Source organism: Puntigrus tetrazona, chromosome 18, assembly GCF_018831695.1.
Source record: "Puntigrus tetrazona isolate hp1 chromosome 18, ASM1883169v1, whole genome shotgun sequence".
NCBI classification, from domain to species: domain Eukaryota; kingdom Metazoa; phylum Chordata; class Actinopteri; order Cypriniformes; family Cyprinidae; genus Puntigrus; species Puntigrus tetrazona.
Genome location: NC_056716.1, coordinates 19100918 through 19167545, shown reverse-complemented (window position 1 = coordinate 19167545; position 66628 = coordinate 19100918). Strand labels below are relative to the sequence as shown.

Sequence of the window (66628 nt, the reverse complement as noted above, 5' to 3'; positions counted from 1 at the left end):
CCAAGATTGCACAAATTTGACCAAAAATACAGCAAAAAGTGCAATTTTGTGAAATATTTTAAAATGTAATTCATCAAACATTCATTTTCAGCATCATTACTCCAGTCTTCAGTGTCACATGATCCTTCAGAAATCACTCTAATATGCTGATCGGTCATTAAAAATGATTCCTATATTATCATACGTTTTTGACGAATGGAAAGAACAAAAATGTAAATATTTAGTGCATTATAAATGTCTGTACTGTGACTTTTGATTAATTAAATGTGCCTTCGTGTGACGATTATAGTTTACTATTGTAGTGTTTCTTTTTCCACAAATTATGAAGCAGCACAACTGTTTTAAAAACATGAGGATTATTAAAAATAATATGCGAAACCAGCAAAAAAACGGTTTCTTTATGTAATATGTTCTGTGTCTATATATGGCTTTTTTCCTCATGCATGTGTTTTATATATACACACACACACACACACACACACACACACACACACACACACACACACACACACTAATAAATATACACAGCACACAAAGTAAACTTTTATTTTAGATGCGATTAATCATTTGACAGCACTATACATATCCAAATAGAAAAATCGTTTCAAATTGTACTTTAATTTCACAATTTTACTGTTTTCACTGTATTTTAATCAAATAAATGCAGTCTTGATGAGCATAAGATACTTCGATGACAAACTTTCGATCAGTAGTATACATTAACAGCAACTTCTGACCTTCTGAGACCAACTGAGACCTTCTCAGAGGGAGTCATTTACCGAATGAGTTCCTTCTCCAGGTTCAAAACTTGACCTGAAAAAAAAAAAAAAAAAAAAAAAGTGTACACTACTCTAAATCCATCCCCACTTTGGGCGCAATTAACAGTGTAATTAGAAACCCAGCGGTGGTTTTGTCCGTGTGGTGTGGTGCGGTCTCCGTGGAAATCTGCAAACAGAATGCATTTGTGCTCCAGGGTGGGAGATGCAGGTGTGTGTTTGGTTTGTGACTGATGAGACGGAGAAGCGTGCTGAGGAGAATCCAGCGGGCTGATGCTGTATCGCTTCTGAACACACTGACCTCATGAAGATCACACGCTCATTATTATAATCAGGGTTCAAAAATTACCTCTAAATGAGAGGACGGATTGGCTCACCGGTCAGCAGGCAACAATCTAAATAATACCGGAATAAATCATTCTGAGTCATAAGCTATTTGAATGGCACATAAAACAAACAGTACAGAAATTAAATATTTGAGAAAATGATCAACTTTCTGGGAGAGAAAAAACCCTTAAATAATTAAATAAGAATATATACTGTATATTTTGTAAATATTTTTAACAATTATTAATGCAAATAATTATTTTTACTGACAATGTCATCATTTATAATTTTGCCTACAATCACCTCATATTTTAGATACCGTAGTGAGAGGCGGCATAGATCTTTTGCGTATATTTTAATTCACTAATGCTAAACCTACTGCGGTTCAATCTGATTATTTAAACAAAACACAAATCGTTCATTGCTTGTCGTTATAATAGCTTATTGCATTGTTGTTTGCTTAACAACATGTTGATGTAGGACTCTATTAAAATCAGCTATGAGGCTGCTGCCATCGAGAGTCATGAATTAATGATTGAATGAGCAGACACGCATCGAACCTTCACTATTGCATAATTAAAAACTCCAGAAAAAACGTGGAATTTTCTTTAGGCCATGACAAATGGATTTAAAAAAAAAACATATTGAAACACGTATACAGTAATATAGTACATTTCATACGTCACGTATGAGGCCAGAGGTTTGCACAACCCGACACTAGGAATGCAGGAATGATAAAACACAGATAAAACATGATTTGCACAGCTAACACACATCCTCTCCTCTTCGTTCTGCCACACTTGTGCTAAAAAGCATCCTGTTTTTGTCAGGAAGTGCGAAAGAAATACGGTATGAATTGCCCAAAGCGTTCATTTTACTCGGACTAAAATCACTTGAATGCACATCACATCGTAATTATAACTTCCGAACTCATAATTAGGAACTTCCCCGGGGAAGTCAAAGGCAGCATGAGTGTTGAATCTCACACACATCTCATAAGGAGTGTTAATTGTCTGGTGTGTGAGTGACTGTTACCAGAGCTGCTGGACATGAAAAGTTTTTAAAATCGTTGCGTATGAGGATCGTCGGTCAGTCGGAGACGCATTCTGACAGAAACGACCGGCGTATTAAAACTATTTTCATTAACAAATTGCTGGTGAACTTCAAATATTAATTTCTTTGTAATCATTTGTGCTGACAACGTACTCACCTTCAGGCCATCCGAGGCGTGAGATGAGCTTATTCGTTCATAATTTAGCATTTTATCACTACACAATGGATCAGTGAGCGAGTCAAACAGCTGATGAAAACATCACAATAATCCACATCACTCCAGTCCATCAGTTAACGTCTCGAGGAGCTGCTGCATGTTTGTGAGGAACAAATTAAAACATTTTTATCTTCAAACCATTGTTTCCTGATTAAAAGTGACTCTATAATCCAAAATTATAATCCTACATCAAAACACTGATTTAAAAACAGGTCTCTTTTAGCTGGTAAACATATGCATATTTTTCTCCCGATACTGACAAGGTGACTTTTCACTGGAGAAAGCAACATTTCTTACAAACAATAATCTTTGTGCTTCTCAAACATTCATTGATAGACTGAAGAGTGAATTATAGAGATTTTATAACAGCACTGCAGTAAAGTCAGTCATGTAACATCCCTTCTGCTTTACCTCATCCTCACAACCATGTCTCAAATCAGCATTTTTCAAAAGCGCGACCGTTTCTCGGTTAAAAAATGCCAATATTTTTGTAATTGAGGCACCTGCTATTATTACACAGCGCTATGCTTTCTTTCGTCTCGATTTGGGGAGCTCTTTTTGGCCTTTAATAACAGAACACAGTGCCACCTTTAACCAAATGCTTTGGAAAAGGTCAGTCGAGTAAGCGTCCTAAATGATTACGCATAAATGGACAACTATGGCATTTCAGACCCCAACTCCATCTGCTCGACTATTAAAGCTTCAGTGTTACACGCCAAATGCTTGTGGCTTCTTCATATTATCAGCAGGGAAGGGCGAGTTCAAGGACACACAGCGAAAATACAAACTAGCATCTGCAGATGGCTCAGGCGTCACGCAAACAAAAATACAGCGTGATCAGATTAGCTGGTGTTTCATAAGTACGCGCATTTATTTCAGCGCTGTGATCTTCGAATAATCAGACAGCGTAAAGTGACACTTGATGCGAGTGCTGATGTCACAATAGCTCTGCAGGCACATCAAAAACGCAATCTGCAGCTAGAAGAGAAGGTTTCTTTGCAAACTTTAAGCTGGCTTGGCAAAAACGTCAGCTTGGTGATCAAGGAGGATCAAAAGGAAAAAGAGGAAGAGGCTTTTAAGGAGCAGGGACAATAGCTGGAGCTCCATTGAAGGTTCGGTGGTTCTTGATGATTGGAGTATTAACTGTAACTAGGCCATTACAGGGCAGAAAAAAATAGAAACTGACAAAACGTGGTTTATCATTTTGGAATTGCCTACTTCACAATAGTGCATGTTGTGTTTGATTGAGGTTTTCATTGTATCACGAATCAAAATTGTTTTACTGGCGTTTCAATTTTAACATCGCGTTTGCACACAACATGCATACGGTACTAATGGAAGAAACACACGTCCTGATATTGAGTTTTGTGTGTTCCTGGGTCAACAATGAACAACATACCAATCCAAGAATTGGATTTTGACCATATCGCTACACCTTAACCTTATCCACGAGGAAATGATAGATGAATGACACTGATGTACAAGCACCAAACACTGATTGCAAGCCTAAACTTCACAAAAACTATAAAATGTTTCTTCAAATCTGATTGGTTAAATCACAGTGTTGTTCCAGGGTCAACAAAGATGTTGATCCAATAACAGGTCTCACACAATATTGCTGAACACCACCTTCTAATGAACAGGTTTGACTACTTATAATGGAAAGTATTTTCCATGAGCACAAAGCATATAATTGTGTGCTTCTCATTTTATAGCAACAGTTTGGGCGGAACCCTTTTCTATTTTAAAGGGAAAAAATAGGCTAATTTTCCAACTCGAGTCTTACCAATCAATGACCTTACCATAGGTGCAGCAGGCTAAGATACAGCCAGACCCGGGGATCGGCTGAATGGATTAAAAAAAACAATCAAACCCAACTGTTTAACTCTAGGGGAATTGGATAATTTGACTATTTTCCAAAAAAAATTACATATTCCTTCAACATGACGATGCCTCGATTGTATAAAGAGTGGTTCGAAAGGAATTGATTGTTCTAGTCAGTGTGAAAGAATTTAATTCTATAATTGATGTCACAGTTTTAGAAGTGCCTTTTTTCTGTTCTAAAGTTGGTGGCGTCTCCATACTTTAGTTAATTTAGTGCGGGCAAGTCATCCGTGTTGAGTTTTGGCTCAAGGTCTGCATGTAAAGTCACTCAGAGGTGTTCATATATGTATATGCGCATTTACATTTATGTGGTATCAGGTCTGGAAAGTGAAAACAAGGATCTATGTACCTTTTATGACCACTGTCTTATATAAATATATAAATAAATACCTAGACAAACATGACAAAAAGTAAAGTACAGAGTACCAGCACAGATACAACATTTTGTTTCTATAACAACTAAATTATTGAGCTGTTTTTTTTTGGCTTGCACAGGTCATCGTGTTGCAGCATCATATGCAAGATGAGTCCGACTCCGTCCATCAATGAAAAAGCACCCGTCCACATCAACCTGATGCCCCATTGTGATTTTGTTCCTCATATTTCTGTTCTGAAGGCCTAATGAGAGGAATATTTGCCACATGGAGTTCTAGAAAATTACGTTAGGCGTGCCAGATAAGCATCTGAATGTAAATTTACAGATGGTGAAATGGCTGAATCACTACCTATGTTTTCTTTAGTAGTGGACATAAATAGCAGTATATCGTTCATTTCAGCTGAAAGCAAGCAATGCTTTACGCTTTCTAATAAAGTCGTAAACTGACTTTTACGCCAATTTCATTCACGTTAAATTGATGAGCGTGGAGTTATAGGTAAGAGAATATTTACAAGGTAAGAACAGCAAGTAGTTTATTACATTTTGTCACGCTAACTATTTGAAAAGAACAGATAGCAATAATGCTATTTTGTGATTAGTGAAAAAAAAACGGACAGAAAAGAAAGAAGGAAAGACAACGTTACATAAACTCTTGCACAGACAGAGTCATAACAGTGACTAATTGTGTAATATTAGCATCACGTTGCTGCAACAATAACATTCATCTTCATTGCCATTCTAGAAGTACTTGTTTAAAGCACCAAAATGTGCCGTGTAAACACTCGCTTTATTACTTTTGAAGGAAGCTTTCTGTTAACAATACTGCATTAAACGAATTTCATCATAAAATGCAGAATTTACGTTCATTCACATTTAATTCTATAGATTCACTCAAACACATTAATTAGAATGGAAAGTATTAAAAATTACTGTTTTGTTAACAAAACAAGGAACAAACCTCAAGCAAATCATGAAAAATATTCCATATTAAACAACGCATAAAATTGCAGCACTAAACAGTCACACATTACCAAACCAAAGCGAACAAAACTTTTTGGCCATTAAGATAGCAATTACACAAATACACATACATACACATAATATTTATATATGTTTTTTTTTTTTTGCATTGTCATTTTTAAATGATTGTCATTAGTTTCTCATTTGTGTAATGATATATTTTTTTATTTAAAGTTTAATTAAAATCCAGCATAAATGAAAGGCTGCATGGAATAAATGCTTTCATGTGGTATAATTATGCTGTAAAAAAAGAAAAACTAAAGAAAAACAAAAACAAAACACACAAATGTGTGTGTGTGTGTGTTATAATTATAGCTTTTCATTTATGCTATACATACTTTTACCCAGAGCGGCTTACACATTTTGTTGTATCGCTTAAACTTATCAAAGTATCTGAATATGGATTCCCTATCTGAGTTGAGAAGTTCTCTTCCAGACAAGGCCCAGAGGAAGCAAAAAAGGCACCATGTTGTGAAGATATAGGAGGAGGAAAGTTTCTGTGGATTCTATATGCTTTCTGAAGTTAAGTGCACTGCATGGGCTGTTTTTGGGGAAATGTGGTGAGACATTAAAGGTCTTCACACTGTTGCTTTCTGACAGAGGCATAGTCGTTAAATTGATTCTTCCAGTCCAGCATGTAAGAACGCCAGCGGTTGAACTGAGACTTCCACTGGAACTCCACTTCATCAATACTCACTACAGCAGAGAGAGAGAGAGAGAGAGAGAGAGAGAGAGAGAGAGAGAGAGAGAGAGAGAGAGAGACAGAGACAGACAGACAGAGACAGAGAGACAGAGAGAGACAGAGAGAGAGAGAGACAGAGAGAGACAGACAGAGACAGACAGAGACAGAGAGAGACAGAGAGAGACAGAGAGAGAGACAGAGAGACAGAGAGACAGAGAGACAGAGAGAGAGAGAGAGAGAGAGAGAGAGAGAGAGAGACAGAGAGACAGAGACAGAGAGAGAGACAGAGAGAGAGACAGAGAGAGAGAGAGAGAGAGAGAGACAGAGAGAGAGAGAGAGAGAGAGAGAGAGAGAGAGAGAGAGAGAGAGAGAGAGAGAGAGAGAGAGAGAGAGAGAGAGAGAGAGAGAGAGAGAGAGAGAGAGAGAGAGAGTTGGTTAGGTCAAATCTAAGACAGAATTGGATTTATCATAGTGCAAATGAGAAGTGAAGTCATTTAGACACAAGAAACATTCAGGAGGCCTAAACATAGCCTGCATGACCGTCTAAGTTTGTGTAGCGGTGCATGCGTGCATTATCAAGATAACAGCCCTAATGAAAAAGTGATAAATTGCTTTACATTTTCTCATTTTGAAGCCATATACTCAACTTCGATCGAGCAGAACCAAAACCTCAATCAAGTATCAAAGCTCTTCTCAATGTTTTAGTCTGTTTGCAATATTCACAACTTGGCTTTAATACGGAAACTTAAAATAAATGTTGTAAATATTCCCTTATGGTCGATATATTTATCAAAAACAAAACAAAACAAAAAACAAACTAATTTAGGTGAAGTATTTATTTAAAGACATAATCATGATTTAAAACTACCCAGAAAAAAATGACATTGTAAATTGCACAACCTTGCTAATTTAAAAAAAAAAAAAAAAACTAGCTGCCTGCTGTACAGTTATTTATGGAAATTCTACATTAAAATTCTATTTGCATAATTTTCTAATCTTATTGTCATAGAGCATTCAGTGCTTGCTATTTACCTCCCTTTCCCTTCAAGCACAAGTGCTATAGTTGAAAGAAAATAGTTGAGAATAGAGACTCACGGCTTGCATGGCAACAGAATGTCACTTGATCCGTGTCACAGAAAGAGAGCGAGAGAGCAGAACTGTGTTCTTTATTTAGAACGAAAATCAAGTGAGAGAACTTTACTGCTTCTCACAATCATGAAAAGCTCCTCATGAAAGAATCGCTAGAAAATCAGGGACAAGCACTTGTGTTCTTAGCCTATGAGTCAACAAATTTTTCCAACAACCATTTCGTGCTTTTTAAAAGAGAATCGACAAATGAGTTATTTTCGTTATGCGGTAACTTCTCAACTCTGTAACTGTACGTTCGATATTCTTTTAATATTCTATACGTGTACCTTGACCATAAAACCACCCATACGTGTTATACACATTTTGAAAGTTGAATAAATAAACTTTCCATTGATTTTAGTTTATTAAGATATTAAGACAATATTCGAGATGCAACTAAAATCCGAGGTAAAAAAATCTAAATGCTGCATTTATACTTGTCCAAATTAAGTTTTTCACTATGCATACTGTATTAACAATCAAAAAGATAAAGTTTTAATAATTACTGTAGGAAATAAATATGAACACGATCTACTTAATATCCTAACTTGTGGCTTTTGCTGCAAATAAACCCTGACTTAAGACTGGTTTGTTGTCCGATTGTCACGTATCTGAGCGACCGAATAGCAAGTTTCAAGCGCTTGCCTTTTCAACCTGCTATATTGGAAATGTTTTGTTCTGGTTGCAGGTTCGACCCTAAGTAGCGAGCCATGAACGATCACCGCTGTGCTTGATCGAGACATTTAATCCGGACGCTCCGAGGAGGAGGGGATTTGTATTTCAAATAAGTTCATAATGTCAACTTGGTTCAGATACCATAAATCACTCTTTAACTTACAGACTAGGAATTTGGCAAAAAAGGCATGGGCCAAATGGAGTTTGCCATCTCGACCACGACCCGGTTTATGCACTTTAGCAAGTCAGCTACCACGGCTGGGTGCTGCATCGCTAATTAATATTCATGAGCCAAGCTGATAAGGCTTCTTCGTTTCTATGTCCTGCAAAAAAAAAAAAAAAAAAAAAAAAACCTTGTTTGTGCATAAAGTAGCAGTCTCAAAAGAGTAGGCGTCTGCGAATCCTCCGGGAACAGCTTTGCCGTGGGCAAGCGCCAGAGAGACTGCACACTGCCGCAGTGGCGATAATTCAATTTGCGCATATGTGCATTTTGTATGCGCAGTCACTGGCGCCTGACCTCCAGTACATAAACAAGACAAGGCTTTCTCCTGCAGCTCTCCATGTATTTCTTCACCTAGACTCAAATCAGAATCGATTCATTCCATTTCAGTGTCAAATTCAATTCTGCTCCCCACGGTCGCACTACCTGGAACTCCAATTCTCTTCCGTTTTCTTCCACCGATAATACTGACAGCCAGAACTTGAGGAGCTTCCAGGCGCTACACTACTGGCGTCACCTTGCAAAGACCTCCAGAAAGCCGATTAAAGCGTCAGTCTATATTCATTGCTTAAATCAGTAATGACAGCTGAAGACAGCCAAGGTTTACAAGATGATTTTAAATTGTGCCAAAAGACGTTTAAATATACAAATGCACAAGCGACCGCTTCCAGTACATAATGCCGTGACTTGCTCTCACCTTATGTTTAGAAAGGCGCCAAAGCTCACATCTCTTAACGAGGATAGAAACAAACCACAAGATACATGTTTAGCTGAAAAGGTTTAAATGAGCGAGGAACTACAGCAAAATGCTCTTCAGTGCAGCCAAAAAAAATTGCTTTTCCCCTCACTTTGGAATATGATGTTACAAGAAGGCCTATGTTTAGTTGCAGGTGCCTGAATAACTTCAGACTCAATTGCTTTTATTTTCAGTTTCTCTTAAAATAGCTTCCACTGGTGAGCAAAGTCCTCAATAACAAAGAGAATATCAAACCTACTTCACTGAAAACAGCCTGATGGTGAGATATATGTATAATGGATAAAATGGGAAGCATTCAAAGCCACTCACGATGGCGTTTTGCATAGCAGCATTTGCAACATTTTCTCCATCACACACATCCATGAATGCATTCTGAATGTATTTAGCAACTACTAAGCTAGGCACGGAAGGGACAGAACAGCTTTTGTAGAAAGCTTTTGCATTTCAATCTCAAGCTCCCGGTTCCAGGCCAAATCACGCTACTCATTTTAGTTTGTCATTCCGATCTATGAATAACTAAAGACATTCACTCTTTTTCCACATCCTGTAAAGCATTTCTATTTAATTTGAGTAACACAGCTTGGTTTATACAAGCTGAAGTATTATTAGTGATGCTTGCCAAGAGATCTAAAATAAATAATTGTATATATACACAGATAAATATTGTAGTTGACACGTATTTACAAAAGTTACTTTAGTTACATGAATGTCTAAAAAAATAAAGTGTAACCCCTTTAAATTTAATTAATTGATCGAAAAAAAGTAATTGTGCTACACTTATTAGATTTCTGCATCACATTTATCTAAAATTCTAACATTCAAATTAAATTAAACTGCAGGTGAAACAGAAGCGGCATCAGCAGTTTACAAATATCATTTACAACTGCATAAATAGTGCTTTGAGATTGTCTTTTGAATCAATATTTTAAATCACCCTCTCATTGAGTGAGCGAGAAGAGTCATTCATTCAACCGATTCATTCAAACTGCAAAAGTAATAAAGCAAGTTACTGTATTTATGAATGTTAACCTGATTTAAGTGTACTATTCTGTCATACTACGATGGACCTGCGCTGTTAAAAACTCAACTAAAAACTCATAATGCCCATGGACCAAATACATAAATCATGTAGTGAAAGTGTGTGAGCGAGGAAACTCTGTGCAAGCTTATATATTTTTAAAGCGATCATATTTTCATCATAGACCAGACATATCACACCCCTACATGAACTTACAACTCATATTTAATCCTTCTCTATACCTTTCTTATGCAAGAGACTGTATGCAATGCACAGCCTTGCTTGGCATGAACTGACATGTGAACAAGTAAATCTACAAAAGAAATAACAGAAATCATAATGCTTTTAGGGTTTTAATGCAAGTCCCTTTTAAGCAACCCTGGATTGTATATAGTTGTTGCTAGTTATGTTTGCTGAATAAATAAACAATCATAAAAAAGAAACCATAATGCCAATTAATTTTAATTTGGTTTAGCATTTAGATGTCTAAGCCAACATGTCATCTGAAATGGAAGACCTTTTTTTTAAGTGATCATCTTCATTTAAAAGATGATAAAATTGAAAGTAAATAAATTAACATAATAATAATACTAATACTAATACTAATACTGTTTAAGGATCCATGCAGAGTACCCTGTTAAAGTACCTGCCAACTGAAAAAATCTGAATATAAATAATTGCAGTGTCTTTGGAGAACACTCCAACCACCCCAGTCCCACATTAAGCTCCACTAGCTGGCCAGTTCTGCACTACAGGTGTCCTCCAGAGACTAGAAGACGACACATGTGCTGGCCAGGCAGAGCCGGAGAGACAAGCAGAAGCGGGCGTGGTCATGATTTTCTTTGTTTATGAGGTGTGGGTGGGTGGCTGTTCTCATTCTGTGACTCTCACCTGTGACATACTGCAGTTTTGGCAGGAAACTATCCCCAGAACTTGCACTGCTGGGCTCGGAGCATCCGGAGTGTTTGTGACAGGCCAGTGTTAAGCGTGACATACTGCTGATGTTCCAGCGTGAGCGGCGGCCAATCTGCTGCCCCTCCACGCTCGGATCCCTGAAACATCAAGCGAGGAAATCAACCAAAAGGTCAGTTTATGTATGGCACCAAGATGCATCAATACATTTGTGCCCCAAAACAACTCAAGCCAAAAAAATCAATGCAATGACTCAATAGCTATGACGTTTCCACGCTCTTGTAAAGAACACCTTGCAGTCCTTTACAACAGAAGCTCTGAATCTTAATGCACGATCCCAGGAAAGTCTTCATAACAAGCTATTAAAGGGGAATCAGCCCATTTCAGGAAAAGATTAACTTTGAAGCGTGTTCTATTGTGATCTTGTTTACTGATCATGTTCATTGATGTATTAGCATTGTGTCGTTCCCTGCAGCGTGAAGAGTGTATGAAGTGTTAATTGAAAGAAACTAAGCTTGCTCACAGCCACAATAAAGGCCGTCTCTGCTTCTCCATAATTTATGCCAAACAAATGAGGATGCTAATCAACACTAGCCTGCCAGCAACACCAAGACTTTTTTTCCCCCACATTAACTGAAAAAGTGTGAGCAGATAAGCATGTCTCATCAAGATATTATGGATTAAACAACTCCAAATCTGCACTGTTTATATTTTTCTCAGCTATAAATATAAACAATCCGACCTCAGTGTTTTTAGTAAACATATACAAATGCCTTGTAAAGTCTTGTAAACACAAATATGAGTATAATATTCTCTGTATTAAAGAAGCTATGGATTTCCGCCTAAACTAAATTTGTCATTCCAACACTACGCAAACCTGTTTTCTTCTATGAAAATGAGCAAATAAGCAGAATGTTTACACTGCTTTTTCCATACAGTGAAATATAAAAAGAATTCTGTCAGATGCTTCGAAAGGGACAAAGAGGCACCAAAAAGGTCATCCATTTTATGTGTGCCACATGTTATATGATGCTACATGTCACAAAATGGCATTTGTGTTTTAAACAAACATTCACACTTCAGTTAGAAGGCATGCAACAACCAAAGGTGTTTTGCATCATTGATGGAAACCTGGTGCACAAGCCAAGTGTGAATATATACCGCACAAATGAATTTGACAGCAGCTACAAATGGCAAGGCTTGAAATAATTTACAATTTCCTTTTATTAACAAACAAATTCATACTGTAGGTCATTCACGTCAGATCAACCCAAATTTCAAAAACCTCTCCCAGTTCAAATTTGTAGTTTCACGAGCTGAAAATGGATAATATTCAACAATATATGACTGCCCGAAACCCCCGTATCTTTGGGGACTGAATGATATAGGGCACCTTGAAAATGAAGATTGCGAGAAAAGAAAAGTTTCAAAACTAAATTTAAAATCATATTTAACGCGATATCAATAATAATAATAATAATAATAATAATAATAATAATAGTTATTAAATAATTATTATTATACTTACAGGAGCAAACAAACCTGGGAAAATAGATATTTATGGAACTTGGACAGTTAAAAAAAAACACTTTTGATTGGTCATCATTGTACATAATACCACAAAGATTGCTGAAGTCAGGAGATTTTACTAATAGACCTACTGATCTCAAAAATTGATTTTGCTCCTCACTCTACAAAAAAAGCAGATCACTCAGTAAATATTCATCCATAACATTTAATATTTCAGCTTTCACTAAACATGTTTATCTTTCTTCAGGGAAAAATATTAGAAAAAGCAAAAAATTTCAGCTGGGTTGAGTTGACCCTTGGAGACCAGGCCACCTTTAGTTAATCAAAGGACCAATACCTTCTGAAAAGGGCATCTCTAACTTATTTACTCCTAAAATGTTCATAGTGTATTGTCTGAGTACTAGTGTCAAATACTGAAGTGACAAGTGACAAGATGATGTTGTACCTTAAAAGTAAAGTTTTGGACATTTTTTCCCTCATGAGTGCAGAAGCTACATAAATTAAATGAGTAAATACCAATATAACTACATGTTTCAATGCGAATCTACATAGAAAATAATCTCATGAAGTAGGTTTGGTATCAAATTTTACCTTACCCTACTAGCAAAGTTGCTGCAGTGCTCACATGATCCTCCTGCTCAGGGCCTCCTCCTCCATCCGAGGAATTCAGCGTCTGATTCAAAGAGATCCAAAAACAAGCGGGATCTCATCTCCGTGCATTACACCCCATCCACTCAGGCCAGGGTTGAAGGTGGGCGATGGTTAAGAAGGAACAATCGGGCACTGCCATTTTCTCTCTACAAACCTCTGAGCAAAATCCAGTAAAGGGGCATGAGAAATACGTTGGTCACCTGTCAAACCTAGCACTCCTCTCTGTTTTGGCTTGCTTTGCTCATCTCTCAATGGTCCGGTATGCTGATACTACCGCCTCTCTGCTAGGTCACTGAAACCAGGGAGGCCCAAGGATGCACCTCACGGGAACTGGTCTCCGACTGATCAGGACTCTGAGTTATGGATGCCAAAATCCAGGTGCATATAAACAAGAAAGTACGTCCCTCATCCTTGTTCAATCCCAAAGCAGTTCAGTTTTAAGAAAATCCCGACTGGATTAAAACACTTGGCATATCTGTAGAAATTCATAAATCCACTGTTGTAAATGCTTCACTATCATCATAGGATCAGGAGATGACTTCAAATTGAAGACTGACTATCTTTTCAGGTTCAACTGCCCTTAAGCAAGCCTCCATTTCATCAACCAGATGGTCCAAGTGGGCAGTTCAGAAGCTGAAACCAGAGTCAGGGAATGGTTTCAGGCCTGGGTTGGCTCCACTGCCACTTACAGCTTGTTGGGACTGCCACACCTGGAGAATTGCACGGTGAATAGTCCGTGGCTGCCTTGTGAAAGCAAATGGTGTCCCACGGAGCCAGCACCAGCACACTCTCCCCCCAAACAATGTTACAGAAGACTGATCACCTCAAACGCAGCAATACCTTTTTGACACTCCAACTGAGAGCCAGGCGCTGGTCAAATAGACCAGCATTACCTTTTAATGCTCACTCTGGCAGCACAGGAAGCCTGGATTGCTCTCATTACGGTAGTTCATGGATACCTACCACGACTTGTTGCGAATGGCTGAGGAAACGGCCATCATAATACATCCAGGATGCCGTGACTGTGGAAAAGTAAAGCCTCCACCATAGATCCACACCCATAACTGGACTAAGGGTTTGCCTGTCTTGAGGTCAGATGAAGATGAAGGAGTCCAAACATTGAGGCACAGGCAGCCTCACCACCTTCGTGGTTGGATTCCACATCTCAGCTCCAGGGAATCCTGGGTACAATGTATCTGGATACTGGAAAGCATGAATTGGAGTACTGAGTGGCATCTCAGATCTCATTCCACACATCAGCAGGCTCTGGTTGTTCAGCTTAAGCTGGTCCAATGGAGGTTTGCATAGGGAATCCTGGCGAAGGCCGCTTAACATACCCTGGAACCACTCCGGGACAAAGGAAGCCTCAGTCCTCTCTAACTTTGCCTTTGGCTATGGAGACGATCAGTTCATCTTGCCCTGCTTACGTTTTAAGAACAGAGCCAAGATTGCAAAGAAGCTTTGATGTGAATGCTCATGATGATGTCTTCGAGGCTGATAAATAAAAACCATAAAGAGAACAATATAAACTTCATTAATCAAAACAAGTCATCTTCTGTTTGGGGTTTCAGAGAAGATCATGTTATGAGCACAATGTTAAGTGACTGCTGTTATTAGATCAGAGTAACGTTTTTAAACACAGGGAGATTGGGTACCACAGTTTGTTTCAAATTACCATTATTAACTGTCATTGGAAGTCTCTAGGACCTCAAAACATAAAAACAGCAAAGTCAATCACAACAGAGCATCAGCTGCCACAAAGAATGACATCATAAATGCTTTTTCCTTCTTCTAAAGGCTGGTTCTCCTGGTGACAGAACAGCATATTGTGACATTACACAGCTACACAAGTAAGGCAGAGCCAGCAGAGACAGTGACAGCTAATAATGACACTCCTGCTTGAAGCATCTGGTGATGGAGTAGGAAAGCTCAGACAATCAAAATGCTCTATATGACCTACCCAGTATGATGAGACACCCAAATAACCTGCTAACCCTTCTCTCCTTTTGAGATTGCCCAGCTTCCAAGTAAAAAAAAAAAAAAAAAAATCGGACAAAATTAGACAATCTCTGATTGTTTGTTGTGATAGTGGGGTAACCTGCTTGATTATCATGGCCTGCCCAAGACAAGACAGATTGACCCAGAAGACTGAGCTCCTACGTTATTGAGAGGAACTACTTTCCTGGCTAAACAAAAAAATAGTAAATAAATAATACAGAGCATCTTCAATATGACAGAACAGCTTCAGGGCTGGCACACGGGGGACTGTTGTTGACAATGTGGTAAATTAACTTGTGTAAGTGTTTGTTTCTCAAAATCTCTTTATCAGTGAGAATTTCAGTTCTGCCTCTTCTTTTGATGTCGATGAAAGCAGAGACTGTCTTAATCCCAAATACAAATACTAAAAACGCAACTTTCTAACTTGTAGAAAGCAAACAATAATACAATGAGTGCCTGAAGAGTGAGAGAAAGAAATCGCAAAATAAAAAGCACTGTCAAGTAGACTGGTACACAACAGAATAAAGAAAAGTAGCATTCTTATGATGATTTCTAAAGCTAACTCTGAAATGGTAAAAAAGGCAGCACCTTTAGTAATGTACATTTTAGGCACTAATATGCACCTTTTAGGGGTAAATAAAGTACAAAGGTGTACTTCGAGAAGTTACTGCCAGAATGACAGCTTTTGTACTTTCATTTTATAGTGTAAAGTGTCGCTTACCAAAACAAGCTTCACACTATTATACAAGGTATTCTGGTCCATATATGTGCCGAGTTATGATCTGTTTCTTCATCATCACTACTACTACCACTTCGCTTCTATTGTATGCTGGTAAAAAAATAAAATCTGTTGGCTTACAAAAGTAATGTTACCTCTCTTCAGCAAGCTGCGTGATTTGAGTTATTCATTAAACAGTACACAGTGCAAGTTGAAATCAGGAAGTTTTTTCTCCTTCTTTTCAAAAGAAATTACTACTTAGAAGACAAGAAAACTAAAAAGAAATGGATAAATACAGACAGTAAGTCTTGATCAAATAAATTCAGCCTTGTGATCTTAAATTTTTTTAAGAAATTTTAAAAGAAATCTTAGCAACCTGATACTTTCTCAAACAAGTGCAAATATTCAAAAGTTAGAGTTTACAGAAACGCTTGCTTGTAAACACTCACAATAATAACTGACGCTACTAATTATTAGATTTTCCTTGTAGATTAAGACATTAATCAACGTATTGCTGACTTAATGCTGTAATTGTACACATTAAATTACCATAATTTATAAAATCAAAGTAAAAGATAGGGTTTTGCTGCAGGGAGCTGGTCACTAATGAAGAGAAACTGTACAAAAGGACAAAAGAACTATGTCTCTAAATTCTGATCGTGAAAATGTTAGTTTTACAATTTAATGCCTGACTGATGAAAAACAAATCATATGCAAATAAAGAATTCATTAGAGACCTTGGAAAGAAATTTCACTCTTTTCAATCAACATTTAAAAGAGAACATGCTGAAATGTCTCTATAAAAATGGAGAATTTACTGCTTATATATAGTATATATACACACCTTTTAAAGCTCTGTAAGAAAAGGACTAAAGAAAACCAAGAGGTCAAAACCCACAAAAAGCATGAGAGCTGTGCAGAGTATATCAGTGAACTAATGACGACGATTCATCCGACAGCAATTCATAACACTGGCGCCAGGTTCATGTAATGGTATAAGCTGTAATGTCAGGAGATTCCTGAAGATTCGCAGCACTTTATCCGACCGACAATGCAGAAAGACAACAGCAAATCTCTAGCCTGCAGGTTGAATTGAGAAGATAAGACTTCTCGCTCTTCCTTTTTTGTTTTGTCCCTTTAGACCAAGCCTTGAGACAACTTTGTTTCTCTTCACCTGCTATCTTTGTCTCCATCTTAGACACACAATTTTTTGAACTCTTTGTCTAAGAGAAATCAGACATTTGGGTTGGGAGCTATCAAAAACCTCTGCCGGATCTCCAATGAGACCCAAGAGGAGGGAGTTCTGGGACTTTCGCAGTTCTTAAGACAAGCAATCACACTTTAAAGGCCAACTTAAACAAGTGTTTAAAATCAACATAAAAAACAGCATAAGAATAAATCAACGTAAGGTCAGTGTTTTTCATTATGACTGATTGGATAATGAGAAATGTGCATTCCATAACAAAAAAGATCATTCTGTGCACCAGACTGCAAATAGGGTACATGAAAGTATAATGTTTATAATCAAAATAGCAGTTTAGCTTGTATTATCAGGACAATAACAAAGTAAATCACCTTTTTACTGATTTAAGTACGCTTTTTGTGTGTATCTGTACTTTTACTCGTATCTTCTATTAATTTGTCTATTCTTGTACGGTATTTTCACTTTGAACACTGGACTAGTTGGAAATGTGACATTTACTAAGTTAATATTGTGGTATATAGTCAATAACACAATTAGTTGTATTTGCACACACATACACACAAATGAATGAATGAAAATATTACTCACAAAAGCCAAGCAAAGAACTGTTGTGCATCCCCTAACAACACAGTGCAAAGTAGATAATGTACTATCTACTCTGTTTATTACTTTATATGACAAAGATGGTTTAAAAACAATACTCATACTGGCAGGAATCCATCAGTTCACATGTTTTCTCTAAAATCGAGCATCAGTTCAGCAAGGGCTGCGAAGACTCAAAATATCCACCATTTCTGAACACATCTTCCAAAAGGACAGAGTGGTTTTACCAATCGCTTTAATAAAGGAAACCTAGAATATTTCCCAGAGCCGAACGCCGCCACAGCTGTGACGCTCTGCCCCTTAGTAATAATAGTTCGGCGCCATACCCGCGCCTGTTTGTGACTCTCCCACAGGTCCTCATCACAAAACGCCCACCAGCACTCTCCAAAGGCCTGCCAAACAAGCCCTCGGATCTGTGCTGGGCAAAGTTGGAATAAGATCTAGCACATTTCTCACATCTCCTGAGTCATCTGACTGCACCATCTCCAGTTATTCATGGAGATCAGAAGGAGGAGCACACAACCTGGTACAAATATCCTGGTTGAGCTGTGAAGAGCATGATGGGACTTATCGGATAAATGTTGCACGGTTTTCCTCTTGTGATTTGTAAATCTTTAAGCAACATATATGTCAAAAACACTCACGGCCTTACATAAATAAGTGTATATGAATGATAAACCAGCGATTGGAAGTTATAAAAGAATTTGTGCATACACTAACGTGTCAAACATGTCAAAAGAACAAAAATCGGGCAGCATCTGTATGCCTTCACTCCAAGGATGGCAATCTGATACAGGATTATTACTATGAGGTGAATCACATCTCACGTGTATAGTAACGTGCCAGTTTCAGCAAGCAACTACTTTTACAGCCATGTTATTACTCCACCTACAATTAATCACAATGCATATACTGTTAACATGGCGACTATATATAAAAATTGGGTTTATGTTTACACACATGCACACAGACATTTATTTCATAAACGATATGTATTGTGAGGGATAAGAAAAACTTAGACACACCCATGACAACAAAAAGACACATTAATTGAAATCCTTTCTGATAAGTGTAAACTTTTATGTGTGAACAGTGTGTAATTAGTCTATAGAAAGCATACATCACGGTTGGTGACGTCACTGAATTAGCGTATATATAAAACTTGCTTAGGAATCGAAGGCGCCTAGCTTTCCAGGAATGAAGCAAAGTGCTCAGAAGCTGGGAAGGTGTGGGACTAATTCTGGTACTGCAGATGTCTTGGCATAGACATACCTGCGTATTAGGCCTTAGAGGCAGCTACACTTTTGTGTGTAGAATGGCCTTAACCCCTATAGGCGAGGCACCTGAAGACAAGTGTAAGAGGAGTGTGATGGCATCCTGACACATACAATTGGGCTTACGTGTGGTCAAAGTTACAAGGTGGGAGAACTGAAAGTCATGATATAACAGATGGGACATTTGGAATATAACCAGCCTGATGGTGGTAGAAAAGCCCTGGACGCCAGGAAAGCAACTCAAGACAAAAGGGGAGCCACTGACAGGGCCTGAAAATCCTACACTCTTAATAGAGGTGGAGCCAGCAAGAACACTGTCTTTAAATGTCAGATAATGATCTGAAATTTCAAATGGGCCTCGAATTGGAGACCCACAGAGAGCTTCTAACACCACAACCAGGTTTCCACAGGGGAATACGGCAGGTCAAGGCACTGGAGCTCAGTGCACCGGGAAGCGATAATCAAAGGGTCTGCTCACAGACTGTCCAATAATAAGGGCGTGGCACTGGTGTTCCAGAAGGCGCCATCTGCATAATAGGCACTACCACAGAAGACCCATGATTGATCTATGGTTCCACTGGATGTGTTGTTATGTGCACCAAAACATGGTGATCACCAGGGCCAGAGGCATCAGAGGTCAAAATACAGCCAGCATCTCTTAAAGATTGATGCCACGAGACATGGTGGGCTACTTCACACACCACGGCTGAGCGTAATCATGACCGGGCCCCAAACCAGTCAGGGACAGGTCCGTTACCAGTGTTACACAAGCGTCGCTGAGCTCCCAGCACCGACCCAAGACAAAAACTGCGGTCTCTTCCATATGTCTAAAGCACGGAGGCATCGTCGTGACTTTAATCATAAGGAACTGGATTTCCCTGGGAAACCCTGACTTGGAGTATGTACAGAAGGCCAAGAAGTACCACGCGGTGACCTAGCTGCCATCGGACTCCGTTTCTAACCATTTTACAGGAGGACCCAGCCCCACCACATTACAATAATCTGAGGTGGGGATGAAAAGACAGAAAAAGAATGGCTTGCTGCAATCTGCGAGCACCTCATTGTTGGAGATCGGGGGCAGGCTCCGGCTGTGGAAGTTGGGTCAGCTTAGTTCATCTAACTTGTTTTTCTGCTGCCCATGCTTTTTCTCTCGTGGGGCAGTCAGTGTCCGTGCCGATCTCACCATGCATGCTTAACACATGCTGCTGGTCAATGACGTCACCCGCCATTGATGTCACGCTATGACTGAATGTTGTGGATGAAAATATGTCAAAAGAGATCGCACAGACATTACTTGGATTGTCAATCGCTTTATCGATACTAGCAACCTAAACACACTATAACCTCATATGAACTTCTTGTTTACAGAAAACTTTAGTGGCAGCTACACAGCCACTGGATTTGAGGGGATCGACAGTTCCACAATTCTCTGGACACACTGCCCTGTGCCAGGAGCTTTCAGCAATGGCCCATTAGACAGTGTGCTGTCGGACACTGCTGCTTGCCAGTCACCACAAACACGGCCATAAACATCCAACGGGCCACATTTATGACTCAAATGCCGACACACACACACACAACATAAATAAAAACACAATCAGATTTCATAGTTATTTAAAATCATAATCTGTATAGATCTCAGGCCAAAATGTTCGTGTAGCTAAAGATGACGGAAACTCATATACTAGGGATGGGTCAGAATGATTAACAATCCATTGGTTATCCAACATATATGACTAACCTAGGGCGTGAAAAAGGCAAAATAGTTCAACGTCGAGCAATAACTGAAATCGCTTAGCTTGATTCAGTAAATTATCGGATAACGGAGGAGCGTCTAAAACAGGAACATCATTCGTTGCCCTTAAACGACTTCGTATAAGATAACTGCAATGGAATGTTTAGTTTTTTTTTTTTTAAGATAACGCCTTGCTTAGCAAAGTAAAGTATGAAAGAGATAACATGAGAAGTGTAAGCCAAAAAAAAAAAAAGCCTGAAAATGTATTTGTGCATGTATGCCATGACTCTCCAGCCTTAATATGGAGCTTTTTCTCTGTGAAAAGACTTCCAGAACGATTTACATCAGAAGGAAAACATCTACTACAGTTTTAATTATTTATCATGTTTTGGTTGAGATGAATGCAGAGCTGGAGCCATAGAGATTTTAGCATGCTAACACTCAACTGCTGGACTGTTAAATACAAAACTTCAGAACATTATGCATTAATTAATCCTCTCTGAGTACAATATTATCAAGACACTTAATTCAAGACCTAAAAAAATGATCACTTTGGTGTATAATATTTTAAAACAAATATGCAGAGATACTTAATAACCTGCAATATGATTTTTTTACAGAATTTAAAATGTGTTTTATATGCATACAACATTAAGTAATTAACTACAAGTATTAAAATGCTGAGCAAACAAACAAACTAAATGTAAATATTAGATGAAGTTTACTTTTTACAACTGTTGTATTGGCAACTAAAATGAAATAAGATTGCTGAAGCAATAAAATGATTGCAATGAAAAGGCTAAATATTAGTGCTTTTTTAAATAATTAAATCGATCCATAAGCCCTTTTGTTTACAAAATGTGCGAATTATTTATTTATTTATAATACACACAAATACAGAAATATTTTCAAGTGTATTAATATAAGAGAGTTTGTAATCATAAAATGTATATTATAAATGTATTTAATATATAAACATTTTTTCGAAATATATACTTGTCTGTTATATTATATATTAATATACTTTATATTATGTCTGTACATAATATATGAGTATATATATATATGTATATATATATATATATACACAAAGTACACATTTAAATAAAAAATATATATTTGGATGCAATAAATCATGATTTGTTGTTTGACAGCACTACTAGTTATACAAAAAGCACATAACATTACAAAAACCCAAAAACTTCTTATTATATATATATTCAAATATTAAATATTCAAAGATACTAAAAGTATATCAGTAATAATAAATAACACTCACTTACAGCTTCAGAAATGTATTAATCTTTGAATCCTTATAAATGTCTAGCAGATGCATTTTACTATAATTCTTGCCTGTTAAATAAAAGTAAAAAGAATGAGAGAAGATTAACAATGGCTAAATAATAACAGCATTTTAAAAAGACGTTGAGGAAATTTATGGTTATGGCACCAGAAATCACAGATCAGAATAAAAACCGTTAACACCACTGATGATATTTGATTTAAAACTTACTTGGCTAAAATGCAATCGACACATCTATCAATTCAGTACGACTATGGAACCTACGATCCATACTGTAAACATTTGCACATCTCTAATGCTGTTTATTTTGTATAAAGCTTTTTGTGTTTTAGACGCCATCATAATCCGCTACAGGTTAGTTGGGGGAATTTTATATGATATTGTTTACAAGCCAGCCGTGAAGGAACCACGGCTTTAACCGGAATAAATCAGTTTGCCTTAGGATCAGCATGAACCTGGTTTGAAAACAAGAGTGGCAACTTCAGGCCCTCACGCCGATTTCTCACCAGAGACCTCGTGACCTGCTGGTGTGCCCTGACCGCCTGACACACCGCCCCTTTACTACTGCAGATCTGAAAGTGCTACCGCAATGCTCTCACGGTCTGAAGAGGCCAAACCTGGGGCATGACATACACTCTATTAGCATACTATTATCTATTCATAGCAGGAAGTGTGGGCAGGCTGGCAATTGTTACGAGCACGAGAGAACTTCAGCTACAGCGTGTGATCTGACCTAATTCCTCTGGTTTCATGGTAGGCGCCCTCCAGACTCAATGATTTACAACGAGGAGCTGTAATGAGGAGCTGACCCATGTAATCAGAGCTCTTGAGGGGACACGAGAAATACAAATGCACTCGCAAATCCACATGGACGCATTTATGGCAGATGCCACGAAAGCCAAGTCCTTTACCGAAGCCACACTGCGCTGCGGTTCCAGCTTACCGACTCCGCCAACATTAACGGAGATGAAAATCTATACAGGCTGGCGTAAGGAAGCAAAACTTTAGACTAGAAGAAGTTGGGAACTTTTTAAACTAGTTAGCCAGAGGGGCTTCTACATGAGTCTTCTTGGGAGAAAGGAAACACTGGAAATGCTGTAATACAAAGTTCCAAGATTGATCACTTTTCTGGCTTATTCTCCAAAGATTTGTTTCAATATAAAAATGCATTTCTAAAATAATAACCACCCAGGCTAGCCTGGCAACTGCACTCACTGGAAATAAAATATCTATTCAAGTATATAAATAAAACATCCTAGAATAGAAATGACTTTCAGTGTTTTATTGGCTTTACGTAATTTTGTAATATTTTCAGAGTGTGGGGAAATACGCTGATCATTAGGCCAGCAGAACTGTGATAACATCTCTGGAACGGTCAAATAATTACAGCGCTGTTTATGAATGAAATGATGACAGAGAGCCGCTGACGCGCGGCAGGGAAACAAAATCACAAGATTCATGAACGCGGCGCCGCGTAAAAACGCCAAGCAGCACCAACTCTATAAAACCGGAGCCAAAGCCTAGAAACCAGCAGTACTGAAACCCGGTCCACAGAACGGCATGTAAACAAACTTCCCACAACCCGCCGTTTAGACGCGGAACAACTGACGCGCGTCAAAACGCGCCCGCGTACTTGGAAACGGAGACGCTTTCACGCTTAAAGATACAGTCTTACCCCCGCAGGACGGTGATTCCCCGCCTTCTCCTCCCAGGAGACGCGTTTTTGGTTTTCGCGGTTTACTGCCGGCGTCTCATCCACCTCTTGGCGCGCAGCGCCCGGCGCGTCCAACTTCAAACCTCGCGAGAGACGCGACGGACCTTTATTTACGCGCATTTAAAGGCTTTAGGCGCTGGCAAATCCGGAAGCGGTTCGCAACAGGGAAACGGAATAGCACGAACCATTCCATAAACCAAAAAACCAACCAAGCACGCGCGCCTTTATGAATTTCCATTTTAAACTAATAAATACGAGGACACTGATTCATCGGATAAGGAGGTCATCGCACTAATTAGGGTTTGTTTGGTTAGCTCCTGTTTGCTTTGAGCAAAAGCCCAGATGTAGTATTTTAGCTAAAAGCCATGGTTTCTATGAATCTGTTTCATGTTTGGGACACAGACGTGAGTCACTGGCTAGTGGGTGAACCGTGTTGTGGCTCATTGTAGCCCAGAGTGAATGACTTGCTATCTTGGAGGAGGAAAGTCTAGTTTAGTACTTCAGGCTTAATTCTTCCATCTAACTTATTTACATGATTTGACTATGTGTGATATGTATGTTTTTGGTCTGATGAATTTGTGTTGACATTTTTAAATGATATTATTATTTGAAGTAATATTCAGTGGCATGTGGTGAATTCTCTAAAACGAGGCAAAGCCTCGCCCACAATGTATTTTTGAACAAGAAACCATGTTATAAAACGTTTATTATGCCACTTTTATTAAAGCTCACGTGTTTGGTGGGTTTTTAAATCGCTTTATTCTACTAGTTTTTTTTAGCATTTTTATTAGAGGTAAATCTATTCTAAACACGTAATGGGCCGCAGATGCTACAGTGTAACTTTCATCGAGCTGACCCGAGAAGTCGCCGGAAAGTGGTTCATTGGCAGATCATCATTTCAAGTTGGGTATGGAGTTGACCTGATCATGTCCAATGGATGAGTCGCGACTTAAAATGAATCCACCCATGTCCACTCAGTTTGACCTCCCGGGATATATTCCCTGAACCCTTGCATTGAATATTTCTCGCTTCACTATTGTAGAGTCAATTATTACTATTGCTATTTTTTCCCACAAAAGTTTTTTGTTATTAAAATGCGGGTCTATATTACCCAGAAGATCTCTCCTACTTCAAGCCTCCATTTAACCAAAAGGGCCTGAGTTATTCTGTGCTTTCCTGATAGTTTGCCGGGCAAGACAGATCAGATAACGTTTTATTTCCTGCAGAAATATCTATACCAGAGGCAAATACGAAACGCTTATGATGTGGATAAGTTGTGGGTTCATTTACCTGGCAGGTTCATTCATGATAAATGACTGAGACACACACAGCACCACAAAGAAACAAACTGGAAGTAATTTTATAGTCTTTTAATAGCAGCAGCTTCCTCAACGTGATTACTGCTCATTTCCGCTTATTCGATCTGTTCGTCCAGAGCGGGAATATAAAAGTTTGTTCTTATAAGGATCGGTGAAATGAGTGGAAATACGCGCCATATCGCACCAATTCATGCTGATGTATTTTTAATATTCTTAATGACAATTATTGACGGCTGTGTTATGATTTTTCCTAAAAGCTGAATCAAAATCGTGCGCGCGCGCTCAATACTCCCGATGTCTTGACAGATCTGCGTTAGACTTCCTGTAATTTCTGCTGTTTGCTTTTCTTCTTTTCCGTGGAACTGTTCTTGTAACAGAATATAGCTTGAATGAAGGTTTATTCTGCCATCTCTTTACTTCCGACAATTGCTTTTTCATTCAAAGTCTTACTGATGACAATTAGGAAAAACTGTCGCTGTTGGCATTTAAAAATAGAAATGATTTTCATCCACACATCACGATCTCGATGAGGACAGTAGCTGTTGACACCTGATCACTGAAGTATGTTTTGCCGGAATAATCAAACAGATTTGGCTTAAAGGTGCATACTAGGGAAGATAAGGGTGTTATACAGCCAAGTAGTGTTTTTGGTGGTGGGTTACCCAGAGATGTGTAATTATTCTGGTGATTGGTTTTGACAGATTCTTTTCTTCTGTGTCTGAGAGATTTTGTGAAAACTGTACGTAGTAATTTTTCATCATCTGTTCACGGACTAGTTATGTCAAAAAAAGGAAGATAGGCCAAAATGACTACAGACGATACTCACATAGATTTAGAGAACGCTGCACATCATTTGCTAACCAACTTCTAAAGTTTAGAATGGGTGCCGAGTCCAAACAGCTAATAAAACATTACAGCAATCCATAAGTAATCCATACCATTTCAATCCATCAATGAATTTGTGTAGCTAAAAGGTGCATGTTTTTCTGGGCAGGAAATATTTCTTTAAGGGTTATATAGGGTCTGAAACAAGCCTCTGGGTAGTATACGTAATAATAAGAGATTTTTGCCTCAGTATATCCCATCACTATTTATTATTTATTTATACTCACTTATATGCAAATGTACAATAATAGAATTTAAGGAAAATCACAATTTTTAAAATTAAAATGATTTACTCTAACAAGGTTAAACATTACAGATTTTTTTAATTTTAATATATTAATGCATTGATGTAGTTATTGCATGTCTATAAAATATATAGCTGTCTATGAACATATCATTTTTAAACGACTATTCATTGTTTGTGAAAATTGGTCAGATTCCCGCTGCTTAATCCAGCGTTATTGGTTAGTCTTTGTTGCCAATCTGTCAAAATGAAGCATATCGTGTGTGTTCTAAAATTTGACAAATTAAATGTTTTGTAACACGCTTTATTTTACATTCAGCGTTTCCTCGTGAGACCTGCCACATAAAAGCGTGGTGTGGCGTTTCCAATGTGCTGATGAGGGTTTCTAAGACCGCTGTTCTCATCATACTGGGATCAAGCTGTGTAAAAGAGAACTGAATGTCGTTTGGATTAAAGCTCCATTTAGGCGCACCTCATCTTCTAATCGTGTCAAACCGGGCTGGGACTCGAGGGAGTATTTCCAGTCTGTCTAATTTAGAGACTTTTTCTGTCCTGGGCATCGCCTCGTGGTTATCTGTTTCCATCTTGTTTATAAAATTACGTTCTTTAGACTTTTCGGTTCTCAGCTATCAGAGCACGTGTTCAGGCAGTGCGGCGTGAGAAAGATAAAGAAAAACAGATAACCTACATTGTGCGGTGCAGGTAATAGAAATAGTGCACCTCTAAGCAGAAAGTAGAGAAAGTGTCGAATCTGCAATCAGCCACATCCTCAAAAAAAAACTAGTTAAGGCCCAGAGCGCAAAGTTGTTTCCAGTTCACAGGGGCTACCAGACTCTGAAGACACAAAACGTCGATTCAGCATTGTGAGAATAATTTCTTCTCTGCTAAGACCTGTGAAGGTCAACAGGTCACGTCTCCACGGATCCAGCAGAAGAGAAGAGCGGTAAAATCGACACCCGAGGACGCAGAGAACTTGGAATAGCTAGAAGTATGGCTTGCTCATGCATCGGATATATGATTTTTGTGATGGTGTCAAAAGATCATGCTGTGATTGTTCAAATAGTTTTAGCTGGTTAGCATGATCTGGTTAGTCTGTCGTAATTACACCAGCAGGTTCCTAAAAAGCATCTTTTCACATAAACTAATTAATTGCAAAGAGTTGAATATTCTGGTAAAAGGGACGTTGTTTTGTCTTTTTCTGGGCTTGTAGGATGTACTTGGTTTAGTTTTAAAGAAATGAAGATGGTTGATGGCTGCACAGAGAATCTGTTCCTTGAAACATATTTAATAAATTGCATTAATATTAATATTATTATTATTATTATTATTATTATTATTTCCTTCTTTTATTTATTTAGTATTTTTATTGCTATTATTATTTTATTAATTAATTTCAGTATTTATTATTATTTTATCTTATTTTAAATTCGTAAAATTATTATTTAGTGAACAAAAAAACATAGCTTGAAGATATCTAATTATGCTACCTTTCACCATATTTATTTATTTTTATCGTTTTATCGTATTTATTTTTAACGCTTTATTTTTTCTTTAATTAACATAGTTTTTTGTATTTCTTTTCAAGCTTATGCACTGCAGGTCTGCTCAACAGAGCTTATGCATCCCAGTGTTTGGGTGAATATTGTGGAATTATAAACAGATAATGCTTTTTTTTTAATCCGAAAATGATAGATAAGCTTTCTTCAGAGGCCTACTGTTAACTATTTCTTTAAAAAAATACAACCTGGGCTAAACTGTAAGAAAAAACAAGTTGTTTAGGTACCGAGAGTTAAAGCACAATATGACAAGCAAAAATGAAAAGCACTGTATGGGTACCAGGCTCGAAGTTCATAGGGTGTGAACAGCCGTGGGTAAGGGCTGGGCCTGGAGAAATGAGAGCGCATGCATTGAAACATCTTTTAAAAATGTAAACTTAGGAGCGTATCTAGGGGCACGACTCTCGTGGGAAGACAGCCCAGACATCTGCTGTTTTTAGCTTTATAAATATTTAGCATGGAGATCAGGCAACCAGAGGTGAAATGTACTTTTGTACTCTTTTTTTTTTTTATACAGGAGCTTCTGTGATGGTGAAAACTTCTCAGCAACATGCTAAATCATCCAACACTGCTGGCTAAAGTGTATAATAGGAACTGCGGAGGAGTGTAGTCACACATTGGCGCCTGCACCCTTTGACAAGCTGCTAGTCAAAGGGCAAATGCTCTGGGCAGCAATTAGTCATATGCTACAAATTAGGGGAGGTTAAGATAAGATTGTGTAATGTAGTTGTCTAAATAAGTAGACACTAAAGTGTAAGGAAATAATATGTGATTGTTATGAACCGCAATAACTTGCAGTGATATATTTCATTTCACTTTGAGGTTTACCTTTTACAGGATGATAAAATGCACAATGAACAAAAATGCAAAGGATCATATGGAGGAATAACTACACACTAAAAAAGTACTGCTTACAAATATATTTGCTGTAAGCTAAAGCTAACTACTAAATAAATAAAACATATATGCTAACTGAAATATATATATTTGTGTGTGTGTGTGTGTGTGTGTGTAAAAGGGTGCGCCAAATACCAAACCTGGCCTCTTGTTCTCTGGCTGAACTTAACAATGGCGCTCAACTTCGGTGACAATCAATCAACGATACAAAACTTAACTACACACAAGTTCTCTCAACAAAGCGTTACCTGCGTCTAGCGTATGATGTCTGCGAAAGCCATGTAATTTTTTTTTTTAAATTAAAGTTTTCATCTTGCTTTCCATTTAAAAATAGCAGAGGAATCGTTGAAGATGTAGTTTCAAGAATAACCTATGGACGTGGTTCACTTTCTTCGCGAGCACACAATGAGATCCCCTATGTGAATAGCACGCTACAATGGTGAAGAGAACACGTCAGATGATCCTTTAAAGTGGGTCGCAGCCCCATTTTCCTTTTAATACATTCCTCAGAAAGTCTTGAGTTATGAGTCAGAATTTAAGCATTGCTGTGCGGCTTTACAGCCTTGACTACCTTTTCAGCTCACAAAAGACATCCCCTCTGTTGTTCTTACATTATGGTGCAGCTTAGAGCTTTTAGCTGGAAATACTGTCGAAACGTCTTTTTTAAGTGAAGAATAAGCGTTATTTATTTGCCAATCTCAGGCACACTTATGACCTTGTGCGCTTTACTTCTCAGAAAACAGCTGGGAAAATTGGCTAAAATGTGCAGAAAGCACTCCAAACGACGAAAGTCAATAGAAATGAAATCGTAAGATCTCGCAGTGTTTTTCTCTGTTAAGCACACACACACACAATCTGGACTGCATCGCTGCCTGGGTCTGAGCAGTACTGATTGAACTACCTTATGCAAATGTGCTTTGAAACGAGCTTCGACTGCACTGCGTTGTTTCAGCAGAGTTTTCTGGTTTGTATGTAATGGGCAGTGAATCAATGAAACATCACACGCTTTCTCATCCTCTCTGTCTCTGATGCAACACTCTACTATGTTACAGTCGCTAAGGCAAAGTTCACTCTCAGTTCACTCGCCAGCCATCTTGGCAAATAATTCCCGGACATTATTTTCATCTAAAGTACGTGCAGTGCAACTCCTGACTTTGATTCGGAAAGATTCGATTCTTCCTTTTGTGCATTTTACTGAAAATAAAACGACAAGCCATTTACAGTGCTAAAATCCAACTTTTAGCTGATAGCCATTGGAACACAGCTGCCTGAGAGTAGTGTGTCCAGACCCATCATCTGCTGGTTCTAGCTGGTCTTTATCCGTGTCACTGCTGCTGGGTTTGTATGGAGACTCTATGTCTCTATGTCTAACACGTAAAATGTTTGGGTGTTGGATTAGTTTTGTATAATCAAAACAAAAAAAGCCAAAACTTTTAGAAAAAAAGAGGGACATATGGTCCCCTATGAAACATAGTCACTGTCCCAATGAACATGCTTATAACTATCTTAAAATAGCAACCTATGCTTGTTGGAAATATATTTTTTAGCTATTTTTAAACCATACCTATATACACTGCCATTTCCATTTCTTGTACAGTTTTACTAGAATCAGTAACACCGCCATTTATTCCTTTACACAAATTGTGCTTATAGGGTAAATTTCAACTTATTTTTGTATTACTTTTAAATATATTACGCTAATGCTGCTGAGGAAAGCAACGTGTAGATGTTGACCAAAAGGTCTCAATAGCGCTACTACTAGCATTTTCGATTAGTCTCGAGCACAAACATCTCGATTCATCTGTCTTAGGATTAAACTGAACACTCTTTAAGCACCATTCACTGACATTTTGAATCTGAAATAATCCCAAACATGCATGAAGCAAAACATATGATATCATCTTGTTACAACATTTAGAGTTGTCCACTGTTTGTTTCAACGCAATGTGGGGGCTGTGATATGGACTAGCTGTTGGGTCTAATTTCTAGAATAATTTTATTTGACAAAAATGGACCAATGGATTTGAAACTAACTGTTCATTGATTTTCCAGTTGTTTCCCCAAAGTTGACGTGTAAAATAAAAAGGCCACGCAAACCCTGCTGCATTGTGGTTGCTGTCTGAATGTGTTCCATGGCTCAAACGGCAAGAACGTATGTAAAATTTCAGATCACCGTGATTTAGTGAGCTACCGTGATAGCTTCCTGAAGCTTATAGGCCTGCCTGAGCGCCGATGAACCATGCAGATCTGCTGATCTCAGGTCAGTTTTTCCCACGATGCATCAGTGCATAAGGAACTGCCACGTAGTGCTGACCCAGGACCGCGGAGCCAAAACCCTGCGCGTCTGGCCATCATACAAAACACTCTCAACCAACCAACACGTTGTTTAGTGCCCTGCCATGTATACACTTGTGCAGGTTTTGCCACAATGTGCATTTGAAGTATGGATTTTATTGAGGCCATATTTCCCATTTTGGCCTTACTTTCCTTAAATTATTGTGGACTCAGTGAGGGGAGTGAAGCGTAGCTGCTTCAAATGAGATGGAGGAAGAAAGACAAAAGACAGGGAGGGAGAGTAAACAGAGCCTGACCTCTTTCTTGCGGCGGCGGGGGACTTTAATTAAAAGATGCTGAGAGAGAGCCAAAGAACAGGAGAAGTAAAGGATGCTCGGATGAACGGGCTAGTCCTGACTAAATGAGGAAATTAGCCGTGGTCGGCCATTACTGACTGCATGGTGGTTATTTGGTGAGAGTTCAAAGTGTGATTAGGTAAATATGGTTGAGCAAAGGTTGCAGAACCTGTAAACACTTTCAACAGTAGCGTCTTTAAGGATTGTCTCACTCATCGCCACTTTTGTGACTCATTTGCATGCTGAAGGTCTCATGGATGCATCTTAAGGATGGAAGGCCAGTTAGATGACTCAGCACACCAGTGTCTCCATTCACACGGTCATCTCTGCATTGAGCCTGTGAACAAGAAAAGTAGTTCTGAAAAGTGTTATTCAGTACGAGGATGGCAACAGACAGGCAGAATCTCTGTGAATCTCTGCACAAAGTTCTAAAAATAAGACATACTACAAAATATTACATTTAAAAATTGTAGGTTATTTCATTATATTTTATTTGTCTTTTCACATTGAGAAAGCTGAAAAAAATGATAAAGATCATAGTAAAAAATTAATTTAATTAATTATTTAACGTCAAGATGCGATTTTGACACAATTGATCAAATGTTAAATTAGATCATATCAGATCTAATGTAGACAGGCCTGGCACATGTAGCCGTCAAGAAGTAAAATATAAATATTAGGAAAGTGAAGGTAGAAATTTATGGTGCACATACAGAATTTGTCACAAAGGTATAACGTTTTGAAAAAACAGAGGGCAAATAAAAATGGATACATAGAAATGGTCTGCTTGTTATTATTATTATTTATACTAATGCCAATTGTGTATAATGTATGTATATCACACACATGACTTTGAAAGTCTCTAATGCCGATCAAGGTTGTATTTATTTCCATTAGAAAATGATCTGACAAAAAAAAAGAAAGAAAGGGCGCTGCTGATAGGATAAAGTAATTATTAAAAAAAGATCAAGTGACTTGATTGTGATTCCTGAGACACATTTTGTACTTTTGTTGTTCCTTTGCTTTCGTGAAAAGTGGCTAAAACTTCACCGCTTGTTGAGAATGATGCCTGAGTGTATTCGATTGTGTCTAATTTCTAATTGTAGAGGTGGGAATAACGCCCTCCACTGATGCTGGAACAATGGTGAGATATGACAGGGCCAGAAATGTACGTGGCTTACAATCGCCTTAATTGTATCGCTGAGACGAGGAACGAAATGACTCTCCTCCACTGATGATGGAATAAATGATAGCTGTTCAAGCAACGTCTCCGGGCCGTGATCCTACACTCAATCACAAAGCACCTTTCGTATCTGACGCCGCTCGATGCCGCAGATGGATTTTCAAATCTGATACTCTGGAATTTACCTCGATTTCATTTTAGTGCCATCCCGCCTCATATTCCATAACGGTGCTGAAAAGAAAGATATTAAGAATCCACACAGAGAAACAAATTACTTTACAGAAGCGCCTCGCATTTTTAATGCATTCCGCTTATTTTTCTTATTTATTACAGTGAAGCTTTCCAACATTTGCCCCAGCCTCTTCATCGTGGAGCATTAAGCTCACACAGAGCTGCAAATCATTCGCAGAACAATGAAGCTGCTCAGACTCATAGCTGTTGATTGGTTTGTATTGTGTGTGTGTGTGTGTGTGTGAGTGTGAGTGTGTGAGTGTGTGTGGCATTTGATTAAACCTGAACTGATTTATTCATGTTAAAGGGCCAGTCATGTAGTCATTCAGGAGTCATCTGAGGTGATGATCTTTGAGGTGACTGATCTTTTTTCATTAGTTTTTGCATTTTGTAGATTTCTGTTTGGTGATAATATATCGATTTTATTTTTGGAAACTTTCAAAAGGGAGAGTGATCATGATTTGTTATTATTATTACATATTATTATTATTATTATTATTATTATTATGAATAAAAAATATTTTCAACAAAGGCACATAATAATAAAAATAATAAAAATGCTACAAATAGTATTTATTTATTTAACTTTCTTTTGAACTTGCTATTGTTTTGACCTTTTCTAATTATAAGTTTATTAGTAAGTGGAATAAACAAACATTTTAAGTTATTTATTTATTTACTTACTTTTATTTATCTGTGTGCTTTCTTGCTTTATTTATTTAATACACCTAACAGACAGTAAAAAGCATTTATTTTTTTATTTAGCTATTTCAATATAAGCTAATAATAAATACATGATTTATTTATTGTTTGTTTGTTTACTTATATACTATAAATGTATTTATCTATTTTATACAACTAACATGTGTTTAGTACAAATAAATGTATTTATTTTTTATTGAATTATTTTGGGCATATATGGTTTAACAATAAATATATTATTTATTTAATGTTTGTTTTTCCAATTTTTTCCATTTTCATTTCTTATAATGATCAGATATTTATTTATTTATTTTCTTTATTCATTCAGATTGATGACAAATAAATGACATTTTGTGTGCGGAACTTCAACACTTATTTTCTTGGTTCAAATAAAATTCACTTAACATCGATATATTAACTCATTGACTTCATTATATACTTAATAATAAGGCTACAAGTGGCAGAAATGACTGCGAAGTTTATCATCAGTAATTACCATCTCCTGTACAGCAGCATCATTTGCGGAAGCCTCCACAAATATCACGGGGTTTATGTGAATTTCCACTTTGGTGGCCAACTTCTCTCGCCTCCAGGTTAACGCCACGCCTCCTTTTCATTGCCTGGAGCCGGGCTCCCCGACATCAAACACCGAGCACCCAAACAGACACTAACCTCAACGAATCGCAGCACGCCCCTTTAATGGGTCTTCACAGGAAAAGCGACGGAGAACAGCGGAGAAACGAAGGCAGACTGGAGCAAGCGCTTGCATGAGAAACATTCAAATGTTAGCTCAGGCCCCAAAAATAAAAAAAATCTGTCATCATTTACTCACTCCCAGCGCTGCTTCTAGTCCTGATGACTTTCTTCCTCCGTGGAATTGAACCCAATACCTATAACGCCAATGTTCAATGTTAAACAGTACACTACTCCCATTAAAGAACTTTTTAACATTAAATGCAATTAAACATTAATTATTATTATTTGCATATTCAGTGTGAATAAAAAAACTCACATCTGCTGATCTTCAGCAAATACACACAGATTAAATACAGTCTCGCATGACTGCCTCCCAGGATCATTTACTCCAAGGCCATATTGATTCATTAATAAATCAAGACCCAATGTATAGATCTGGGACTTTCTTAAAGTAATAAACACCAAAACATCCCCTCGTAATGTCTTTTCTAAGCGCCTTCTGGAAATGATTTTCACAGTCAGAAGTTTTAGATTATAGGCTAACTCTGGTCCATGATGTTGACACAAATTATTTGTTGATGCTTTTAAAGTGGATCTATTTTGAGACTCGATTTATCCAATGAGGTTTTAGCATGTGGAGGAAAAAAAAACATCAATGCCGGAGACCTAAAATTAACGCATTTGATTGTAATATCAATAAATACCTCAATGCATCAATAAGAGACTTCCAATAATCAATACCATTGATCTTGAACCTAATTAAAGTATTTATATGCATATGTATAGTAAAAGTAGTTATAATAAATGCAAATGTTTCACATGATCTAAACAGTATTTTTAATAAACTGTTACATAACTATCATTTGCAAAAATATATACATGGGGCTAATATATATCATTTTTAGGATATTTTATATTTAAGTTATTCGTCTATTTTAAATACAAATAACATGGAATGCTAGTAGAACAAAATGCAAACAGATTATGTTATTTTATTCATATTTTAAATATCCTCATTCCTTAAATATCCTTTAATTTTTAATCTAAATACTTTATAGTCAAAATAAACTGACAGCTGTTAAAAACATTAAAGTCTGTACAAAATTTGATTGATTGATAAATATATAGTTTTAAACTGAAATAAATCAATAAATGTATCCAGTACAACAATTTCCATTTATTTATTCATTTGTCCCCTACTCAAATTTGATTTATTTGAATTTATTTTGTATAAAGTAGTTCTTTCTCAAAGATGGATTATTCATGGGTTATAAGGCGCTGCAAATGAAAGAATGAATGAAATATGAAGAAAAGACGATTATTTGCCTGTTTGCTGTTAGTGCCTTTGAAACCCATTTAGAGAGCTACTGTCGCGGTAAAAAAGCACCACTGCTTTGAGTTCTGGACGAATAACATACACATTTTCGATAGATTAATACCGTCTCATTTGTTCTATAAATGTTCTTTCTTATCATCCGGCTGAGTTATCACTGATGATCAATCTCTATCATACGCTTCATTCTTAATTTCCTATCTCTGTGCAAAGCTCAGACGGGCAAACAAAACTTAACCTTTATAAACACTTAACAGTTTTTTTTTTCCCTTCTCAAGAAGCCGAATCTTCCATTTGTGCTTTGTTTGGTTTTTTCTCTCAATGCGGAAACCATTAACCTTTCCGGCTCAATTACAAACTAAAAGTAATGCCGATAAAACATCCCGAGCTTTTCTCTCAAACAAATGCGTAAGCATCCAATACAGCGGCCCCTGTTCAACGCTCCAGACGAAGCACGCCAGATGATGGAAGTTTCTGATTACACAATTAACCTCTCCTCGATGAGCTTGTTAACAACAGTATCTTCACCCAAAACCCAGGCTTTATGCTAATTGCTCCGCTTTGGGGTGAATTCGAAAGAACCGAGAAGGGCCGAGTGGGTGAGGTGGAGGGTCCCGTCCGACGGACGGGACATGGATTTGCTGGACTCAGACGCCGGCGAGTGCCAATTAAAAAGTTAATGAAGATTCGTTATCGCTCACGCAGTACAGCAGGGAACTCTATCTACAGAGGAGTACGCGCATCGAACACAGCTGGAGCAAATAACCGACACGGATGTCACTCAAAACACAGCTCGTGGTCGCAAAAATTACAGTAACTGGACTGGTGACAAAGTATAAAGCTTCAGATACAGCAGCGCACTCGGGAAACAAATCTTTAAACTTATAAAAATATGCACACTCGGTTTGTTCACCAAATGCTTTTTTAATGCACTGTAAAAGCTGCACGCGAGCGTGTAGCGATGCAAGCCGCTTTTACTGTTATTATTAATCAGGCAAGCATTTTCACAAAACGTCAGAAATTGTTTGTTCGCCTTGAATATCCTGCAATCAGAACATTTTAGGTAATGCCAGCTTCATGCATTGAAGGTATTCAGAAATTACCAAATGGAAATCTTAAAAAACGTGATTATAAACGCACATAAAATCAGAAATCACTAAAACTGAACTAAATGAAAAACCAAAATAAAATAAAAACTAGAACTAGAAAATTGTAGTCATAAATAACTTAAAATGTGTTAACTTTAATATCTAACTTAAGTTATACCACTTTCTATTACTTTGATGTTATTATATTTGATATTTTATAAGAATATATCTGAAAAATATATATATATATATATATTTATATATTCATGCATGTGGATTGGGATGCAATTAATCATAATTAATCAGTTCACAGTACATGACATTGCAATATAATAATAATACACACATTAATAATAATAATTGTCATTATTATTATTTTTAAATAATATTAATAAAAAGTAATTTTAAATAATACTATAGTGTAGCTATAATAGAACATTTAAAAATTACTCACAACAGCAAGAAAAAAATGTTACCACTTTAAATATTAAATAATTAAATAATTATGTTTTCTTTAGTAAACTGAAATATACTGGTTTTAATACTCTACACACAATTACTTATTAAATTTCCAAATCTGTTCACTAGTTCACTGGAAACAGAGGTCTGGTCCACAGTTGTTCCCTGACTTCCTCTTGAAGCTCTCCACACTTATTTATCTGGATTCTCTTTCAGTGCATTGAGGAGAACAGGCCCTTGCTGGAACGGAGGCTCAAGTGACACTTTGAGGATGGGCCAGGTAAACCTCCGAGGTGTGAATTATTCATGTGCACTTGATATTAAACAAATAAGCTCCTAAAGAACCGCAAGAAACACTTTCTATCCGTGTTTAAAGAGAAAGAGCACTCCCAAAAAGCTTCTTTATATTTGTCTGAGCATTTGCCAATACATTTTTTCTTCTACGACCCAGAGGAGCAGCTCCGCATACTTCTGGCGTTCCACATCTAGGGTAAAACCCGAATCCATCTCTGTTTGTCATTCTGGCCATGAGTTTGATCTAGAAAAGCAGAATCCATACTGTTTGGGTGCAAAGATTCGTGAAACGCCAAGGAAGCCCGGCCAATTTTTAATGCTGGAAATTTAAGCTGTAAAACAGGTGAGTGCAATTAATGTTTCAGTCAGAAACGTTAAGACGTACTTATGAGCACACACGCACTTGCTCGTAATCAACAGACGCGACAAAAACTCTTTCATACGTCATCGATTCGCCGTAGCATTTTCTGACACATACTGGAGTGGGCTAAGAGAAATATTAGACTCTAGGGGACTGCAGTTACAGCAGTTTCTGCACAATAAAACTACTAAAACTGTCAAAGCATCCAACCTAGGGCGTGAGAGTTTGGAACATTATGAGGGAAATATTGTGCATATAATAGCTGCTTTGAGCAAATTAGCTTTTAAAACTTGGGGAGCAGTCTGCATTATTGCTGTTATACTCTTTTTGTCTTTCCAGCTTTTTGTTTTTCGGAGTGCTTTAATAACTGCCAACTGAGGCTAAAATAGTTCCAGGGAAAATGCTGGGCCTGAAACTTTAGCTCAAAAAGGAAACAGATATCCCTGAATGGACAAACTGCTGCAATGAAATGACTGGGAAATGCATTAATTTTAATAAATTAATACTTCGTCTCGGCAAGGATGCACAAATCGATTGTGCGACTGTAAAACATTTATGCTGTTCTTTCAACTTTCTATTCATCAACAAACATTTGATGAAAAACATGAAGCAGTTAATAAACTGTTTTCTTTACACTGATAATACAGTTTCTGCAACCAGCATATTAGAATGATTTCTGAAGGATCATGACATTGATAAATTGAGCAGTGATGCTGAAAAGGTAGCTTTTTCATCATAATAAAATATATTAACTAAATTATAAAACTGAATCGAATGTATTTTTTGTTTACTGTATCAAATAAACTCCAGCCTTAGAGAGCAGAAAAGGTTTTTCACAAACTTTAAAAACTGATGAAGACCAGAATATCAGCGAGTTCAGAAAACATCTACTTCATTAAGTATTTTAACTTAACTGGTTGCTTGTACTGACACAGTGAAACAGAAATGTTGACAGCTCTAATATTACTTTTAAAACGGTCTTATAAAATAAGTTCACATGTCATTTGAACTCAATTTGCAGCGTCATGCAAGCTATTTGTTGCCTTTCAAATTAAAACCCACCAGGAGGAGAATAAAGGAAATCTCCCATCAATGCATTTCTAGCAATATTCTCTATTTACAGCAAGACTGATGAGATAGCTTGAAGACAGCTGACCCAGGCGTATCCATTTCCTGCTTCATTTCGCTTTCTAGGTGCAGGTCCGCGCGACGGTCTTCATGAAAGTTCCAGCGAATCAGCAACGCGTTGCGCTAAAAATCCTGAATGCCGTGCATTAGATATAAATGATCAAACCGGTTTTCGCATGGTGCCATGCTTTCATTTCTTTGTCAGCCGAAGTCTTAGTCCCATTCATTAACTGGTGCTTAGTTGCGTATTGTATGCATTCAGTTTTTTTTTGCCCATTTAGCTGCCATCGTTATTTACATTGAAGGAGTAGTTGAGCTTCACGCAATCTCAGGCTTTCCAAGATGGGATGAGGTTGTCTTCATCATCAGAACAGATTTGGGAGAAATTTAGCATTGCATAACTTAGCTCACATTGCATAGCTCACCGGATGGATGTGAATGGGCACCCATCGGAATGAGTCTAAACAGCCTATAAAAACATCACAGTAATTAATCCACACAATCCCAGTCCATAAGTTAACAGCTTGTGAGGTCGAAAGCTTCAAAACAAGCTCGTCTGTAACACAGATGGCCGAGGCATGAGTACATTTTCAGCAAATATTCATTTCTAGGTGAAATATTCCGTCAATGTGGCTCATATAGTGAAACGCACGCACGTTGAGCGTATGAATTTGAGGGAAGTGGGAAGGTGTGGGCGGATTCTAAAATGCATATGTTTGATAATGAGTCAGCAGAACCAAAACCACAGAATTATGCAATAAGACACTACTATGACAGCGAAAAACAGATTTAGAGCTGAACTGTGATTTTAAAATGTTAAAATATCTTCTCCCGTCCCGTTTAATGCGCTGGAGGTGACTATAAATAACCCGCGCTTGACTGTATAATGAATGTAAAACTGTGGAAACACTTTTTAAAATATTGCAAACGGGAGATTTAAAGGGGCTGCCGCATGTGTGAAAATTGTATCGTTGTTAAATTTGATTGACCTGATCGTGGCGTCACAAGCCAATCAGAAGAGAGGCTCGTGAATATTAATTAGACAGGCCAAAATCAACCTGTTTTTGACAGAGCTCCCAAGAGAGGAGGTGTAAAACATATCGAGATGGTTTTTGTTACTTATACCATGAATATATATTCCTAAGAACATCGGTTGACCTAAAATAAAACTAAATATCTGCAAACATATTAATATTTTATTCTTTTTGTCATATCATACCGCAGTGTTTACTGTCACTTTTTGTTTTAATGCATGCTTTCTGAATAAAAGTATTAATTTCTACACACATACACGATACTATTACTACAGCATGTCTATAAATGATTGAAATTATGATTATAATGATGTTCTTTCTCTTTAAATTATTACCCAAAATATTTTATAGTAAAAAAAAAAAAAAAAAAAAAACGTCCTCAAGCGAGGCAATGAAAGTGATTATCTAGATTATATCTAGCACACACACACACACACACACACACACACACACCCGGCCACTGTTACAGTGGGCTCTGATTGGCTGATGTCGGAGAGAGACGAATAGGCTAAATTATGAAAGGCGTGACAGCACGGCCAGCAAACCCACACCGGGCCGAGGGCGGCGTGTGGCCTGGGTTGAGACAACACCCTCTACATCAAAAGTACACTCCAGTTGTCTGTGTGGATTACCTGTGGAACCAACTAATACCTGTCACCTGTATTAACCTTTGATTCGCCCGCTTCACCTAATGGGGTATTGTCTAATGAAGTAAAACAGCGAGAGGTATTGCTCGACCTCCCGACCCTTCATTTAGCAGCAAGCTTGTTTCCAATTTGAGGAAACAGAGAATTCAAAGTAGCAGAGAGTATTTTGCCACTGCTTTCTCTTTTTTAGTTTTTAGGAAAAATATTATGATATTTTAAAGATTTGAAGTCTTAACTTTTCTATATATTATTATGCATTTTTATATGATCAAATTATTGCTATAATTAAAATAAATAGATTTTTATTTAAATATGTTTTTAGTGTAATTCATTCCTGTGATGTAAAAATAAGACACAAAAGTCTTTGTGTCAAAGTGATTCTTCAAACATCATAAATATGCTAATATAAATATAAAATTCACACAACAATGTATTTTGATATGTGAAGTTGCAATTGTTGAAATAAAATCTTTCTTTTTTATATTTATCTATTCATCTGCTTATGTATGAGTAAATATTTATTTATTTTATTTATATTATTTTATTACATTTTATTCCTTTAGAGAAATTTAGATATATTCACAAATGGTCTCATATTTCAAGTATTCTTTTAGCTTATCATCTATTTTTAATTACAAATCTAATTTCACATTTAATGTATTAGAACAATTTATCTAATGCATGCATTTAATGCGCCATTTCTGAGTAGAATTTGTCTTTTTTTCCAGTTTACATTATTAAAAATCAAAACATTTTCTACCAACAGACCGAGCAATAACATCTGTACTTGTACTTAACTACCATGAACATTGTTAGCTTTAAATATGATGCAAATTCAAGTTTTCTTTCTCTTTGAGAGTGTTACAAGCTGTTAGTGCATAGATGAGAGATCCCTAATGTCACAAAGATTCAAAAGTTCAAAGTGATTCAGGATTCAAAAAGAGATTCAAGATTAAAAGATTCAAAAAGAGATATTCTTTATAAAAGCATGAGCATGCCCACATTCCCTGGAAACGCATCGTTAAAACACTCCCCACTTTTCTACATCACAGAGTGGGTTTATTTTCATAACACCGCCAAATATTTCTACGCAAAGAAAGAAGGTGGAACTCATTATTCTCACTGAAGTGTTGTCGCCGTACGTAATGTTCTGGAAGAGGCTGCTTTTACGCTGTGAGAAAATACTTACGTTTGTGCTTCTAAAGAGGATACATAGACAGAAATCGATGGTTAAGCCAACCGACTTTTATTTACAACACTGTTCCAGAACAGTTCGAAGCATCTAAATTTTAGAGCGTGTGCAATACATTATTACGGAGGACTGGGATTCATAAACCTGGAGATCATCCTATGCTGGATGTGTGCAGAGACTAAAGTGAAGGTAATTCTAACTCTGCAAGAATAGTCTGGTGCTTCTGATTCACAACAACTTTAAGTAAGGCGGAACAAGATGCGTAAAAAGTCATTAATCAGCAATTATGCCTCATTTGTAATGGCTTTTATTGTTTTTGTAGTTATCACGCTGGGGACACGCCATCATTGCTATGGTAAGGGACATAACATTTCCATCAAACGCTTGAAGTATTTGTAAGTAGAAATCACAAAGCACTAGATAGCTGGCCGATCGAACGCTGAACTTACCTTTTTTAAAACGATGGGATTTGTACAAATCGACCTGTTTCAGAAAAAACAATAACGTTACAGTATGTGCAGAAAATAATGCTTTTAAACACATTATGTTATACTCAAATGCATAATATAAAGTTATTTTTAGCAACATTGTATTAAAGATAAGGTCAGTGTATTGCTCTGATGATCTTCAACACCTTTGTAATAGTAAAAATCTAAAAACTCATGACATTATTTATTTATTCATTTTGGAGCATGTGTAAGGTGGAGTTATGTATACTTTATTGTCTCCAGAGGGAAATTTGCCTTGGGCTCAAAGAGACCACGCCTACACAAACGCACAAATACATAAAACCAACATCTCAATGAAACATTCATAAGAGAAACGAGTCACATGCTACTGTTTAGTGCCTTAGTTGCCGGGAGGGATGAACACACTTCTCTAACCTATTAAATCATGGAAGTATGGAATCTTATGGAATGTATGAAGCTGCGTCTTCAAACTAAAATAAAACGAATAAACAAATGCATGGAAGAAAGCAGGTGCCACTAGGCAAACTATATCGCTAGCAGGAGTGCAGGCTCAGGCAGCTGGATAGAAATGCAGGTTTGATTGCAATTAATTACAGCCTTTCAAACAGAGGCTGAGGCTCTTTACTAAGAAAGTCTTGGTGGTTAAGCCTGGAGTGAACGTAAAACACACCAAAAACATACGCCCTGGGTTCCCGCTAAGATGTTTTCAAGAGGGAACGCTTGATGAAAGATTTGCATCTGAAGAAAAACCCCAGCAACACCTCTCATCAACATGTTGCCTGTACAAATCATATGTCACCACAACTCTGGGCATATGGTACGTTGCTAAAGTACATCACAGAATTGTCCTTCCAGTAACCGCAACGTCAATCTCCAGCGCTAAGTGCTCTGCTGGGTTACTCAAAAGAGAAGGCCAACAGTTCACAGAGAACACGTCTGTGGTTCCCTCAACAACATAATAGCCCTTTAACACATGCCGCCTTTAAATGAGTACCGAGGGACTAATGATGTAACATCACCTGTCACTGAAACATGTATTTTGCTTAAAGGTAAAGTTAGCATGGACCTGTTTGTTACTGCTGTGGTGACGGTGTATCTGGCTGACAGTCTCTACCGACAGCCCGTTCAATAGCACTCGCACGCTGGCGCAAGCAAACACCGACCCATGAAGATCCCTGGTGGATTTAAACATTAAAAAAGTCACCTGCAGCCATTTTGCTTCTCGGACGCTTGTCGTAATTCAAAGTCTTACTTTCTACATCTTGTCTTCAAAACATCCAAATATAAAACAATAGCACTTTTTAAACACTTTTTTTAATGTTTAACTAGTGTCATCAGTAACACTTTTTGTTGTCAGGAACTGATTTGAATCAGAATAATTAACATCACCAAACCAGCATGTACATTCATTTATAGCAAATAAAACTTTATTAGCTTGCTTTTTAGTCATTGTGACGCCACTGAGACTAGCGCTTTGTATTTGAAGTTTAGGCGCTCATGTAATATAAATTTATTCATTTGATTTACCTCAGTGAGATCTACGTGCATCTTTGTAACTCCAGAGGAAGAGTCTATGGTGCAAATAATTTTATGACATGTTTTGGATTGACATCGAATATCTACGCTACTTAAAATTTAAGATTCAATTTTCTGTAAAGATATTTACAGGCTATTGTTGTAGCCTATAAAGAATAAGAGGATTTGTAGGAAAAATCAGATTAATTTAATAAATTCTGGACTTTGTGAATGGTGAAATATGATATGCACAAATAAATGGTCTAATAACAAAATATTAAATTATTTATAACTGAATCTTCAGCATTATGTTGAAGCATTAAGACATCTAAAAAGGATATATATGCAATTTTTTTGAATCTACGTCAAGAGATACGTCTGGTAATGTGCATCTGCAATTACATGTTTTCATATAAACAATCTGAGTCCAGTAAATATAATGTTTTGAGTCTTACTTCTCATTTTGGAAATTTTTTTTCTTTTTGTGGAAAGAGGCTTCTTTTAAGGCCCCTAGTTGTGGGTTAATGCATTTTTCCAAAAAGAGCTACTAAATTTTGCTATATATTATTATTATTAGATGTAAACATAAAAATGCATGGTAAAATTTTTTTGATGTTATGAGGGATGTTAATAGGATTAGAATGTATTGAGCGCATTCTATTTAATTTTAATTTCCTTATTATACCAAATCTATGACTCTACGAGATCTAAAACAGTGTGCTCAACAGAGAAGGCTGCTTTAATCTGGGTCTACATGCTTTAGAATTTATAACACTTAATAATATTTCATATCAAAACAAGGTTGTTTTTCAGTGTTGCATGCATGTTTCATAAGGTTTTAAAATTGTGTACCGGCTTTTTTGTCAGACATTCATTAAAACGTAATAAAACTAGGCGATATCAGGGCAGCTGTCACTCTGAAGGACACATTTAAAGTTTGAGTAGTTTACAATATTGTAAATTCTTATGTTAATATATCCTGTGTAAACAAACTGACATGTCAACACCCATCTCAATCACCATCTTTCTGATAAAATCATTTCATTTTGATCATTTTTTTCTCACAATAGTCAGGTTCCAGTAGCATCAGTTAACATCCCAGCAGATCAAATAAAATGGTTACTATATTTTGGGAAGTAATAAAAATATTTATTATATTAATTTTATCAATGCAGTGTAAAAAAAAAAAAAAAAAAAAAAAATAATATATATATATATATATATATATATATATATATATATATATATATATATATATATATATATATATATATATATATAATCTAAAGTAAGTTTACTTTGCTCTTGGTTTTGTAACTTGATGATGAAACTATTAGCAATTTCTGAGGAAATGTGTTTTTTTCAGTCTACATTTTGAAATCAAAAGTTCTGTTAATAATTTTAAATCAGACCAAGCTAGCCATTAACATTATTTTTATTAACTAAAAGTGAACAAAGACTAATACTAAAGTAGTCAATGCACATTTAAATATGTATCTTATCTAACTATATACATAATATCTCAATGAATTAATCTTAATAATCAAAAAAGTAATTGATTTGGGCAGAAAAAAAGATAATTATGCACTCATGGGAAAAAAAACTGCATTCTTGATTATTTTATATTGCTCAGCTATGATATAAATAAAAGACAAAAACACTTTGGGCATTTTTCCTTATATTTGGTATATAATTGTTAGCAATTTCAGAAGTCACATCTGTTCTGGCATGAACTGTTCATAATTTCTAAATACATTTCTGCGTTAAACTGACATCTCCGGCAAGTACTGTAACTAATGCATTGCATTGTTAGGTAATGTTACGTAATGCGACGTTACTATAAAGTGTTTCCAAAAACCTATTTTGACCAGGAGCCTCGTCGAGAGACATTTATGAGAGATATAATTAGGTTTTATGTCTCTTAGTTAAGAGTGTGTGTTTAAATCCTGCTTTGTCACGTTGAGCTGTGCTGTTTTGTGGACGCCCTCTCCCGGTGTGTGATGTAAGCTTACACTGTCCTCAAGGTGCATGGTGTGCTATTCCACATCCGCCTCCGCTGACAGAAAGACAGGCAATTACTCTCTGGGGTGTGAGTCAGCGAGCTCTGGCGGTGGCCAGAAGGGCAGCTATGGACAGGACGGTGACCAACTCTGAGCCACGAGAGGGGGATTTTGTCTGCCATCTCTGGCCTTGTTGATAAAACTGACCTTTGCGGTATTTGCCAGAGAGGCCTGAACCTCTCTAATCGCTTCAGGCTGGCCCGAGGCCATGAGAAAACACAGACACGGGAAAACATACACTACATTACATATGCATCTATTGGGCTCTGAGCTCACAGATCAATGCATCCACATCATTTACAAGAGGAAACAACCTTTTAAGTTGCACATAAGCATACATATGCATCCGTGAATCTCAAACATATGCATCCGTCAATCTTAGACATGTCCAGGTCACATTTCACCCCGAAAACAAAACAAAACCTTACTGTAAAATTCTAAATGATTATTATTATTAATGTTATATTTTTGTTATATTTTTACTGCATTGTCTGGTTCAAATTTTGCAATAATAAATGTTTATGTATTACATTAAATAATACATCGAACATAATCACACAGTATTATTATTAATTGATTTATTTTTATTACCATTTCTATTTACATATGGAAAGGTAAACGCTCAAAATAATAATAATAATAATAATAATAATAAAATATAATATGTACAAAACCAGCATGAATCAAAATGTACTATATATCGTCACGATTTTATGTTGTTATTATTATTATTTCCATTTTTGTTATATATTAATCAGATACGCAAATGAGAAGTTCGTGCAAAATGTGTTTAATGCGAAGGAAAACTGCAAAATCTCAATCATACTTTTCTAAAGCAGGCTTAATTTTTCTGGTAAAACGTGATTTGTATTTAGTTTTCTTTGATGCCGTGGTGACCTGTGGGCACTTTCGTGAGACTGACTTTATGCTGTTTACGTGACCTCGCGACGCTTCATGTCGCATGTGACACACATGTCCGGAGCAGCTGTAATTGTCCATGTTTCCATCTTCGACCGTCCCACCGCGCCCGCTCACTTCTGAGAGAAAGGGCATTCTGAGTAGATGAAGCAGGTCTTTTAAATGGCCTATTATGATGCAATAAAGATTGAACAGCGTGTGTGATGCGGTGAGTAAAATTTATAGTATGGCAAGGTTAAATCTGTCCATATACACATTTCCATTTGTCTTTCTGCTCTGTCAAGGTTAAAGCTATTTTCCAAAAAGATTGCATGTGGCCTTTGAGATGTTTGCTTAGAATAATTTGTATATCAAATTCTTTCTCCCCACTTGCATTCGTCTTCGCTCTCAACACACATCTTTCCTGACCACTGCTTTACTTGTGGCTGAACTCTGTTCTGAATAAGTTACTGATGAGAACGTCCTTGGTTAAGATGTTCTCATTGTGAAGTCAACTGTGATTGATTTCCATTCATTGTCGATGCAGTCCCGGTCTTCCGTTGTCTTTGTTGAGCCGCATTTATACTCACTGACCAAATGCTTTATCATAAGTGTATTGGCACACTGGGGCTCGGGTGATCTGTTCATGTGCACAAACCTGCCTAAATATATACAAGAGCAAAAGATCGGAGACGGAAGGACATAAAGTAATTTGTCATCACATAGCTATTAGTTAAACTCATATAAAACTCAGAACATTCCTATAATGCCATTGACAAAAGTAAAAGGAAATTAGCTATTGATTATCTATAGGTTTGTAATGCTTTCTTGTCTATTGAGAAAACTTTCAGGACCTTTGACAGCTCCTCTGTAAACACAAGTGTATAGTTTTCTTTGGCGATCCGCTAATAGAAAAACCAATAGTAAAATAAATATCTATAGAAGCTATCAATGAAAAGAAATACTGAGTACAAAATAAAGTCAATACGTTGGCTTTTAAAGCATGCTCAAAACATTGGAATGTAAGAAAAAAACATGTATTGAGGAGCGTCTGATGATGCGGTTATGGCTGAGTTCAGATATGGGCCACGTTATAAGATACTGAGAACAAAACATTTAGTTTCAGCTCTCTCTCTCTCTCTCTCTCTCTCTCTGTCTCTCTCTCTCTCTCTCTCTGTCTCTCTCTCTCTCTCTCTCTCTCTCTCTCTCTGCCCTCCTGTCTCTCTCTGTCTCTCTCTCTCTCTCTGTCTCTCTCTCTCTCTCTCTCTCTCTCTCTCTCTCTCTCTCTCTCCTCTCTCTCTCTCTCTCTCTCTCTGTCTCTCTCTCTCTCTCTCTCTCTCTCTCTCTCTCTGTCTCTCTCTCTCTCTCTCTCTCTCTCTCTCTCTCTGTCTCTCTCTCTCTCTCTCTCTCTCTCTCTCTCTCTCTCTCTCTCTCTGTCTCTCTCTCTCTCTCTCTCTCTCTCTCTCTCTCTCTCTCTCTCTCTCTCTCTCTCTCTCTGTCTCTCTCTGTCTCTCTCTCTCTCTCTGTCTCTCTCTCTCTCTCTCTCTCTCTCTCTCTCTCTCTCTCTCTCTCTCTCTCTCTCTCTCTCTCTCTCTCTCTCTCTCTCTCTCTCTCTCTCTCTCTCTCTCTCTCTCTCTCTCTCTCTCTCTCTCTCTCTCTCTCTCTCTCTCTCTCTCTCTCTCTCTCTCTCTCTCTCTCTCTCTCTCTCTCTCTCTCTCTCTGTCTCTCAGTCTTTGAGGTTTAAGTTCAAAATTAGCAAATGAAGACGTTAACTGATCAACCCATCATCCATTATTAAAGAAGTCAGCCTAAACGTAAATATAAGTAAGAGCGACAATTTATTCATCATGTGTCACAAACCATTTATGGCACTACTTAAAGAGAAACCTTTTAAAGAAAGTCACTTTATAGAGAAATCATTAAATTAACGAGAAAGTAAAAGTTCATAAATGTAACGCCTCTGCTCGATGTTTTTCGTTTTGATTTATGCTTGAATCTTCGCTCCAATACACCCCGACACAAACGATGTGATGCCTAGAGCAGATTACATTACAGATATCATAATTGCACATTATAGAATCAATCTTCCTCCCATTTTGCATTCATCAAACAAATGTATTTAATTATTTATTTTATTATTTCATTTATTTATTGCAGGTCATACATTGCAGTTCATTGAACATGCTTTCAGTTTCTAAATAAATATTTAATCTTAAATTGAAATTAAATGATATCTTAATCTTTAAATGTTTGGAATTATATATTATATAATGCACATTTTTTTATTTTGTCTCGCATTTCAGAAATACAAATCTCACGTTATTCGCTTTTTTTCTTCTCAGAATTGCGAGATTTGATTCTGTCAGAGATAAGAGGTTGTGAGATAAGATGCAATTCCCTTTAAATTATTTTAAATGAAATTAAATTCATGATACAAAACAAGCTTAGCGATCCTTTTAGAGTGAGTTACGTTAACTTCGCCAAAAAAATAAAGTAAAAACGTAAAATCACGTTGAATACAAATATCATATTTCTAAAAGCTTTGCGCTGCATGCTTTATTTCCTCATTTTGTTGATCACATGCTTATATTTCACTGACTCAGACGGCTCTGCTACGGACTGCTCAGTGTCTGCTAGGTATTATTGCAACAGATGCCTTTCCATTTAAAGTCTGCTGCGCCCACGCACCTTGAGCTGAAATAAAGTGAAGATCACAACAGAGCTTGAGTTTGGACGGGCAAACACAAAGAGGCGCTTTATGGAGCTTTACGAAGCTGCAACATTAGCACGCCGCTTTATTTTGGGCATGCCGATATTCAATCGCCCAATTCTTCTGAGGGCGAAGCGCCACGCCCACGCCCTCCGAACGTCCGGCGCATGGCTGTAAGATAACGAGCAGAATTGTTTCTAATTAGCGTGACGCTAAGCCTTATGATTGGTCCTCATCACGAGATTGTGCGGGAGATTGAGTTCAGAACGGAACGTAATGGGGATACAGTAGCTCCCTCTTCAAGTCGGTTCCCGAGCAATCATAGCCTAAAATTGCTTTGATGGAGTTTAGACTGTAATTAAATCGCTAATCATAATTGTTTCCTGGTTCTCCTGCCCTGTTTCGTGGATCTTGGGATATTTATGGATCATTGTAATTGCCAAACACATGCTGCCACTCGAGGAACTGAAAATTAGCCAATTTTGGTGAGCCGGGGTTGTTTTTTTCCTCCTTGTTTGCCTCTGATTAGCTGCCGGGCTCAAACTGCCCCGTAGATTCGTGACAAAATAGATGAAGAGAGGGGTGTTTTCTCCACCAGCCCAGCCAGGTATCGGCTTCCTTCTCTCTGTCTCACCCAGCGGCTCATTTGCATCTTAATTAGGAATTATAACAAGACTCACAATATAAGGAAAATGCATGGCAAAATTTCGCAATGCACCTGGAGCCGGTTTATTTGAAGGACGGTTAGTGCACCTATCAGGAGTTGAACTGAATAAACGAACGAAACAAAAGCATTCCTCACCCGCTAAAGGTCAAAGTCAAGCAAAGTCGCTTCCATTAGCACACTGACCAGCAAGTCCAGACGAATGCGCCGCGGGAAATAAGTATTAACCTCACCGACAGCCTTGCTGCTTTGAGAAACATGTGTAATCATGTAGGCAATTCGGGCTCGCAAACAAGCGAATTAACGTGGACTTGCAAATAAGTTTGGAGCGTGTAAATGAATAGGTTTGCGTTATCTGTCAGGTGTGCGCTTGGGTGTCTTTGTGAGATAGAGCGCGGGCTTCCACCTGTTTTAATTTCAACTTAAGCAGATTACAGCCTGTTTATACATGCCGAGGGGTGTTCATTAACAATGGCTGGCTTAGAGCTTGTAACTGAGCCGCTGTCGCTATCAAACCATATGTAAAATAACTAAGCAGAGCAGTTCAACTAATCAAGCTGATGAGCGTAAAGTACTATTATTGAAGAATAACTAGTAGAGGAAAGAAGGGGAGCGCTGGGAAGAGAATGATAATGCTGTTGATTTGCATATTACAGAGAAGGCTGTGCAGCTGCTCTTCTTACAAAATCGCATTGCTAAATAGCATGCAATATATAGCAAATATTGCTAGAATGTGGTCACGTGGTCTTATTTTTGCTACGTTTGGGATAAGCATGATTTTTTTTCAAAATTAAAGCAATTATTTTGAGCAAGGATGGATTCAACTCATGCAAATAAAATGTTTAATGTCTCAAAAGACATATATTCAAACGCGAAACATCTATGTTAAAGTATAATAGCTTTTTGCATAGTACATATTTTACAGAATTAACTTCATTTTGGCTTAAATAAATGACATGTTACTCAGAGACTAACATTCCTGGCTTTTTTTCAGAAATGTTACATCAAGTCAATTCATCGACTTTTCTTTTTTCGATCAGTACAGGCTCCGATGCTCAAAGTTGTTTTCATTGTCGCCCATGACAAAAATATTTCATTTAAAATGAAATTGCCGCTCCTCTTGTAAATAATAGTGACAAGAATCATTTTTATAACTCTTCTTCCGTTGTGACTTTGGACACGCAGTTTTCCTAAAAGTTTCAAAAATGAGAGGTGCTCAAGCGTCTATTGTGCGTCTCGACCCGGCCGCGAGGTGCTTCTGTTCAAACACACACCGCTTTCACTAACCGAGAGAGACAGACAGGAGCTGGCAGCCAGAAGGTGCTAACGGAGCCGGTCAAATGTACAGAGACTCATTAGGAGAAGGTGCCAGAGGGGCAGCAGAGACAGACCACTACTCTTTGTGTGCATTTAAGAGTACAAATCCTTTGCTTGCGCCAAATTAACCATGAGATGTATTATCGTGTCAGCGCTGGACCCGACGCCGCTGATCCTAATTTACAGTCCAGGGAATTAAAGAAGGTGACCCGCTCGCCCCTGCAGTGTCAGTCTCACTAATGGTGGCCGACGTCCACCTCTCCAAACTGGACATCCGCTCCGGCGCAAGAAGATGTAGAGGAGGACGAAACGCGGTCATTTCGCTGTCGCTAAGTGAAGCCAGCGAGAACATTTACACACCCGCTAACAAAGACACACTCGCAAAACCGTAGAATGAAAATATACCAGCCTTTAAGAGTTTGGAGCCGAGCTGCCAAGGCTGCATTTATTTTAGACATTGTTTTTAACATTGTGAACATTGATTGTAATTTAAAATGGATGTTTTGTATTTGAATATTTGCTAAAATACAATTTATTCCTGAGATGCAAAACATCACTACTCAAGACTTCAGTGTCACACGATCCTTCCTAATATATTTTGGTGAAAACTGTCATACTTCAGGATTCTTCACTTAATGAAAGGTTTAAACGATCAACATTCATCTGCAAATAGAATTTTATATATAAAATAAATGATCACTTTTTGATTTATTTAATGCATGCATCCTACATATACTGAATATAAACAGTAATAGAAATGCGTTTTTATTTTCATTTTGAATTTACTTTGTGTTTATGTTGTTTTTTTTAATTATTATTATTATACTGTATGTGGTATTTTTGGTTACATTGCATTTTTATTACAGTTTCTTTTTTTCATTGATTACATTGAAGCAAGTACGTTTTATAATAACCCTGAATTAAAGTACATGTTCTTTCATTAATAAATAAATAATACATTAATTGATTGATTGCACTGACCCCAAAAATGTGAATGTTAGGGAATTAGTTGACACACGCAGTTGCAAAGTTACTTATCGTTAAAGAACTTTTTGTTTAATATGACAAATTTATTTGAAATAAAAATAGCTAAAACATGCATTCTGAGCATAAATGCACCATTTTACCTTGTGTCTGTGTGTGTCCTTTGTGTTTCAGTATGACATTATTAGCTTAGCACCTGCTAACATCATGATGTACCTGAAGCACAAATTGGTTTCAGTGTGCTGGAGGAGCAAGTCTCTCAACAGTCTGTCTCGTGAGACGCCGGCGTCTCCTCCTGCAATCCCCACAGGGTGTGCAGCAGAAGATCCTGCTGTTCCCGAGGATCTAAAGACCTCGGCGGGTTTTTTTGAAATATCTCAAGCTCCTCACGGAGAACTCAAAGAGAATCCGACCCACTGGTGTGAGCTGTCACCTCCTACTGCCACTGTAATCCTCCCGCTCCCTATCTCTGCTTTACTCAGAAAAAAATTAACCAAACCCCCTCACTGCAATGCGCTAACAAGCGGCTGATGGTTTGTGTTACGTTTAAAAGGCTCGCATCTGGAGGAATCGAATTATCTTTGATCTTTGAGATAAAAGACTTTGACACACTGTGAAAACATACTGTAACTCATACTGTAACTTCCAAAACCAAAGCTTCCTTCCTAGTGAAATTGGAGCGTTTACTGAGACTAACGCAAACTAAAATGACTCTGCAGTTATTTTGCCTGCAGTGGAATAAAAATCAAATCAAATCAAATCAAAAAGATAAAAATTAAAAATGAAAATGGCAGGAAAACTGAAAAACTGAAATAATATATATATATATATATATATATATATATATATATATATATATATATATATATATATATATATATATATTGAACAACAACAATATATATTATATATAATATATATATATATATATATATATATATATATATATATATATATATATATATATATATATATATTGAATATATATTGAACAACAACAAAAACATTGTCAACGTCACGCTCTTTTTTTTTCTCTCCTTTCTTTCGACTTCCTTATTTTGGACGTCATGATCACTGTTAATTAGTTTGTTAGAGCGGCAAAAGCTTATCTTTTCAGTGCCGTGAACTGTGTGACCTTGACTGCCCCAACCAAAATCCACCATTGACATGAGTGGCATGTTAAACAAGTAAGAGGCTTAGCAAACACCGGCCCGATGGCAATTCTGTACGTGTTATTGAATCTGTTCTGAATCAGAACATGAAATCACTGCGTAGTGGCAGCAATCTCACTGGCAGCCGTCTGTCAGACTTCATCGCTGTCTGAATATCTCACACTTACTAAGCTTACGTAACATTCAGATTTTCTATCCTGCTTCTTCCTGTCAGAGTTGAGCAAACTAAAAGTGGGTCTAAAATTGCTAACTGATAACTCAATTTGAATTTGTTATATAGCGCTTCTATCTAAAAGTGTTTTTTTTCTGTAGAATGTAAGCTTGCAAACGTGCAGCAATGCAGCAGCATAAAACAATCAAAAGAAAATGAAATTAAACAGGACAAGCCATGCCAATTTGTAGCATCAAATCGGAAACAATACAAGCACAAATAAGATTTAAAGCTTGACGGCCTCCAAAAAAAAAAGATGATGCTTTGGATAAATATAACATTACATCGCTTTCTCAGCAATGGATCCTCTGCAGTGAATGGGTGCCGTCAGAATGAGGAAATGCCATAATAATCCACATCACGCCATCAATTAATATCTTGTGATATGAAAAGTTGCATGTTTATAAGAAACAAATCTTTCTTTAAAGTGCCCCTCTTGGATTTTTGAAAATGACAATTATCGCTGAAAAGAAAGAGTCGACTCTGAATCATTGAAACAGGTTGCTTTTAATAACGAATCCCGAGGCGTGTCGTGTCTACATCAACATGAAACATTAGCATATTGGCCGCCCACTTGTTGATTGTTTCTCGTTGGTCTGAATGAAAATGCAAATTCATTCTTTGCCACTAGGTGTCGCTTTTTTAAAAAATAGCAGTTTCCCTGGTAACGCTCTGAACAAAGCAGCACTGTCCTTACAAACGCTGCTTTACCAGCCATTACAGGCATGATGAGATGAAATCGAAGACCAATCGACCGACCACCATAGTTAGTGTCACGCAAAGGAAGGGTTTGGAAAAATTTATTGTTTAGGGAGTTGTTGAGCAGATAAGATAAAAAATAAATGCACGTTATAAAAGAATGAAAGTGTCTTTTTGACCTCGCATGAATATTTGCCTGTTGTTGGAGACTCCCAAAACCAAAATATGTACGTTTCATTAGCCATAATAGGGGCACTTTAAGACTTTTTTTACTGTTGCTTCCTAAAATTTGAGCTCAAAACGTCTTTTGAACTTCTTTTGACCAGAGTAAGCATTGTTATGAATTATGAAGTCAAATTGTTTTCAGAAGTGATGTTAATATGCCTCGGTGGATTTTTTTCTTACAAACATGTAACGTTTTGAGACTTTTGGACGTCTGGACTCTCATTCTCACGGCACCCATTCACTGCACAGCTTCCATTGGCGAGAAAATGATGGAAAGCTATTTTTTTTCCCCAAACTCATCTACATCTTTCATTGCCTGATGGTACAAACATTCTCAGCAAATGTTCGTTTTTGGGCAAACGATTCCTTTAAGCAAATATGAATTAGCATTAGAATGAGCTATGTATTCCTTCCTAGTCTGCAGCGCTGGCAGTCCAGAGGGTGCGAGTGACCCCAGTAAGTTACGGACTCATAAGATGTCTGCATATATTTAGAGTGAGGAGATGGTTGGCAAACAGAGAAGCCCCAGTCGACCCGATCTGATTTATGAGTTTGTTCCAGCTGGCCCGCAAGCAACCTTGACTCGCCAGCATATCATTGTTAGGAACCTCGCTAAGAGTAACGCACAGCCTCATGGTGTGAACGCCTTTAGGGAGGAACCGAGGACAGCCTGATGTATACCGTGAAATAAAGTGGCGTAAACTTTCTCAACACGTCCCCTCAGCCTGCCAGAGAAACAAAGTCGCGTTGAAGTTCCCGGGCTGATACATCGAGCTCTTCCAAGCAAGAACTAGTTACTCGGTTTGCCAAAGTGCGCAAGAGTTCTTGGCACCGGATCTCTGAAACATATTCAAGAGTTTGGTCTGAGATACTCAGGAGCAAGTAAATGAGATATCCTGGAACATACTTGCATTTTCTGCTTTGTTTTCCGAGTTATATCCGATTTATGCGTCTCTAAAAATGCGTATAATGATATACAAAGATACTATTTGCAAATTTTGGGGTTAGAAGTGGATAGAAATCTCGTGCATGACGTCCAACGTTGCAGAAAAACGGTCAAATATACATTTTATTTGAACAAAAATAGAACGTGAAAATACAATTTAAAATACCTGTTTTCTGTGCGAATGTATTTTCACATAATCCTTTAGAAACCACTCTAATATACACAGAAAGAACAACATTTATCTTAAATATAAATGCCTTTGCTGGATAAATATAATGCATCCTTGTTGAAAATCAAAAGTCTCAAAAGTAACGCATGGTTAGGATCGTTTCAATTCCACAATAAAAGAGTTTCAGTAGATGTGTTTACTGCTCAAGTTCTGAGAACATTAGCATTTTTTTTTTCTTTACTTCTTTCAGAAACTGATGATGGCGATGTTAAAAATATATTAACATGACGTCTGAATATGCTCTGAACACAAGTCATTATGCACTAAATGGCTTCTCCAGGACATGTTGTGGAGTCTGTAGAGTTTAAGCCATCAAGTTATCAGAGGGGCTGAACTCAGTAGTGAATCTATATTTTTTCGCTATCATTAATCTTTGTGAACATATTATTGCCGTCGAGACGGAATATGGAACTGATGAAGCTCTGAGGCCTCCTACGTGGCTCATACTTTTTTTTTTTCCATTTCAGAAGCCTTTGCACTGGTAGTAAATTCATGCTGTTTATGTTTAAACACATTTCTCACATTGCATCTGAGCTATGATAAATCACCAGTCCCTGAGACGTGTTTAAGGCATGTTTGAATTAATTATACCAGTTGTTGTGACAAGTACCTATTTAAGAGGTTCAGCATGCTGAAGAACACCTCCGACACATTCCTCCATATTTTTTCGAACGGAGAACATATTTGTCAATGCAATGGTATCTCAAACCCCACGTAAATGGAGAAGCGCAAGCCACAATGCTGTTGAAAGTCACACAATTTATTCAAAGCATGCATATTAAAAGAGGACGTTCGTTTTGGTGGAACCACTTTCAGGATGAAAAAAAATGTTTAAAACATTGATAATAATAAAAAAAAAGTTTATTTAGCATCAAATCAGCATATTAGAATAAATTCTGAAGGATCATGTGACACTGAAGACTGGAGTAAAATCACAGGAATAAACGACATTTTAAAATGGCAATTTATAATTGTAATAATATTTCACAATTATTTGAATCAAATAAACGCCACTAATGAGTATAAAAGAGTTATTTCAAAAACATCTCAATCCTACAACCCCAAACTTTTAAAACTGCTGAAAATCTGTTAATATTGTAGCACAAGATATTGTGAGGTTTAGTGAGATACGTACGTTAAATAGACATTTAAACCGTAACCAAAAATGTTTATGAACCTAAATCCACCCATTATATCTGTCCTTTCACTACATTTTCATTGTGTTGTCTTATTCTTCATGTATCGTAAGCAAAAAGGGAACAAACTCTGGTTGGTCACTTTACATGTCAGTCAAATGGTGTATAAGTGGGCGGTTCTTACATAAGCTTCAAAGTGGTCCAGATGGGTTCTGCATGACTAATATAGATGTTTATGCCACTTTCGGTGATAAGAGGATGACGTGAATACACAAGCAAACCCCTGTTCTAGCATCTTCTATTGATTAATCTCTCTTTTGCTTGTGAGGTTTTACACTCAAACAGATTCAAAAATCATGATTTTAGGTGCATAATCCCTCAGGCTTTCTCTGTAACTCCTCCACTCTTTCATACCTGATCTCCTCTACGTTTTGCTCCTCCACACTCTCCTCTGCTCTGTTTTTGATGCTTTCCGAGAACATCACTCGCTTTTTGCAGAACCATTAGAGGTTGTCCTTGCAGGGGAAAAAATACAAATAAATTACACAGACACTCGTGTGAACGCAAAGCCCTTTTGCAAAGAGTGCACGCACATTTTCATCACTGAAAGCCAACACGTCTATGAGATGCCTTCAAAGTGCTCCCGTGCCTTTAAATAGATGTCTATTCACCCAACAATTAAGTAGACACCTCAGTCAGTTCTTGGTCACATACTTTGGAAGTTTTTTTTTGTCATTTTGCAGATGGGAACATGATTGAAAGCAACACTTAGTTTCATAGCCTGAGGACGTTGCATGGCTCGGCTCTACAAATTTGATCAAGTAATAATAATACCCAATTGGAAAATATGAGTGAAACTGAGAATTTACTCTCGCCTCACGGCAAAAGTTGTCTTACTTGTAATTGATATTTTGTCAAAATAATTGCTTTAAATTAGTTGTAGAAAAATCAATTTTGCATTTCATGACGATAATAATAACAATAATAATCCTAAGATTGTTATTCTTCGGGGGAAAAGGTTTGGAAGTGTAAAACAGCAAAAATAAAGGGTATATCTGAAACTCACCATTGCAATGCTTTGTTGGTGTTTTTTTTTAGAGGTTTTCTGCGTGTTTCTGGTCTGCTTTGTTTGATGACCTGAATTGGCGTAAGTCTGGCATTGATGTTATGCATTAATAACATAAAAAAGGTTATTTTTAAGTAATGCATTGAATATATCCAGCAAAACATTTTCTGGAGCATTTTAAACTAAATATTGATCTCTGGCAACCTCTGTAAAATTAACAAGGTTTTTTTTTTTTCTTCTAATGCATGCATACAAAACTATTTTGAATCGATGTGCATTTAATCATAAGAAAAATGAACAATGCGTTACAGTTGAGTGTATTTGAAGTAAATTTAAATAAATATAGAATTTATAAATCACATATTATACAACTACTAACTCATTTTAAATAAAATATACGGTATTACATTTTCAAGGAAATTAGAACCTACAATTGTGAGTAAATATTATACTTTTGCAAAAATAAATTATATTATATTATATGGAAAAATTCTGCAACAGGTTTATTGTTGCTCATTGTTTTACATGTTGTTCTTATATTTATAGTGCAAGAAGGTAGGTAAATAAATAGCACAAGTTTTAAAATGGAATTAATAAATATATATTTCTTTGGATAATGGACTTTTGGGTTTTAGGTGAATGAAACGGTTAAAAAGGTTAAAGAATTGCTCAAACGAAACCCAAAATATGATTGACATCAGCTAATAAGGACACTTTAGCCCTAATCATCACTTATTATCCAGTAGGAAGGGAGCAAGATAAAATCCAGTCTGTGTAAATGAGGTAAAACTGTTCTGTCTTCTTTTGCGATTCTGTTTCAGGAAATTTCGAGCTGGCTCTCTAGAAGTGCTCTGACAGCTCCAGATTCCCTCATAAAGGACCGGCCAGCCCTCAGCAGAGAGGCTCGACTAGATAAAACTTCAATAATAAATCACTGCTTATGCACTTTGTTACATTTCTACACCATCGGTTTTGGCAAAGGTCTTTAATTTTTCATTCCAGACTCATTTCCTGACGGTGCTAACATTTCCAGAGCACCAAGTGCATTCAAGCGTACGCCATGCTTTCTCGCAACATGACGTGTCTGCCATTTTAATGGCTCCCATCCGACTCTAATCATTCCGTCGTATTCGCCGAGATTTGCGACCCGGAGCTTAAAAGCAGTGGACCGAATTTCTGCATCCGTGACATCTACCTGTCAATGAGCGAGTAGCCAAGGCGCGCGGATTCAATTGATTGACTGCTATTAGTTGAGTCGTGTTGAACGTGACGCCAATTATGATAAGCTTTAATGCGGCGTACGCTAATTGCAGACAGGCTATAATAGCTACTGTGGGAACCGCAGTCATGTTGCATGGAATGACAGCTACATGAAGGTGGAAATGAAATGCCTTGTTAACCGATGAAGGTAATAACGCATGTTTTCCACCCGATCGGCTCTCGTGACGGGGTGATGGTACAGTGCAACGATGTACGTTGAGATACAATCAAAGCCTCTCCATCAATTCGTTTTTAGATAGCCAAGACGTTTTGTCTCACTTTGCATCACAATGTTCTGCCTGAGCGAGTATGCGTATTCTTGTTTAAGGTTTAACTAACGCTAAACAGTTTTGTCACACCTCTGCTCAGCAACAGATGTTTGGAAAAGTTGGCGAACAGAAGTGCCATTAGTGCATTCCGAGCGTTTATGCCATGCCGCGCATTGAACATATGTCTCCGTAACATTGCCATTTTAAAGTCCCAGAAATTATGTAAGGAAGCTTAAACTTTCCTATAGTTTACAATAATACACTTTCCGTCATGTAACGTCCCCAAAACAGCATTTCTGCGGCAGATGCATGGCTTTGCAATTGCAAATCAGCGATTTAGAGTAGTGCATCTCCGCATCGCATTCAAGTTTTAGGCAAAAGTGTTTCACTTTCATCCACCAAAGGATGTGCTTCTATGATACCTGCTCTCTCTTCTTGATTTCCCGTGGGTGCACTGCAGGTAAACAAATTTAATTAAGCCAATTTGTTATTTTATTTCAGTTTCTTAAAACACAATGTGCGCATACAGTATCCGTGTATGTGATTGTGAGGCGTGGTAATTGCGAGAGGCGATGACAAATGTCGTTACTCATGTCTTTTGGCAGCCCTGTAATGGGATAAAGAATCGGTGACAAGATGCATAAATGGCCAAATGACACACGACAGACGGACAGACAGACAGACATGTTGACATTTCAGTTTTAAAATGCCCGAGCTTCTGCAATTCTTCTTGCACGGCTGTGAAATGCGTGTTCGCTCTCATTTGTGAAGCTAATAGTCCCAGAAAAGCAGAACAAGAAGCGGCTGAATACATTCATTTCATTTCATGGGCCGGGTGAAATAATGGACCCAGTCGCTGCATGCCTGAGGATATTGACATATTGCTCACGGGCATAATTCACATCACACCTGGAGACTGTATTAACCAACATTGCTATTATTCAGATGGGCCAATGAATAAATAAATATATAATTACAAACAGTACTTTAAAGTTAACTTTGATATTGTTTGTAACACTTTATTTATATGTGAAACGGGATGTGATTATGTACTATAAAAACCCTAAGTACAAGCAATTAATTAACATTGCTTAGCACTTATATTTATAATTACAATGTAACCAGGACACTTACAACTGAAGTTCATCCCGGATGTTTAAAGGGGTCAGATGTGATATATTGTATATTTGGTGTAATGCAATGTGTTTACATGGTTACTGTGCATTATCGTTTCTCCTCTAAGCCCCGCCTTCCTGATATTGGTTGATTTGAAGTTCATTGTTCTAAAAGAGCAAGGTATGCTCTGTGTTTTCTTCCACCATGTGTCTTCCTTGCCCTTATTTGGTCCTTCCTGTTCCTGTCCTCATTGATCATTAGTTAATGTCCCCTGCCTGTGTTTGCCCACCTGTTTCAGCTCTCCCTGATTGTTTCCATACCCTTATATTCATTCAGTTTGCCCCTTGTTTTAGTCTGTGTTTAATTTACGTAAATGTTATTAGCGTGTCGGAGCTTCATACTCCTGTGTCTAGCTGTTAACTATAACCAAAACACGTTATGGATAATATGATAATATGTTTCATGCATGGAAATTTAATGTACATATATTACAGTTATATATGGCAAGACTAGCGGCAGGTTGCATAGGATTATCGACATTGTGGATGTTTGTGAAGCTGGAGCCAGATTGTGAATTATAAATACGTTCGCTTTTGATTTCATGTCAACTTAAAAACCCCTGAATATTCTCTTTTTTTTTTTTTTTTTTTATGTAAGTGCAATCTACATTTGCAAATAAAAGACATTAAAATCCCCTACAGTGTCATTTAAGTATATGAATTACTTATAGATCTTGAAGTATATGAATTGCCTTTATAAATATGCAAGGCCACTCTTATTTTGCGATACGTTTTAATTGCTGACGTCCTTTTATCCAGTCTCTAGTCACATTTTCAAAACTATTCAAAAATATTTACAAGCTCCGAATCGCAGTAATCTCGCTTTTCCAATAATAGACGTCTGAATTGCGATTAAAAAAAGGCCACAATTACCGTTGGTGATGGAAACAAGCTTGCATAGTAACCAAAGGCCATGTGTGTTGGAATTTTTGGTGATGATTGTTACCATCTATATACAACCCAAGATGGCTAAAGCCTTAAGGCTAAAACTTAAGGCTAAAAAAACTATTGTCTATTATATGCAGTGGTTTTGGTAAAGGTTTTTGTAAAGCCATTAACCACTGAATGACTATGTTTCGGTTGGATAGAAAACTAGTGCTAATGTTAAATGTGCTAAAACTAGACTCAATTTTGAATCGGCTTTGCTGTGTTTTGATAAAGTCAGTATATGTAGAAAAAGGTATTCAGCATTTTGAAATACAGAGGCCGTATTTCTTAAAACGTGTTAAAAAATGTAGTCGATTGTGTGATGTTGACATGTCGCTGTATTAAGAGTTTTAAAAAGTGCTTGAAGTATTGGTAAATGCTTGTTAGTAATAGAAAAAAACTGTAACTTCCGTTGCATTCATACGGTAATAATAAAAACGAATGAGCGTTGCGATATCTTCAGATAGAACTGGTCTCTCACCCGGTCCCTCACTTTACCTGCATCTCTTTTCTTCTGTTTCGTTAAATTCAGATGTTCAGAGCCGCTCCGATTCCAGCTACCAGGAAGAGATTAAAAAAACAAACAAACAAACAAATTAAAAAAAAAAAAGCAGGTTTGTAGGAGGCCACCGTGCTGTCCTCAATATTTAAACATTTGAACATTTAATCCTACTGAGCGCTTTAACGCTGGGGACACAGGCTCTTTGCCGCAGACTGCAAAAGCGATTTAATGGTAGAGCCACAGTTGTCAGCGTTCAGTAATCTGACATGATGGGCAGTATAAATAAAGCATCTGACATGATTACAGTTTTAATAGTGGATGAGCATCCCTCAGAAAAATGCTCTCAGCACTTTCAAATTTTTTGAAATAATCTCTGTGATCCGATGTCTCTTCTATTCATCCCAGCCGCACTGATGGATGGGACTAGGTGATTTCCTGTTCAATTTGTGAGCCACTCTCAAGCCTTTTACAGATGAAAAGGCTCCATATGGTGGATTTTGTGTGTTATATTTGCTGCGCCGAGAATCAAGCAGTGGCGTCCCTTTGCCTAATGTAAGTTCACATCATTTTTCAACTGATTTTTTACACTGTTTCTAGGTTAAAAGGAACAAGATTTATCCCGCACGGGTAACCGATACTACAATGCATTACTTTATACAACACTGTGTTGTTGTGTTTAAATGAACATATATAACGCACGCAATTAGCATAGGCATTTCATTAAGTGTGTGTAGCATTTAAAACTACAAAAGACAAGGCAAGCGTGATTTGATATTATGAACAGAATATGAAATTTCCAGTCAAGCTGCAAAATTCTGCATAAATCTGTGATTTTTGAAAGCAACAACAACAGAAAAATAATACGAAATGGGGCGAATGATAATTAAAATATTTGTTTTGATAAAAATAAACCATGCATACTGTAAATAAAAATGCTTGCAGCAATCTTAATGATTCAGCCTGAAGCAAAGCAGGTTTTTTTTTATTTGTTGTTACTAACTGCTATTCAGACATTTGTTATTAATAACAACCTTATCTTGCATTAGTCATTAAAGTATAATAACGACGGCAGACCCGGAGGCGAACGTTTAATTTAGCATATTTAGCAGCAACAGTTCAAACCGACCTGTATTAAAGCGATTATTTAAAGAGTGAAAATACAGCGGCCAAAATACCCACACGCTGCCAAGATGTTTCTTTGATTTCATCTGACAGAGCAGCTCCGGCGCAGACGTGGACCTGCAAGAGCTTGTGGGCTTTTCCATTCTCTTTAAATAGAAAGAAACGGCTCAAAACGGTTCGCAGCCAATGCCAACAAGTAAAGCTTCGTGATTATCTGCCATTCCATGTCTTGTCTCTGACATTAATCTCTGTGCTGCTGATTGATCCTAATGAATCAACGCCACATGGTATCCATGTAAATGACGTACTGAAATTGAGCATTTAATTGCTTCATTTGCGATTATTGTTGGATTGAGAGTAATGACTTTCCATTTGCATGAATAGGGAAGAGAGGGTTATCAAACAAACAGAACAATCGTCACTGCTTTTTGAAAATCGTGCTGCAGTTCGCTTGACAGACTGCTGATGAATTCTGGGTTGTCTGTCAGCGAGTGTCAGCGCATGAATTTGCATGGCTTTGATGGCTCTCTCCAGCATGCGAGACGCTGGATTTCTTTCAGTCGCAGTTTTGACAGCCTTGCTGTTTCGAAAAGCCATAAATACCTATGACTAACATGCAAACACGACGAGGTTTATTAAAGACAACTGACTCTCGTTACTGCGCTCGCTTTTTGTGCAAGATCCATCGACCAAATTTAGTTTTCATCATCATCATCATCATCATCATCATCATCATCATCATCTTATCAAGATTTTATAACTTATTCTGCCTCTGAAACAGCTGATGCAGCCAAACCAGTGTGAAATAATTTAACTTTCAAATAAATAAATAATACATGCGTAAAATACAATAAAAAGAGAATAAGAGTCAGAGGGTATAAATACAATCTGCTCATATAAATGTAAATCACTATTTGTCTTTTAAAAATAGTGAAATAAATAAATAAGCTTAATAAAAGTTATGTTACCCTTTTAATAACATTAGTAATTGTCTTATGGAACACTTTGCTCGTACACTACTGAAAGTTTAACGTGAATAAAACAAAACCACAAAAGTCCCTAATATCTACTGAAGATGCAGTTTAAAGAAATCCTTTGGCTTTCTACGAAACATAAACCTGTCTTGAGGAAGGAGGCAGTGTGAAGGAGGAGATATTACACCTCTGCGTTTCAGCCTTGGCAGCAACAACATAAATCCAAAAACATTCAGTTTGTAAAGAGCAACGAAGAAACCTGACTTGACTAGACCCGATTTTCTCCAATCGGGTCCAACTTTACTGACTGATGATAATAGTCTGATCTTAGTTAGTTGGATCTTAGACTTACTGCTGATTGGCCATATGCAAGATATATATATATATACAGATATATATACAGATTTTCACATATTTCATACACACAAATACACACATTAATGTCTTACATAATTAGAAACGTTTTTCAAAAAATCTGATTAAATATGACAATGTAAAACTGCTGCAACAAGTGCGGGGAAAAAGTCAAACCAAAGCAAGCATTCATACAAACATTACACTTTGACAAAAACGCTCTGACAAACACCGTTTATTGCTATTATTCAGTGAGTTTTAATCATTTAATAAAGCCAACTTTCATTCGGTATGAATGCTCATTTCAGACCCAAAGCCAACATCCAAATCAAAGCTTGTCCAGCAACGCTTTATCTCTTAAGTAAAAGAGGCTCTAATTCCTCTGAGACTTGACATCATGTAGGAATTGAGGTTTGGTGGCTTTTGTCTCCCGATGTGTATCAAACTCTCAGAGGCTTACGTGTTTCAATAAGCTCCCGTGGCATTCGGGGTCAACGGCAGTGATTCAACACTGGATAACACTAATAAAGAAACAAATCTATACTTTAATCTGATCTGCCAAACAGAATCCCCCTTCACACACATGCTCGAGATTGTTTTCTAGCTTTCCAGTGGGGAAAAGAGGAGGAAATGAGAATTATTGATCAGAATATATATGTTTTCCACCGACTATGTCGTTTCTCTACGAAGCAGGTCTTTTTTGTTAATTGTTTTGGCAACTTGCGCCGCCGCCTTTGCCAATGAAATCACCTTGGAATTGAAAACTGAATTGAAGTTGAATAGACTGCCGGAATTCTATCTGCACGGCAGTGGAAAAAAGGGATTACAGAGGTTTGGCAGGAGTGGAGCGTGTGCGAGTATGCGTACTTGCTCTAGAACACAGCTGGGAGGAGTTCAATTAGTTCAGCCCAAATGCAAATCCAAGTTAAAGGTCTTGCCTGGATGAGACCCGCAAACAATGAAGCTTTTCCACGCCTCCTTCCATTTAATTCCCTCCAGGCCTATAATCTCATCAAATCCTTTTTAAAAGAGGCAAACGTACAAATTCTCATTTGAAATCTCTTGGCATTCCAAGTCATTCCGATGTTTGGTCGCACCTGACATTCACCGCGGCTAAAAGGAGAGCAACGCAAATGAGATCTGTTTGAATCTCTGTTGCTTCTCCTAGACAACGATTGGATTAGGTGGAGACAAATGGAGACTTTCTCGCATTTTATTTCTCCTGAAAAAAAAAAAAAAAAAAATATATATATATATATATATATATATATATATATATATATATATATATATATATATATATATATATATATATAGTTACAGTTTATAGATTTCTTGATATCTTATATACAAAGATATCAAGTTCTGCAATCAAAAATAAGAGATTTCAACTAAACTCAAAGATTTCTCATCAATTGCTCAATTTTAAAATTGTCTGTTTTATTTTGGTTAGCTTTCATTTATTAAGGCATTTAAGGTGAAGCATCAATCACAAATTTGATGGAACAATTTGAAAAAAAAAAAAGCACAGTAATACTTTAGAGACTAATAAATACAGTAGCTTCTTATTTGCATATACATACATTATTTTTTTGTTCTTAAAAAGCACATATACATTTTTTTTCTGACCATATTTTAAAACTACTTACTTGAACATAAACTTGGCAAATATCTCACTAACTATTATTAAACAGCAAATTATGAGGTTTTTGGATGGTTTTAAAGGGGTTTGACAGTCTTAATAAATGAAATGTTGGATGTAACTAACTTTACGTCAATACGTTAAATGATGATGAAACTTGGTTGGTTTCAAATAGTCGGGCTGGTCTAGATTATCTAAATAATCGTCCAAAATTATATTTGATGTAAGCTTCATTTACATTCTTTTGACCAACGCTGTTGCTTACATTGACATTTACAATAAAAGTGACTCATAAAGAGTTCATTTTTAAGAAACCGATAACACATAAAATCATGTTGTTTATTATATTATCATGTTTTTATCGTGTTAGCTGAGATTAATTGGAATACACAAAAAAATCTAAAATACATGAAACATGAAGCTTTTTTGCTAAAGAGCTCATATGCTT

At 37.1% G+C, this 66628-nt stretch overlaps 1 pseudogene; it reads right to left on the bottom strand.

Annotated features, from left to right (window-relative positions):
- Positions 1 to 5929: 5929 nt before the first annotated feature.
- On the bottom strand, positions 5930 to 20252 carry LOC122362758 (annotated as a pseudogene).
- Positions 20253 to 66628: the final 46376 nt, after the last annotated feature.